This window comes from Primulina tabacum, chromosome 2 (genome assembly GCF_025594145.1).
Source record: "Primulina tabacum isolate GXHZ01 chromosome 2, ASM2559414v2, whole genome shotgun sequence".
In the NCBI taxonomy this organism is placed as follows: domain Eukaryota; kingdom Viridiplantae; phylum Streptophyta; class Magnoliopsida; order Lamiales; family Gesneriaceae; genus Primulina; species Primulina tabacum.
This window is the reverse complement of record NC_134551.1, coordinates 29,060,176-29,132,264: the sequence shown is the minus strand read 5'-3', so window position 1 is coordinate 29,132,264 and position 72,089 is coordinate 29,060,176.

Below are 72,089 nucleotides of genomic sequence, written 5' to 3'. Positions count from 1 at the left end.
AGCCAAGTTGTTTACAACTTGGTTGGTGCCATTCATCAATCTCTTGAGATTGAAATGTAAATTCTAAAACACCCTATGTATGTTTTTGGTGTTTTATTGTATTTGCTACACAAAATAAGTGGTTGCCGAAATTTCTTGATGAAAAATCAAAATTTTTAACTTCCGTTGCGCTTCCGGTCACCGTAACCGATCCCCTTTCATTTATATGTTTTATTCCGTACAAGATGACGTACAGACATGACCAAATGACAGAGATTTATGTCCGAAAGTAGTCAGATTGCATAGAGTGCTGAAGTCGATTGTTTCAAACGGTGATCCTCGATTTACTTCGTACTTCTGGCTGAGTTTACAGCAGGCTTTAGGTATTAGGTTATATCCGAGTACCGCATATTATCCACAGACTGACGGACAGTCAGAGCGGACTATCCAGACACTGCAGGATATGCTTAGAGTTGTAGTGCTTGATTTTAGCAATAGTTGGCAGGATTCATTGCCATGTTTTGAGTTTTCGTACCACAACAGCTATCAAACCAGTATAGAGATGATACTGTTTGAAGCATTGTATAGTAAGAAGTGCAGATTCCCTCTGTATTGAGATGATATCTCTGAGGTACCTGAGATTGGACCCGATATGATTCGAGATATGACAGAAAAAATGAAGTTGATTCAGAAGAAAATGAAAGCAACTCAAGAGAAACAGGTCAAGTATGCCAAGGTTCGACGTAGATCATTGGTATTTGAGGCAGGAGACAGAGTATTCTTGAAGATTTCACCTTTCAGAGGAGTTATCAGATTTGGCAAGAAAGGGAAGTTTTCTCCACATTATGTTGGGCCGTATGAGATTCTCTAGAAGATAGGGGATCGTATTTATCGACTCGTATTACCGTCTTCTTTATCAGAGATACCTGATGTTTTCATGTATTGTTATTGAGGAGATAGCCGTCTGATGCTTCACATGTTATTCAGCCAGACGAGGCCGAACTGGAGGAGACACTAAATTACTTTGAGAAGTCGATTCAGATTCTCGATCGTAAAGAAAATCAGCTCAGAACGAAGACTATTCCGCTGGTGAAAGTTTAGTAGAATTGTCATGACACTGAAAAAGCTATCTGGGAAACTGAGATTGACATGAGACAGAAATTCCCAGAATTGTTTCACTGATGTGAGTATTCTTATTTAGCTTCTAATCTCCATTCCTTATTGTATCTGGTGGATATTTGATTTGATATCTGATTGAATTGACTATGATTTCGGGGACTAAATCAGATCTAAGGGGGAGAGAAATGTAAGGCCCGAGAAGTTGATTATTGTAATCTGATATGAATTGTGGATAATCGAGATGTGATTAGAGACAGGACGGATCAGACCCGGTGTAAAGGCCCTCGAACTACTTGCTTGAAAATTTGCGGAAAATTAAAAATTTTCTTTTTAAAAGAACTTAAATGGCCTCATTCATAAAATCACTGGTGAATCAAGTTCAATATTTCAAAATATTGCAGCGGAAGAAAATCAAAGTTTTGCCAACAACAACGATTTAAAAATATCCAACAACTGATAAAAATTGTTTGCGAAGAAAATAACAACTGCTGCTCTGAGGTCCTCGGGTGCCACTACTGCCGACCCAAGCTGGCTCACTGGTCCCCGCCCTCGGCCCTGGCCTCATCAGTACCTACAACAATCAAGTCTAGTGAGCCTAAAGACTCAGCATGCATAAATCGCAGGTAACGAGTAAAAATCTGAATTTAAAATATGCATGAGATAAAATATCCTGTCCTGAGGCATACTGAAAATAATCTGTACTGAGCAATTATAATACGTGCATAACTGAACTGGAAATCACTGTAAAAATATTTGCTCCTTGGAGCCTGTACTGAAATATCTGGTAAAATTTTCTGTTGAGATTATGTTTTACGCCTGTGGCCACTGCACTAAGCTGAACTGATCGGTAACTGGCTACCGGGGAGGCTGAAACTGATCTGAGCTGGCCGGTCACTGGCGACCGGGTGGTACCATACTGAACTGATCGGTCACTGGCGACCGTATAAAATAACACTCCCACATAGTGAATGAACCACAAGCCATATCGCATAAATCTCAAAAATAATCATTTTCTATTTAATGCACGTAAAATAATTAACTGGCGTAATGAAAATTCCTGTAATTTTACCAACTGGATTGGATTGGATCGTTCCCAGGCTCGCTGCAACCTAACTGTGCCATGAAAAATATGCAATAGCTTAAACATGACCAACTATGCAATTTACGTTCAAAAGATGCGACTATGACGCCTAATGACTTCGCATTTAATCATGACTCCGAGCCAACCGGAACCGACACTGAACCGACGTATAGTCATGATTAAAATATGCTGAAAAATCATAAAATAATGTTCCTAAAATGGTAGGGTCGAAATCTAGGTGGAATGGAGGCCAAAACACGAAACGCTCTTTCGAGAGTCAATTTGGCACATTGCACCGTAAATTCTCGTACGACCTCAAAAATGATCCAAATGACGAACGGTCAAAAACATGACCTTCCCAACTCAATGAGGCACTGACCAGTCCAAGGCCATGGGCTAAAAGCCAACCAAGAACTCAAACGACGCTTCTGAACAGCAGCATACTTGCTGTCAAAAAAATACAGCAGCTGCGCACTACAAGACTTGCATTGGTATTGAGACTATCGGCCATTAGGGGCGTGAACCACCGACCAGAGACTCTTACCAACATCCCAAGGAATGATTTGAACCATGGCTAAGGGACCTAGGCAAGCCACAATCCGCATCACACCAAAACTCAACCGAAGGGTCCAACCGAGAGCAACGTGCATGCGTGTGTAGTGTTTATGCTATGATCGATGTCTTGCGTCGTTCCAGTGGCCATTTGATTGACCATGGCACGATCTAGACATCTAGGAGCATGATATGAACCGTGGCTAAGGGCCATAGGCCAACCAAGATCCACACCAAGCCACAAAAGAAACGAACCATATGCTGAAAAATGGAAGGGCCGAATGGGGAAAGGGGCTGTTCTGACGTTTTGATTAAAAACCGATGAACCATGGACCAAGCCACCAAAAGGGCGACTTAGTCACGTCTTAGAAATGCTAGGGAAGTGATCCAACCATGGCTATAGGCCCTTGGGGCAGCCAAGATCAGATCCAACCCCTTGACACAAAACTGAAATTTTCGAACCACATTTTTCTGCACCTAAGGGACTTGCTGTCATTCTGAATTTCCAGCAAGCATGGGGCTGGTTTGAATGGACCAACATGGTCCTAATGCATCCTACTACATGTATACAAGCCGCCTTGGGAGCCTGGAGTCGATCCAATACCTGAAACCATCAAAACTCAGAAAAACGTGAAGCTTGCCATGAAGAGCCGAAATTCTGCATGTGTGTTCCAAAAATATTTTGACATGTATCTCGGTTTTTGCTTGCTAAAACATGATCATGTACTGAAAAATAAATGATAATATGACTTGATTGAGGTTTGAAAGAAATCTAGACATGCCTGGTTTCGTTTCGAAAGAAAACGAACGAAACAACGACGACTCGGCACGGAGAAGGTGGAGCGCTTCTTGTCTACCTTTCTTGAACTCGATTTCTCTCCCTTATTTTCCTACTGGATTCCCACGGTTCTCAGCTTAAAATTTCACTCAGATTTCGAAAGAAAAGAGAGGGGGAAAAATGGTTAGGAAGGTGAGGAGAAAGGGTGCAAGATATAAGGAATGAATCAAGACTAAGTCCACCCTCCTTTTGAATTTGAATTGTTGTTTGATATCAAGTCTTCTTGGGGATAAGGTGGCCGAATATTGGCTTGATTCTAGTCTAGGATATGTCCATTTATTTAATTAAATTGTGCTCCCAAAAATCCTAGAATTATCCTACTAATTACATGCAAAGAATTGGTCAAAGTTGGTGAGTTGGAAAATGAATCTTCTAGCACTAAGGGTGGCCGAAAAATGCATGGTAAAATAAAGGGAAATGTTGATTATCTAGTCAACTAATAATCCTTGAAAGCCTTACTAATCCTTTAAATAATTTAGTGAGCTAACCCCTTAATTAAGTAACTTAAATGAGCTCATTTCTTAATCACCTCAAACAATTAAATTAAAATCCTCAACTAACTTAAATAATTCCTTAAACTTCTTTTTTTTTTTTTTTTAACTTAAATGAACTTACTTGCTAGCTAAATTAACTTCTGGAAATATTTCTCGAAATCTTAAATTCTATCTCAAAACTCCAACTCCGGTCCGGCCTCACTGAAATAACTGAAATGCTAAAAATCAAACTACTGAACTGAAATAATGAAATAATTAACTTCAAACAAATGCATTTAAAATAATCATGCAATGAAGTCAATTAAATTTAAAAATCTAGAATTATGCATGGCTTATACGTCTACTGATTTACGGGTTCTACAATCCTTCCCCCCTTAAATAAATTTCGTCCTCGAAATTAGAACTCACCGAATAACTCAGGGTATCGACTTCTCATCTCCGGCTCAGACTCCCACGTAGCTTCCTCCTCTGAATGGTTGAGCCATTTGACTTTGACTCGCTTAACCAACTTGTTCCGAAGTTTCTTCTCCTGTCTGTCTAGGATCTGCACGGGTCTCTCCTCATAAGATAAGTTCGGAGTAAGCTGCAACGGCTCGAAATTCAGCACATGCGAAGGATTTGCCATATACTTCCTCAGCATGGAGACGTGAAAGACATTGTGTACTCCGGCCAGATTTGGCGGAAGAGCCACACGATACGCTAGCGTCCCAACTCTGTCGAGGATCTCAAACGGTCCAATGAATCTCGGACTGAGCTTCCCTTTCTTGCCAAATCTCATGACACCCTTCATAGGTGCCACTTTCACGAAGACATGATCGCCCACTGCAAACTCTAACTCTCTCCTCCGCTGATCGGCATAACTCTTCTGTCGGCTCTGAGCAGTCCTCATCCTATCACGGATCTTGACTACTACATCTGCTGCCTGCTGAACAATCTCTGGACCCAACTCTGCTCTCTCTCCTACTTCATCCCAATGAATAGGAGATCTACACTTGCGACCATACAGCGCTTCATACGGAGCCATACCTATGGACGACTGGAAACTGTTGTTATAGGTCAACTCTACCAATGGTAAGTTCGACTCCCAACTCCCAGAGAAATCAATGACGCAAGCACGGAGAAGATCCTCTAAGATCTGAATAACTCGCTCCGACTGTCCATCTGTCTGCGGATGGAAAGCTGTGCTAAACAGCAACTTCGTACCCATAGTCGAATGCAAACTCTTCCAAAACGAGGAAGTGAATCTGGGATCTCTGTCGGATACGATAGAAACTGGAATACCATGGAGTCGGACTATCTCTCGGATATACAGCTCTGCATACTGAACCATGGTGAAAGTCGTCTTAATAGGCAAGAAGTGCGCTGATTTGGTAAGACGATCTACAATCACCCAGATAGCATTCGATCCTCTGGCTGACCTCGGCAATCCGGTCACAAAGTCCATGGTAACATTCTCCCACTTCCACTCGGGAATAGGGAGAGGCTTGAGCAAACCTGCTGGTCTCTGATGCTCGGCCTTCACTAACTGGCAAGTCAGGCACTCGGATACAAAACGCCTGATGTCCTTCTTCATTCCTGGCCACCAATACAATAGCTGCAGATCTTTGTACATCTTCGTACTCCCAGGGTGAATAGAGTACGGGGACGTATGGGCCTCTGATAAGATGTCTGCTCGGATAGAATCACTGCTAGGAACCCATATCCTATCTCGGTATCTCACAATACCGTCGCTGACTGAATACAAAACACTGCCCTTAGCTTCATCTCTCTTCTTCCACTGTGCCAACTGCTCATCTGCTGCCTGACCGCTGCGAATACGGTCAATAAGAGAGGACTGGATAGTCAAGGTAGATAAACGAGGAACTCTACCTCGAGGGTAAGTCTCAAGATCAAACCTCTGCATCTCGATCTGAAGAGGTTTCTGAATCGTCAAATGAGCCATCACTGCGAGTTTCCTGCTCAAAGCATCCGCAACTACATTAGCTTTACCCGGGTGGTAGCTAATGTCACAATCGTAGTCTTTCACAAGCTCCAACCAACGTCTCTGACGCATGTTCAGCTCCTTCTGCGTAAAGAAATACTTGAGGCTCTTATGGTCGGTAAAGATCTGACACTTCTCTCCATACAGATAGTGCCTCCAAATCTTCAAAGCAAAAACTACGGCCGCTAACTCCAGATCATGGGTGGGGTAGTTCTTCTCGTGGATTTTCAGCTGTCGAGAAGCATACGCTATCACTCTCCCATGCTGCATCAAAACTGCACCTAAACCAAGCTTCGAAGCATCGGTATAAAGGACAAACTCACCAGATCCTGACGGTACAGCCAAAACGGGTGCTGAGATAAGAGCTTGCTTCAAAGTATCGAAGCTCTTCTGACACTCCTCGCTCCACACAAACTTCACATTTTTCTTTGTCAGTGCTGTGAGTGGAACGGCGATAGAGGAAAATCCTTGGATGAATTTTCTGTAATATCCTGCTAGCCCAAGGAAACTGCGGATCTCTGATGCATTCTGAGGCACAACCCAATCTCTGATTGCTACAACTTTCGCCGGGTCTACCTCAATGCCACTGCTAGAAACAATGTGGCCCAAGAACGCCACCTTCTCTAACCAGAATTCGCACTTACTGAACTTTGCGAATAGTTTATGTTTCTGCAATGTCTGCAACACTGTGGTCAGATTCCTGCTGTGCTCCTCCCGACTCTTGGAGTAGACGAGAATGTCATCTATGAACACTATCACAAACTGGTCAAGGTACGGCTGAAATACGCGATTCATTAGATCCATGAAGATCGCTGGTGCATTCGTCAGGCCGAACGGCATCACTAGGAACTCGTAGTGGCCATAACGAGTCCTGAAAGCTGTCTTCGAGACATCAGCATCTCTCACCCTCAACTGGTGATAACCGGAACGCAGATCTATCTTGGAGAAAATCGAAGCTCCCTGCAACTGGTCAAACAGATCCTCAATCCTCGGCAGTGGGTATTTATTCTTCACTGTAACCCTGTTCAACTCCCTGTAGTCAATGCAAAGCCTCATCGAGCCATCCTTCTTTTTCACGAATAAGACTGGCGCGCCCCATGGAGAAAAGCTCGGGCGAATGAACTCCTTGTCGAGAAGTTCCTGGATCTGCTTCTTAAGCTCTGCCATCTCTGTCGGTGCTAGTCGGTATGGCGCTTTGGATATCGGAGTCGTACCTGGCATAAGCTCAATGGAAAACTCCACCTCTCTCTCTGGTGGCATACCAGAGACGTCTTCGGGAAAAACGTCTAAGAAATCTCTAACAATCGGAACATCTGAGGCTGACTGGCTGGGTTCCTCGGGGACAGATAAAAGGGTTGCTAGAAATGCCCGACACCCTCTATGCATGAGCTTCCTAGCCTGAACATAAGGAATAATGCGCGGTAAGGAAAAGTACCTGTCCGGCTCAAATAAGAACTGCTCCATTCCAGGCGGTCGGACAAGAACGGATCTCCGCTGGAAGTCTATCAACACTCTGTTCCTCAATAGCCAGTCCATCCCTAGGATGATGTCAAATTCCGGCATCGGTAGCACAATCAGATCCACATAAACAAGATTACCGTGCAGCTCAAGGTCTATATCTCGGATAACATTGGTGGCTGCCATCTCCTCGCCTGACGGCAACACTACTGAAAAGGCTGTATCTAGCCCAATGGTCTGGATCTTGAGAAAGTTTGCAAAGACCTCCGAAATAAATGAGTGAGTGGCCCCTGAATCTATCAAGGCCTTGGTAGCGGAACCAGATATAAAAATTCTCCCTGAAAGAGCGGAGCTCTAAGTTGAATCCCACTACAAGATCTAAACTTATAGACATGCAAAGGTCTAGGTTCCTCTAGCTTAATTTCCCCGAAATAAATCTGAGTAGAGCATGCACTCCTGTCAACAACATAGTCTCCGGGTTGGCTTCCGCGGCATGGAGAGCAAAAACTCTGCCTTGGGTAGGCAGATTCCTCTGAGGGCACTGCAGCAACATGTGGTCTGGACTGCCACACTTAAAACACTTTCCTGAGCCAGCCATACATGCTCCAGGATGGCGACGTGAGCACCTGGGACAGACTGGGTGCTCCTGATTCCTCGGGGCTGGGCGTCCCCGCTGCTGCTGCTGCTGCTGCTGGCCTCGGTTCCTGGGCGGTCCATGAAAAGGCCTCTTATTCTGCTGCTGATGCTGATGAGGAGGAGGGTGGTGCGGTGCCTGGACTGGGCGCTTGCCCTGGCGATCCCTCTCGATATCCCGCAGATCCTGCTCTGCGGCTAAGGCCTTGGAGACGGCAACCTCATAAGTAGCAGGGTCAGATACCCTAACATCCCGGCGCAAGATCGGCCGTAAACCCACCAGGAAGTGCATCAGCTTGGCTTTGGCATCATTCGCTATCAGGGGCACAAAGTGACAGCCCCTCTCGAACTTACGGATAAACTCCGTAACCGACATATCCCCCTGTCTCAGGCTCATGAACTCGGTGGTCAGCCTGGTGCGAACCTCCTCAGCAAAATACTTGGAGTAGAAAACCTCCGTAAAACGGGTCCAAGAAAGTGTAGCCAATGTAAGGGCTACCGAAGCTCCTTCCCACCATAAGCGGGCGTCTCCATTGAACAGGTAGGTGGCACATCGGACTCAGTCCGCGTCTCCCAGCTCCATAAAATCAAAGATAACCTCGAGGGATTTGATCCATCCCTCGGCAACCATGGGGTCAGATGCCCCAGAGAATTCCTTCGGGCGCATCTTCATGAATCGCTCATACACTGCCTCGGGCCCTGTCGGCCTGGCTGCGGCTGCGGCTACGGCTGCGGCATTGCCCACCGCAAACTGTGCGAAGAACTGTGCCATCCCAGCTAACATCTGGGCACTCATGTCCGGTGGGGGCGGTGGAGGAGGTGGTAGGTCTCCCTCCGGTCTATGCTCCTCTCTGTCCTCTCGGCGAGGCTCCACCTCTCTGTTGCGCTCTAAAATGCGTCTAGGGGGCATACTGTTCCAACATAACCCATACGTAACTAACATGCATAATTCCATACTTTATTTTAAATGAACTCTGAAATACTGAAAATCTGGAAGCATGCTGACAAAATAATTCATGCTATAACTGAAATGCTGAACAAAATGCTGAACTGAAAAACTTACAGGCCAAAGGCGTGGCTTCGTGAGCTTCTCGCGGTCAGTAGTAGTGAAACCCTATACAGAACCACCGCTCTGATACCAACTGTAAAGGCCCTCGAACTACTTGCTTGAAAATTTGCGGAAAATTAAAAATTTTCTTTTTAAAAGAACTTAAATGGCCTCATTCATAAAATCACTGGTGAATCAAGTTCAATATTTCAAAATATTGCAGCGGAAGAAAATCAAAGTTTTGCCAACAACAACGATTTAAAAATATCCAACAACTGATAAAAATTGTTTGCGAAGAAAATAACAACTGCTGCTCTGAGGTCCTCGGGTGCCACTACTGCCGACCCAAGCTGGCTCACTGGTCCCCGCCCTCGGCCCTGGCCTCATCAGTACCTACAACAATCAAGTCTAGTGAGCCTAAAGACTCAGCATGCATAAATCGCAGGTAACGAGTAAAAATCTGAATTTAAAATATGCATGAGATAAAATATCCTGTCCTGAGGCATACTGAAAATAATCTGTACTGAGCAATTATAATACGTGCATAACTGAACTGGAAATCACTGTAAAAATATTTGCTCCTTGGAGCCTGTACTGAAATATCTGGTAAAATTTTCTGTTGAGATTATGTTTTACGCCTGTGGCCACTGCACTAAGCTGAACTGATCGGTAACTGGCTACCGGGGAGGCTGAAACTGATCTGAGCTGGCCGGTCACTGGTGACCGGGTGGTACCATACTGAACTGATCGGTCACTGGCGACCGTATAAAATAACACTCCCACATAGTGAATGAACCACAAGCCATATCGCATAAATCTCAAAAATAATCATTTTCTATTTAATGCACGTAAAATAATTAACTGGCGTAATGAAAATTCCTGTAATTTTACCAACTGGATTGGATTGGATCGTTCCCAGGCTCGCTGCAACCAAACTGTGCCATGAAAAATATGCAATAGCTTAAACATGACCAACTATGCAATTTACGTTCAAAAGATGCGACTATGACGCCTAATGACTTCGCATTTAATCATGACTCCGAGCCAACCGGAACCGACACTGAACCGACGTATAGTCATGATTAAAATATGCTGAAAAATCATAAAATAATGTTCCTAAAATGGTAGGGTCGAAATCTAGGTGGAATGGAGGCCAAAACACGAAACGCTCTTTCGAGAGTCAATTTGGCACATTGCACCGTAAATTCTCGTACGACCTCAAAAATGATCCAAATGACGAACGGTCGAAAACATGACCTTCCCAACTCAATGAGGCACTGACCAGTCCAAGGCCATGGGCTAAAAGCCAACCAAGAACTCAAACGACGCTTCTGAACAGCAGCATACTTGCTGTCAAAAAAATACAGCAGCTGCGCACTACAAGACTTGCATTGGTTTCGAGACTATCGGCCATTAGGGGCGTGAACCACCGACCAGAGACTCTTACCAACATCCCAAGGAATGATTTGAACCATGGCTAAGGGCCCTAGGCCAGCCACAATCCGCATCACACCAAAACTCAACCGAAGGGTCCAACCGAGAGCAACGTGCATGCGTGTGTAGTGTTTATGCTATGATCGATGTCTTGCGTCGTTCCAGTGGCCATTTGATTGACCATGGCACGATCTAGACATCTAGGAGCATGATATGAACCGTGGCTAAGGGCCATAGGCCAACCAAGATCCACACCAAGCCACAAAAGAAACGAACCATATGCTGAAAAATGGAAGGGCCGAATGGGGAAAGGGGCTGTTCTGACGTTTTGATTAAAAACCGATGAACCATGGACCAAGCCACCAAAAGGGCGACTTAGTCACGTCTTAGAAATGCTAGGGAAGTGATCCAACCATGGCTATAGGCCCTTGGGGCAGCCAAGATCAGATCCAACCCCTTGACACAAAACTGAAATTTTCGAACCACATTTTTCTGCACCTAAGGGACTTGCTGTCATTCTGAATTTCCAGCAAGCATGGGGCTGGTTTGAATGGACCAACATGGTCCTAATGCATCCTACTACATGTATACAAGCCGCCTTGGGAGCCTGGAGTCGATCCAATACCTGAAACCATCAAAACTCAGAAAAACGTGAAGCTTGCCATGAAGAGCCGAAATTCTGCATGTGTGTTCCAAAAATATTTTGACATGTATCTCGGTTTTTGCTTGCTAAAACATGATCATGTACTGAAAAATAAATGATAATATGACTTGATTGAGGTTTGAAAGAAATCTAGACATGCCTGGTTTCGTTTCGAAAGAAAACGAACGAAACAACGACGACTCGGCACGGAGAAGGTGGAGCGCTTCTTGTCTACCTTTCTTGAACTCGATTTCTCTCCCTTATTTTCCTACTGGATTCCCACGGTTCTCAGCTTAAAATTTCACTCAGATTTCGAAAGAAAAGAGAGGGGGAAAAATGGTTAGGAAGGTGAGGAGAAAGGGTGCAAGATATAAGGAATGAATCAAGACTAAGTCCACCCTCCTTTTGAATTTGAATTGTTGTTTGATATCAAGTCTTCTTGGGGATAAGGTGGCCGAATATTGGCTTGATTCTAGTCTAGGATATGTCCATTTATTTAATTAAATTGTGCTCCCAAAAATCCTAGAATTATCCTACTAATTACATCAAAGAATTGGTCAAAGTTGGTGAGTTGGAAAATGAATCTTCTAGCACTAAGGGTGGCCGAAAAATGCATGGTAAAATAAAGGGAAATGTTGATTATCTAGTCAACTAATAATCCTTGAAAGCCTTACTAATCCTTTAAATAATTTAGTGAGCTAACCCCTTAATTAAGTAACTTAAATGAGCTCATTTCTTAATCACCTCAAACAATTAAATTAAAATCCTCAACTAACTTAAATAATTCCTTAAACTTCTTTTTTTTTTTTTTTAACTTAAATGAACTTACTTGCTAGCTAAATTAACTTCTGGAAATATTTCTCGAAATCTTAAATTCTATCTCAAAACTCCAACTCCGGTCCGGCCTCACTGAAATAACTGAAATGCTAAAAATCAAACTACTGAACTGAAATAATGAAATAATTAACTTCAAACAAATGCATTTAAAATAATCATGCAATGAAGTCAATTAAATTTAAAAATCTAGAATTATGCATGGCTTATACGTCTACTGATTTACGGGTTCTACACCCGGATTTCATATTAATTTGCAATTATTGATTTATGGATTGATATGATTATGAAAGGGCCAACCGAGACACGAAATGAGATTGCATGTGATGATGTATGTGCGAGGACAGTACCCCTCGCGCATATGCGCGGCACTGATGCGCGCATATGCGCGAAGCAGGCAGAGGACCTCGCGCATATGCGCGAGATAGGGCGCGCATATGCGCGAGGAGGTGCATTGACGAACGCTATGTCCAGAGAACCTCGCGCATATGCGCGACAATGGTGCCCGCATAGGCGCGAGATGCTGAAGAGAAGCCTGCCGAGACAAGTAGGTCTCGCGCATATGCGCCGGTTGAGGTCGTGCATATGCGCGAGACGTGCTGCCTTTAGAATGAGCCACCCGTCCTATGTATGCATGATATATATAAGAGTCTTCAATTTCTTCAGAGTAAGGAAAGGAAGAACCGAGAAGAAATTGGGGAGATTTTTAATTCTTGATCGTAGAATTCAATTTGCGAGGAATCCGTCCATTCGATTTTCAATCACACTTCGGTACCGTGTTTCTATCGACGAGAGCTTCGACTGGACGTAAGTTTTATTACGTTTTGATATGATTTGAAATTATGATACTGCCAGAATCAGATATGATTGATTTATGCTGTTCTTGACATTGTTGATATCGCATAATTGAAACCGGATCGAAGAACAGATACCGTATGTAATTGTTATGAATTTTCAGAGTTGATTGGATTGTGATTAGACCGATTTGATATCAGAATTGTGTTATTATCGATTATGAGATGTTGGGATTGATATATGATTGATACTGTGTTGCTGGGTATATTGATATTATTCAGATTTTGATCAGATGAGTTGTTGATTGTATATACTGATATTGTATTGCCGGTATTTCGAGATTGTACAGTTATGCCGTTGAAACAGAATTTGATTAAGTCTGATTATATCCAGTGTTAATTTGATTGGTGTATTGATATTATACTTCTCGACCTTTGTCATTACCGGATTTATATGGACAGATTTGAGTCCGAGACTTCGACTTCATCAGACCGAGAAGAGAAAGGTATAAATCAATGTTGAATCGGGAGATACGACTCGAGTCAGATTGGACTGGAGTTTCCCTGAACAACATACTAGAGATTGTTTATGCTTTGAGATGTTTATATTTTATCTATGGAATTATAGAAATTCACTTAAGATAGATGAGTCCTTGGCAGAGCATCCAAGTTACTAGATGTTCGGTGGTATTGAATTGCTTAGGAGAAGATCGATTCCTATTGTAGATGTTCGATACAGAAAGGACCGAAGTCTAGGAATAAGACGTACCGCCACCCCGATTGGGAGAGTAGGTGGGAGATTTGTTACGTCTTATTCACACCGGGATCCCTAAACTTAGGTGTGAGTCGAGTCAAGAGTTTTATCTGTATTCACTAATATGTCATAAAATCATGATTCATTTTCTTGATACATGGTTTATGTTTTGTATATGATCTTATGCATTGCATGTATACATGTTTTATACTGGGATTTAATCTCACCGGAGTTTCCGGCTGTTGTCGTGTTTGTATGTGTGCATGGCAACAGGTGGGACAGGATCAGTACCGAGAAGAGCTTGAACGAGTGATGATTAGCGTGGTGATCCGGGCTTAGATATGAAACTGGTGGTTTATTTCTAGACGTGTAATGATGGGAAACAAACACTAGTTAGATGGTTTGTAAATTGAATAAATTTGCAAGTGGATCATGTGTTGTAGACTTTACATTTGATCTTGTATAATTAAGAAATTTAACTTGTGGTATGCTTGTATATATTTAGGCTAGTAATTCTATGATGTATATATATATTTAAGAAATATTTTTTTAAGCATACACAATTGATCCAATTAGTCCCAATGATTAAAGAAGATAAGTTACCACCCGGGTCCCCACACAACTGATAATCTCAGGACCCAAATAGGAAATGGTACCAATTTCTTATTTAAATAATTTTAGGTATCGAAGAAAAAGAATAGGAAGAATCCATCTGGTTCATGGATAGTGGTTGTTCCAGACACATGACTGGAAGCAAAAGTCTTTTATCAGAAGTAGTCAACTACAGTGGTCCAACGATCACCTTTAGTGATAATTCTAAAGGTAGAGGTGTGGGTAAAGGTAAGATTATCCAGGGCAAAATTATCATTAAGGATGTACTTCTTGTAGAAAATCTATGTTATAACCTGATAAGCATAAGCCAACTATGTGACAACGGTTACAACGTTGAGTTTCACAAACTCATGCACTGTTAAAACTGCCACGGGTAACACTGTGCTAACTGGTCATAGAGAACAAAATACATATAAAGTAAAATGGAATGATGATTATCTTAATACACCTACTTGCTTCATTGATTTAAATGGTAATAAAAATTGGCTTTGGCATAAACGACTTAAATATCTTAATTTTAAATCCATTGCTACTATTAGCAAACTTAAAATGGTATCTAGCTTGCCTAACATTGACTTTACCAAAGAGAGTTTGCAATGCTTGTCAACTAGGTAAACAAGTCCGCTCAACCTTCAAGAACAAAGGAAGAAACTCATCAGCAAGATGCCTGGAACTTCTATACATGGATTTGTTTGGACTGATACCGGTGATGAGCTTAGGGGGAAATAAATACACTCTTGTGATAATTGATGACTTCTCCAGATTTACATGGGTAATTTTCTTAAGCTCCAAAGATCAAACCGCGGCTAAACTAATCAAGCTTCTCTAAAGACTTCAAAATGAGAAAACTGAAGCAGTAGACAGAATCAGGAGTGCCAGAGGAACTGAACATTTGAACCAATTCCTGTCATCCTATCTTGAAGATAATGGCATAAAACATGACATGTCAGCTGCAAGATCACATCAACAGAATGGAGTAGCTGAAAGAATGAACCGCACATTGAAGGAAACAGCTAGGACCATGCTGGTATCTCACAACGGTTTTGGGTGGAGGCCATCAATACAGCTTGTTATACTCAAAACCGGTCTATGATCAATAAAAATCATGAAAAGACTCCATATGAAATATGGACCGGCAAGAAACCAGAAGTTGTATATTTCCACATTTTCGTTGTAAGTGGTTTATTCATAATAATGGCAAGACACAACTAACCGCATTCGATGTAAAAGCTGATAATGGTACCTTCCTGTGATACTCAGCAGTGAGATATGAAGCATATCGAGTTTATAATCAAAAAACTCTCACTGTTGAAGAATCCATACATATTGTATTTGATGAATCATCAATATGTAATGACAATAGTAGTTGCAACATTCACGATTTGATTAATAAACTTGATGCTACTAATCTTGAAGCTAGTCGTGATGACAATATAGATTTGAGAAAAACAGGTGAACACATCTTGGAGCAAGATCCAACCGCTCAAGAACAAACTCAACAGAAAAATGATCCATAAATTATTCAAATGGAGGAAGAGACACTAGTACAAGAAAATGAAATTACTCAACCAACCGAGCCAAATCCATATGGACCATGTCTCTAATGGAAAAAGGACCATCCACTCGAGCTGGTCATCGGTAACCCTATTGCCCCTCTTAGAACTAGAAATCAAATGATAAATGAATTTATGCATGCATCATGATACAAATTGGATAGAGGCTATGCAGGAAGAACTCAACCAGTTTGAGAGAAGCAAAGGCATTTAGTTCCTCGTCCTGAAAGTGTACACGTTATTGGCACCAAATGGGTGTTTAGAAACAAATTGGATGAAAACGGTTCGATAATAAGAAACAAGGATAGATTAGTGGCCCAAGGCTATAGGAAGGAGGAAGGAATAAACTTTGACAAATCATTTGCTCCTGTAGCTAGGTTAGAAGCAATTAGAATATTCTTTGCCTTTGCAGCAATTAAATATTTTAAGTTATATCAAATGGACGTTAACTCTGCATTCTTAAATGGTTTTCCGAACGAGGAAGTATATGTAGAGCAACAACCTGGTTTTATAATTAACATTCACCTTGATTATGTTTATAAATTAGATAAAACACTGTATGGACTGAAACAAGCCCCAAGAACATGGTACGACTTTAACTAAATTCTTGCTTGGGCATGGCTTTTCAATTGGAACGGTTGATAAAACTTTGTTTAAATTCTCAAAAGATGGTAACTCTCTTTTTGTACAAATATATGTGGACGAAATTATATTCGGATCAACTAATCCTAAACTGTGCGAGAGATTCTCTAAGATAATGCAGGAACAGTTTAAAATGATCATGATGGGATAACTAAACTTCTTTCTGGGGCTGCAAGTCAAGCATTCAAAGAATGATATCTTCATTAACCAAGCCAAATATACAAAAGATATTCTGAAAAAGGAAAATTGCTCTCAAGCTACTACACCAATGAGCTCATCAATCGAATTGGACAAAGATGAAGGGGGAATCTCAGTGGACACAAAGATGTACAGAGGATTAATTGGTACATTATTATATTTAACTGCTAGCCGACAAGATATTATGTTTGCTGTCTATTTATGCGCACGATTTCAAGCAAATCCCATGCAATCTCATTTTAGTGCCGTTAAACGTTTTCTTAAATATCTTAAGGGCACTATTAATGTGGGACTTTGGTACCCAAAAGATTCCAGCCTTCATCTTATAGGATATTCAGATACAGACTATACCGGTTGTAAGATTGACAGGAAAAGTACAAGCGGTTCATGTCACTTTTTGGGTGATAGACTGATATCATGGTTTAGCAAGAAACAAACATCCATCGCTACATCAACCGCTGAAGCGGAATACCTTGCGGCTTGAAGTTGTTGTGCTCAAATGTTGTGGATACAACAGCAATTGAAAGATTATGGCATTCAAGCTAATGAATCTCCTATCTTCTGCGACAACACCAGTGCAATAGCAATCACATATAATCTTGTTATGCACTCTCGGACAAAACAAATTGACATCAGACACCATTTCATCCGAGAACATGTCATGAAAAAAGAAATTTGGCTTTAATATGTTCATACAGATCAACAAGCAGCTGATATATTCACGAAACCGTTACCAGAGGCTAGGTTTTCATAATTCCGAAATACTCTTGGTTTAATCGATTTATCTTGATATGATTTGTTTTTTTTGTTTGAAATGCAGGAAATAAAAAGAGAGAGACAACAGTACAACATAAAAGTACTTTTATTAATGAAGACGAGAGCGTACAACAGCTATTTCCATCTTAACCGCCCTCCTCCAGAAGGCCAACCAGGTGGTCAGCCCTCCGATGGAGGTGCGCAAAAAGTCTTCTGAGATGGCAATCCGTCTCAGGGTCCTCTGCTCTTTTAAGAGTATGAGGAGGTAGACACCTTCCTCAAAGAAGATGTCTGAAGCATCAGCAACACGGAGGCGTCGCTCATACTTCTTCAGTTTTGCTACCCCTAAAGTTCTCCCCCAAGGGAGGTGATACGAATCCTCGTACGAATGAAAGGCAAGCACGAATATAGAAATCGCACCCTCAATTCAATAACAAACAAGGAACGATTATGTTGTCCCGATCTTTTGAAACAAGTAACGATTTTGTGATATTCACCTCTAAGCGATTATAACTTAGCAACAAATATCAACGATAAAACAATTGAATTTCAAACGAACCTTCAAAAAAATTGTTTTGACAATCCGTACGAAGAACAATCGACAAACGCCACAAAGATGAAAATCTTTGATAAGTTTGATTTGGTTTTCTTCTTGTGAAGAACAAAGCTAAAAGCTTTGAAAATTGAGAGAACTCAATGTATTTGATATCAATCTTCAATTATATCGTTTTTGGTCATTACAATGCATTATATAATTAATAAAACCCATAAAAAGTAGTGTAGAAAGCATTAAAGAAGATAAATAGCAACTTTGACACGGAAGTTGACAATAGACCGCGGGTGCACTGCATATTGGACCGCGGGTGCGGTGTGGCTTCGGCTAAGTTCGAATAAAAGGACCGCGGGTGCGGTCATTGTAGGAGCGCGGGTGCACTTGCCGTCCGCGGGTGCGATCCTTGCTTGACCGCGGGTGCGGTATAGCTTCGGCAATATTCTCTTAAATTTGATTATCATGGACCGCGAGTGCAGTCCCTGAACTAGCGCGGGTGCGCTCCACTTTCGGCAAATTGCACTTGAATAACATTCCAAAAAGCTCCAATATTATTCCCATGATTCCCAACCTCCTCTAATTAAGACATCCAACTTGTAGGACTTCCTTGAAAGCTCATCATGAGTCCTTGAAGTGCATCTTTAAACTTCTTGCTTCGTCCCCTCGTTATAGGTCCTTCAGGCAACTCCAACGACTCCCATGCTGTCTTTGGTGCTTGATAAACCACATTCGCATCATTCTCCCCTTCTTGAAAAGGATTTGTCCTCAAATCTTGATCATCTCCTACATCAAACAACGAAAGATCACTAACATTAAAAGTAGATCTGACATTATACTCACCTGGTAGGTCTAATTTGTAGGCATTGTCGTTGATCTTTTCAAGCACTTGAAATGGCCCGTCACCCCTAGGTAAGAGTTTTGAACGTCGCTTTTCTGGAAATCTTTCCTTCCTTAAGTGCAACCACACCCAATCTCCCTTTTCAAAAACCATCTTTTTCCTTTCCTTGTTGGCTTGCTTCGTGTATTGTAAATTCTTCTTCTTGATGTTATCCTTGACCTTCTCATGCAAACTTCTAACGAATTCAGCTTTCTTCTTGCCATCCATATTCAACCTTTCACTCACAGGTAAAGACATCAAATCCAACGGAGTCAAAGGATTAAAACCATATACAATTTCAAATCGTGAATAATTCGTAGTAGAATGCACACTACGATTATAAGCAAACTCAACAAATGGTAAACAATCCTCCCAATTCTTTAAGTTCTTTTTAAGAATAGCACGCAAAAGTGTTCCTAAAGTTCTATTGACAACTTCAATTTGCCCATCCGTTTGAGGATGACATATAGTAGAAAGCAACAATTTTGTGCCAAGTTTAGCCCATAACGTTTTCCAAAAATAACTCAAGAATTTAACATCACGGTCCAAAACAATAGTCCTAGGCATGCCATGCAACCTAACGACTTTTCTAAAGAATAGATCCGCAATGTGAGATGCATCATCAGTTTTGTGACAAGCAATAAAATGAGCCATCTTAGAAAATCTATCCACAACAACAAATATAGAATTACTCCCTTTCTTTGTCCTAGGCAACCCCAAAACAAAGTCCATAGAAATATCAACCCAAGGTTCACTAGGGACGGGAAGTGGTGTATACAAGACATGTGGTTGTGTTTTAGATTTAGCTTGTCTACAAGTAATGCACTTATCACAAACATGCTCAACGTCACGTTTCATGTGTGGCCAATAGAAATGTTCATGCAATGGACTTAAAGTTTTAGCCACACCAAAATGCCCCATTAAGCCACCCCCATGTGCCTCCCTAACAAGTAATTCACGAATGGATGATCTAGGGACGCACAACCTATCTTCTTTAAACAAGAAACCATGATGCAAATAAAATTTGTCATGTGGTCCATGCATACATTTTTCAAATACATTCTTAAAATCCTCATCTAACACATATAATTCCATCACATGCTCAAACCCCAAAACTTTAGACTCCAAAGTAGAGATTAGTACATACCTCCGTGATAATGCGTCAGCCACTACATTTTCCTTACCTTGTTTGTACTTGATGATGTAGGGAAATATACCTATGAATGCAACCCACTTGGCATGCCGCTTGTTCAACTTCTGCTGCCCCTTAAGGTGCTTAAGAGACTCATGATCCGTGTGAATCACAAACTCTTCAGGCCTCAAGTAGTGTTGCCACACCTCCAAAGTCCTCACAAGCGCGTACAACTCCTTGTCATACGTTGGATAATTCAGCGCTGCTCCATTGAGTTTCTCATTAAAATACGCCACTGGTCGTCCTCCTTGCATCAAAACACCACCAATACCTACACCTGAAGCATCACATTCAATTTCAAAAGTATTAGAAAAATCAGGCAAAACAAGTAAAGGCGCATTAATTAACTTTTGTTTAATAATATTAAAAGACTTCTCTTGCTCTTCGCCCCAATGGAATGGAACGTTCTTCTTAATCACCGCCGTCATCGGTGCCGCCAGTGTGCTAAAATCTTTTACAAACCTCCTATAGAAGCTTGCAAGACAATGAAAGCTTCGAACTTGACCAACAGAAGCAGGCGTTGGCCAATCTCGAATAGCACTTACCTTGTCCTCATCCACTTATATCCCCTGCGAACTTACCACAAAACCAAGGAAGACAAGTTTGCTTGTACAAAAATCACATTTCTTTAAATTAGCATATAAATTTTCAGCCCTTAGTGTGATTAGCACAAGTCTCAAGTGATTAACATGCTCATCCAAGTCTTTGCTATATACTAGGATATCATCAAAGTAAACAACAACAAATTTTCCTATGTATGCACGCAAGACATGGTTCATTAACCTCATAAAAGTGCTAGGAGCGTTAGTTAATCCAAAAGGCATGACCATCCACTCATATAACCCGTACTTGGTTTTAAAATCCGTTTTCCACTCCTCACCTTCTCTCATCCTAATTTGGTGATAACTACTTTTCAAGTCAATCTTGCTAAAAATACAAGCACCATGCAATTAATCTAACATATCATCTTGTCTAGGTATGGGATGCCTATATTTGATGGTTATATTATTGATTGCCCTACAATCTATACACATACGCCATGAGACATCTTTATTAGGAACTAATAAAACAGGTACAGCACAAGGAGACATGGACTCACGCACGAAACCCCTATCTAATAATTCACTTACCTGCCGTTGAAGCTCCTTGGTCTCCTCCGGATTGCTTCTATACGCTGGACGATTTGGTAATGCACTTTCGGGCACAAAATCAATTTGGTGCTCAATCCCCCTCAATGGTGGTATTCCTTGAGGTAGCTCTTCCGGAAATATATCATCAAACTCCTGCAAAAGGGAAACAACAATGCTCGGAAGATTTCCGGCTATATCACTTGTGTTAAAGAGAATCTATTTGTAAAGAATCAACACAAGTGTATCATGTGTGTGCAAAAATTGTTTCATGTCACTCTTTTGGACCATATATATTTTATTTTTGGTCTCTTTCCTCTCATTTTCTTTTTCCTCATTTTTCTTTTGTATGGCTATCTCAATTTTTTTTATCACTTTTGTTTTTAGCCATTTCATTTTTCTTTTCAAAGGCCATCTCACTTTTTAATTCACTCTTTCTTTCGGCCTCATCTCTCTTCTTGTTTTTCAATTGGTCCTCCAACACTTGTTTTGGGGACAAAGGAAGTAAAACAATGGGTTCTTTCTTGAGTACAAAAGAATATTTATATCTAAACCCATCATATGTCACTTGCCTATCATATTGCCATGGTCTTCCTAACAAAATATGACAAGCATGCATTGGTACCACATCACACAATACCTCATCAACATACTTCCCAATCAAAAATGCAACCAAAACTTGTTTGTTCACCTTCACTTCACCACAGTCGTTCAACCACTGTAGCCTATATGGTTGAGGATGTTTCAAAGTAGGCAAGCTCAATTTTTCAACCATCTCAAGACTAGCAACATTGGTACAACTTCCTCCATCTATAATAATATTGCAAACTTTGCCACTGACAAAACATCTAGTATGGAACAAGTTTTCCCGCTGATTCGTCTCCTCTTCTTTGACTTGGGCACTCATGATACGCCTAGTCACTAATGCCTCACCCACAACTGCTTCATATCCCTAATCAGGATCCTCTAATGCAAGCATCTCATCTTCATCCTCTCCATCATCTCCCTCACTATGAGATTCATACTCCCCATAATTATTCAACACCATCACCTTTTTATTGGGACATTGGCTAGCAATATGTCCAATTCCTTGACACCTAAAACATTTAATATCTCTAGAACGATTAATAGGAGTTTCAGGTTTACCTTGCATTCCCTGCTTAGACGCCTCCTGTTTAATGTCAACTTTGGGCTTGACCACTACCTTGCTTTCTTCAGGTTTAACAACGTTGGAACGCCAAGGTGTTGATGTATTCCCAGTTTGTGTGGTACGACCAACTCCTCTCCTCTTGAGTTGTTGCGCTCCACTTTTATCGCCATTTGCACCATTTCATCTAGATCCAAGTAATGTCTAAGCTCCACTTGGTCTTGAATTTCCCTGTTAAACCACACAGAAAACGAGCCATAGTAGCCTCACTATCCTCATCTATGTTTGCTCTAATCATGACTACTTCCAATTCTTTATAGTAGTCCTCAACACTCTTCACACCTTGTCTCAAAGTTTGTAACTTCTTAAACATTTCTCTATAGTAGTGATTTGGTACAAACCTCTTCCTCATTACGCTTTTCATCTCCGCCCAAGTTTCTATAGGCCTCTCATTGCATCTTCTCTTAGTGGTCACTAATTGATCCCACCGAATAAGTGCATAATCAACAAATTCAACCACGGCCAACCTAACCTTCTTCTGTTCGGAATAATGGTGACAATCAAACACAAATTCAACTCGCTTTTCTCATTCTAAATAAGCCTCTGGATCCGACTTACCATGGAACGACGGAATTTTCATCTTAATGCTACCTATGTTATTATCTTCCTTATTCCCATCATCGTACCTACCACGTAAGGCTTCTCTTCTTCCCCGACCAAATCATCTACCTCTTCCGCTTCTACCCCAATTCTCGTTTTGGCTCTCCTCTTCTCCTTCCAAATCATAATCATTCTCTTCTTCATCCACTCTACCCAAACCTTTAGGCTTAGATTTATTTCCACTCGTACTAACTTCAAGCCTATCCAACCTCTCATATAAAGGATCCAACTCGGCCCTCAACATTCTACTAAAATTCCCAAATAACGCCGCCATTTGAACCTTAGATAACCTTTGGTTAGAACTCTCTCCTACTTCCTCTCCATTTTAATTTCAGATTTTTTACCTACAATAAAATGTTAGTAGAAATAAAAGATTTTCCTCACCCAAATTCTCACGATCACTCAAAAGAAATAACACTCGCACTCAAATGTTTTTTCACTAGAATTTGATAGTTCTCTCAAAGATGTGCTCAATCTTTATATATATATTATTTTTTTTTTATCAAACTAAAAAGATTCAACTTGTGAACAATTGGAACTATTTCACATGGATTGCACAAAAACGAGAACGACAGAATAACACAAAACAATTTTTTTCGGGAATTCTGGATTATCAGAAGATGATAGAAAAAAACGTAGATCTTAAAATAGAACAAAGAATAACACAAAACTTGAAACAGAACAAATTTTTGTTTTTGTTTTTGGTAGATATGACAATAGAAACAAAAGAATACCACAGATCTGAAAACAGAATGAAATTTGAGACAGATCTGAAAAATAACAACAACGATACTTACTTGAATTCAATGAGCCAAAGCTCTGATACCAAATGATACGAATCCTCGTACGAATGAAAGGCAAGCACGAATATAGAAATCGCACCCTCAATTCAATAACAAATAAGGAACGATTATGTTGTCCCGATCTTATGCAGTCCCTGAACTGGCGCGGGTGCGCTCCACCTTCGGCAAATTGCACTTGAATAACATTCCAAAAACCTCCAATATTATTCCCAAGATTCCCAACCTCCTCTAATTTAGACATCCAACTTGTAGGACTTCCTTGAAAGCTCATCATGAGTCCTTGAAGTGCATCTTTAAACTTCTTGCTTCGTCCCCTCGTTATAGGTCCTTCAGGCAACTCCAACGACTCCCTTGCTTTCTTTGGTGCTTGATCAACCACATTTGCATCAGGAGGACTGGAGGTCCAGAACTTTCGTCCAAGTTGACAACGTCTTCTTGAAGACGTTGTCCTCCATAGCAGCTTTCCGGGCCTCAATTATGGACTTCATGAACTTCTCAGCTAGATCTCGCTGGCTTGAACTGTCTCCCTTATCCATCTTGCTTTACCTGTGTTGTGTTTCGAGTGATTGTGTAGCTAACACTTCTACTTGTATTTATAGATAAGAACCATAAAAAGAGGCACAATCATTATGACTGACACAATGATATGAAAAACTCATCTGTCAAACTACCGTCGGTTCATCTCCCAAGAAAGCTTTTTATGCACATGTTTAGGGGGAATTTTGGTTTAGTCGATAAATTAATGGGCTTTTCAACTGCTTCCTCTCTAATCAAAACATCCAACTGGTTCAGTTTTTATTTTGGGGGGACGATATTTCCACGTCATTTCATAAAAATTACTCAAACTCTTTGTACGCCCTGGTTGACGTGATAGTTATCTCTTTGAAATTTGAAATTAATCATTTTACCGTCGTCTAAAACATTTCAAAACTTTTTAAAGAAAAATCTCTCCAGTGATAGTCATCCACGTGGACTATTTTGTGACTCTCTGAACCGAAAATCCATATTCAGATTTTGCATCGTTCTCATCCTTACCTTGCTACTAACATTCGAATTTTTTTTTCTCTGTGAATTTGTGTCTAAGCTCTCTTTACAGGTGTTTATTTCGATTTCCCTTCTTCAAAACACAATTATGGCCGCCTCAATTGCTCACAATACAATTGCTGTCAGTTTCGCATCAGTACTTTCTATGACAAACAAGCCGATGCAAGCCATGATTCGTATGCTTGAATCTTCTGGGCTTCGTTCCTTTCTAGGCTGCATTGACAAATTTCACCGAGACTCTATTGAAGGAATTCTTCGATTCTACATACATGAAGAACAGAGAAATTGTCTGCGCTATTCAAGGAAAAAATCTTCAATTCACCCAGAAGATGTTTGCTGATTTGTTCAAACTACCTGCTGCTGGAATTACTGATTTCTCCACACTTCTAGAGGGCAATATTTAACTTTGGAGAAGCAATTTTTCCATCACTGAGTCTTCGATTTCTTCTCCAACATGTCAGAAACGCGATCTGAAGATCGAATTCAGACTGTTGGCTGATATTATAGCAAAAGGAGTTCTTTTCAAAGCTGGTACATATGACAAATAACTTTGGAAATATTTCTTGTCATGGCCACCATTTCATCAAATCTGCAGATCAATTGGTCAGATGTTCTGTTTAAGACACTGGTAGCTACGATAAAGAAAGAAAACCAATCTCAAGGGTTTGCGGTTCAAATCTGCCATATGCTGATTAATGCAGGGGTTCAACGGGTAGATATGGCTGAAGTTGGAAAGACCAAGTTGTTCAATTGGCCAACGATTGAAAGCTTTATCAAGAAGAATCGACCAATTGATGAGGAAATAGTCTCCATCAAAACAGAGACCGGAGTAGAATTTGTGAAACAAAAGAAGCAAAAGAAGACGGTTTCAACTCCCAAAGAAACCAAGAGGAAGCTGATCCTAAAATCCAGTTTCGATGATGAATCCAAGGACGAAATTCCAGTCTCTCAAGTTTTCAGTAAGAAACGGTCCGAAATACCAAAAACAACGAAGATCAAGCTGATTAAACATCTTTCTGTACCACTTGTTCCTCCCCCGATCACCGTAATCTCTGCCAAAATGCTCAAAGGAATTCGAATAACTGAAACAGAAATTGAGTCCTCTTACTCAAAAGTTCCTATCATTCTTTCAACAGACAAGGGCAAACAAGTAATGATCGAAAATCCACCAAAAACCGATTCAGTACATACAACCATTATCCTTACCAGCGAACGTGTCAATGAGGCCGTTCAGAAGAAGATGGAAATGTTTGATCAATGGTTCTAATTTCGAACCGTTGTAACCTTTGACTCATTGATTCAAACCGGTAAGATCAAAGCAACTGCCAAGCTTGAACGGTCCATCTAGGAATGGACAGAAACATCTGATATTCCAACTACTCTATGTCATTGAGACTTTGTGGAACTTCAGATGAAATAAAGTACTCTCCGAGCCCTCATTCAATTGAGACGGAACAACTTTAATCCCACCTGCCCTACTGCAAAGGATGACTCAGCCGTTATCTCCCAACTTGAGATGGATGCCACATCGCTTGCTATGAATGTTGCTCTAATGCGACAGGACCTTCACCTTCTAGCAGTTGCAGAACAGAGTAAGCTTGACTCTACATTGAAACTACATGAAGAACCGATCCTTGAAAAGCTCAAAGAAAAATCCACAGTTCAGGATCATTCATCTACATCATCCGGTATGTTTTATAAACCTTCTTCACCAGAAGTGCCTGTCGAAACTGCTCTACTAATAATGAAGAAAAAACTCTTCCCCCAACTGAGATACTCATGCCAGAGAATGATCCCATTACTGAACAACCCTGCCCCAGGATGTCTCAGACTCTCTGCCTGCTTCTCACGCGATCTGTGAGATCGAAATACCAAGTCAGTCAATCCATGTCTGCATCTATGAAGATCAGCTTCTTTCTGTTGAGGAGGTTGTGCAGTTTTTATCTGATTTTGATAACAACACAACCTACAAGGAAAAATCCCTGTCTCCAAGAACCCTCCCTGTTACAGACCTTTCTCTTGTTACTCTCCAAGAACCGTCAATTTCATCTTCCAAAGATCTTCAGAATGATGAGGTCACTATAACATGCATACATATAGATTGTCCTACATCTGTAGCTCTAGATGCAAAGCTTGACACTAGCAAGTCACCCTCTATCTCAACTGTTGATATTGACAAAATAATTGAAGACATAATTGCGGAACTCAACGAGCCTAAGCCATCAAAACTTGTTGGAAAAGTATCATCCTCTCAACTCGTCTCTTTCAAAGCCAGATTACGTTCTAATCAGGCTGCCTCTGAAGAGGAAGATCATTCAGAAGAAGACGGCCAAAAAGAGATTCTATCAAAACTTGTCAACTTAGACCATTCAATCCTTGCTCTAAACCGAAAGAATTTTGATCTCAAAGATGCTTTTCAAATGATGAAGTCGGATCTTTGTAAAGACTTCTCCGCCATGAATGCTAGCATCTCCCTACGTCAAGACAAGCATAATTCCGCACATCTAAACATGTGTCTTGAGGTCTCAGGCCAAATAAATCGTCTGCAAGATCATGTTGACCAACGTATGAATGCCAAAAGAGCTCAACTCACAGAAATTATGGACTTTCTGGTTTACGGTGATATCAAAAAGGTGGAAAGAGAAAGACAAAGAGTCATCCAATAAGCTGAAATTTCAGTTATAAAAGAACTAAGAGAAAGGGGAGAAGCTGATCAAGCAGATCAAAAGTAAAGAATGTTTTAATATCAATTTTTCTGTTTAAACTGTTTAGGTTCGTGATAGATATTGTATTTTCATCTACTCAATGAAATACAATTTTTGATTATGTCTTAATACAAGCCTACCATTAATATATGTAAAAATTGTATATCATTGCAGCTGGGTTTTGTCATCACCAAAAAGGAGAAAATTGTTAAAAAAATTATTACCCAAAAGTTTTGGTGATCGACAAAATCAAAATAGCACTTCACTATTTCAAGAGACAATTGCTTATATTTTGTAACAGATTTTAGCTCAACCGCCCAGCTCTCAACCGGCTTAAGACAAAAGAGTTCTAACCGCTCTATAAAAGGATATACTAGAGAAACTTGACCGCTGAATTCCAGACAGTCAGTAATTCAAACGGCTCAGAATAAAAGAAGATGGAACTCTCAACCGATTGATTGAAAGACATCATTAAAGAAGGTTATTTATTGCCTACTTAATGAAAGACATTCTCTGACCGATTCAGGACATTCAAGATCTTGCACCAGTTTCATAACCAATGTATTCGTACATCAGTCCCGAGAATGATCTGCATTTATATCACTTTCCCTGAAAGAAAAGATTGTTTATCTTTGAAAGTTCTGATGATAAAAGCAATCACCATAAAAGGAAACTCTGTAGCAAACTCTTCAGAAAGGGACTCACGGAAATGCCACCAAAGAAAACATTTAATGCATATCTGAAGAACATTAAATGCGGTTGCAGCTGATGGTGACACATCCTTTCTCTATTACAAAGTTAACGTTACTCGATCTGTTTGACCATTGGAACTATCGTCTATATTAACAGAGAAGGATGTTTGCAAGAGTAGTGTGACATACATTATCAAATCCACACCTCGAAAGTTTCAGAGCGCAATCAAAAGCTTACTTACTTCATCGCTCATAAGCACGCACTGAACAAACAGATATATGATCATTTTAGGGTCATCTTTGTGCTACTAAAATCAATTTACTTGTATCAGTAACCTTTCGGTTATTTATATTAAGTTGTGGTGTCTGGTGAACAGAGTGTTCTTAAAATCCAGAATTGTAAAGTGATCACTAATAGTTCCAAAATAGGCAGTGTGATAAGTCCTGATTGGAGTGGGCTGTTGCAAAAAGTTTTGTAAAGCCAAAGTATTTTAGTGGAATCCTTCCTAAAGAGGAAAAAGGGGTGACGTAAGAGTTTTCAATCTCCGAACATCCATAAAAAACCTTGTGTTTTTATTTCTTGCAAGCACTTACTTTTCTAGTTATATTTTGTTGATAAGCCTGCCAACGTTTTTAAGCTATCATTGGAAATTGTGAACCATTTTTCGCACTCAACAGTAGTTCACATTTCTAACAGTTTGAAAAGAATTTTCAACCGCCTAAAAATGGTTGAAAACAGAATCTTAAAAAGCAAATATTTTCAAAGATTTTATTCACCCCCCTATAAACTCTTTCTCGATCCCAACATCATTTCAATTATGTTTAGATAATTATTCTAAATATATAAGCATGCAACACATACAAATACAACAAACTATATCATTTAGCAAATTTTATCTCATTATTTGTTTATTTATAGACAAATATTTAAAGAATATATCATGATGTCCTAAATATTTGATGATGAGAAATAAATTTAAAAAATGTTTTGATTGAGTTAATTTTTTAATAGAGCCTTAATTTGTACTAATTTATTTATTTTTTGTAATAATTGTATTAATTAAAAATTAGATATGTCAAATGTAGTATAAATATATATTTTTAGAGTTCTAACGACTCAAACCTATTAAATTTCGGATATAGGTTGAGTCAGATATGTGTTTAAAGGATCGGATCCAGCCATCCCAATTTGATAACAAAATTAAATAGATTCTTTGATATTTTATTGGCAAATTTTTTAGAATTGAAGAATTTCATCTGTTTTTTTTTTTAATTTAAAGGTTGTTTTAACTTTTAAGAATCCCCTTTGTTTACAAGAAGCTAAAATTTTAAGCTCAAATAGATTTTAAATACTTGTTGAGGAATTCTAGTAGTAAACTGAATATGGATATTTTGTCATTTTATTAATAAAGTTTTATAAATATTTAATTGAAATACAGTGTTATGCTAGTCTAAAAAAAATACAAGGGTATTGTGTGATTTTTTTGCAAATTTTTATTTGCACGAATTTATTTTTTTTTAAAGATGCCCCTTTTTTTCTTTGTTTCAGATTTGACTTAGGATCACCACTAAAAATCATACAAGTGGCGCTTTTTTTAAAAAAAAAAATCAATTTTTAGTCCTTTGCTGGGAAAGATAAAGTTTCAATTATTGATTGTGAAGGGAAATAATATTTCCGAAATTAATTGATATAATTCCTTAAATTTAAATTATTTACCTAAAATTATCTTTTTCTTGTTAAGTTGATTTTCATATATTATCTTGTGAGATTTTGCCTTTCTAGATAATGAAATATGTATACAAATATATTCTAGATATGATATTTATAATGATGATTTAATAAGATATGATATCAATGTTTAAATAGAGTTTATTTCTAATTAAACTTTTACATTCCTTATGAAATAATTTTCCTTGTGGAGATAAATGTCTACATCTATAAATAAGAGATTAAGGACATCATTGAAGCTCTGTATTCTCTCGGCTTCTTCATTGAGATTTATCATACACACACTTTCACACGTCGTGGAATTTCAGAGAAAGACACTATCAACGTTGGTGCCGCTTTTAAGATTGTCGTCACACGTGTTGCCTTGAATGTTGGGGACATCTACAGACAATATCCGTAACGAAGTTGGCTGAAGATTTTTTCGTCGCTCCTCTTTTGGCATCACGTTTTTGCTTTCTTGATTAAGTTTTTATTCTGGTTATTTATTTTAGAAAGCGTTTATTTTCTCAACTTGTCGAGGAAATTGACTTTTGTGAAAATCACTAGTGATTGGTTTTTGTAAACGATTTGTTTTTATAGTGATTAATTTTTGCTCTGAGGTACCGCACAAGTATTTATACTTGTGCAAATTTAATCTTGTCTATCTATTTATTTAAAGTAAATTTGTGTTGCAAACTTTAATATTCCGCTGCATATTGTCTTGAATGTTGTAACATTTGAAAAAACATTTAATTCTGATAAAACACAAATTCATAATCCTATATTACTGTTGTCATATTAACGTACATCTGTCAAGCAATATTCCTTTCAAGTGGTATCAGAGCCTACTCTTGATATACTAAGTGTTGATTCTGGTTTTTGTTTTGTTTGACAGAAATATTTAAATGGACGCGTCTCTCGCAAACACAGCATTTCGGCGACCAGTCTTAGATGGAATCAACTACAGTCTATGGAAGGTAAAAATCCAGTTTCATATCAAATCCATAGATGAGAGAGCATGGCAACGAGTTCTAAGCGGTTGGACTCCACCTAGGAGACTGGACGAAGATGGTGATAGTCTAATTAAACCGGAAAGTGACTGGACTATTGATGAAGTGCAGATTTCTAACTACAACTCAAAGGCATTGAATGCGATTTTTTCCTCAGTTGATACGGATATGTTCAGGCTTATTACTAATTGTGTTTCTCCTAAGGATGCATGGGATATTCTCCAAAGACATTGTGAAGGCTTTGAGAGTGTGCGACGAACTAGACTAAGAATGCTTACTTCCAAATTCGAGATGATGCGGATGGAAGAATTTGAGAAAATACTGGATTATGATCGTCGCCTACGGGAACTTGCAAATGAGGCTTTCAGTCTTGGAGACACAATCTCTAATGAACGATTAGTTAGCAAGGTTCTCCGATCCTTGTCCGAAAGATTCAACGTAAAAATCTGTGCAATAGACGAGGCTAAGGACACATCTCAGATGGCTTTGGAAGACCTGATTAGTTCACTTCGAACCTTCGAAATGAACATGGATATGCAGACGAAAGAAAAGGGGAAGACGATTGCATTCCAAGTCTCAAACGATTCCTATAATGATCTCCTTCAACTATCCCAAGAAGTAAATGAATCAGACCTCTGTGAAGACTCTATCTCTTTTAACACAATGAAATTCGAGGATTACTTGAAGAGAATCAGAGATAAAATAAGGATGGACAACCCCCGAAATTTTCAAGTTTTCCTGCCCCTGAAAGACCACAAAGGTTTCCTGCCAAGCAACAATTTCAACCAAGGAACGAAGGCAAAGGACAATTTAACTCAAAGAAGTATGATTCAGTGCAGTGTAGAGAGTGCAAGGGGTTGGGACACTATGCAAATGAATGTGCAAACAGATTGCGAAAGAAAAAGGCTACAATGCGTCTCTAAGCGATGAAGGATCTGATGAGGAGGAGAAATCCAATGATGAAGATAATCACACCTCCTTGACTGCATTATTGACAGAAAATCGCTGGTTGCAGGTGACTCCTTTAGTTTTTGCCCTAGGTGTTGCCATTCCTGGCTGCAACATCTGCAAAAAATCAGTTTGTTTAAAATCTACAGCTTCTAGAAATTCGAGTGTAGATGATGAATTATAAGCTGATTGTAATGCCCGAGATCTTAGTTTGATACTTTTGAGTTATCCTATATTAGGAATAAGGAAATGGAAGAACAAACATGGAGAAGCGACGTTGCAATTTGAGTTTTGGTGGCAAAGAGACACTGCACCCGCGCCATAAAAACAACCGCACCCGCGGTGTTGGGACACAGAGGGCAACGCACCCGCGGTCCAAAAGTTAGCGCACCCGCGGTCGTTCCTTCTGAATTTGTGGAAGTGATCCAGTAAGCTCAGCATACCCGCGTTGCAGAGTGAGCGCACCCGCGGTGAGACGTGCAGAATGAAAAATAAGCCATGTGTCCCTTGCCATGCAATATAAGTGCTGAGTATTCATTTCTTCACCCTTGCACATACAGGAACGAGATAAAACCTCCATGAAAGCCTCAAGAATGTTACTAGTTTAGAAATTAGTTTGTACAAGATCTAACCACCCGAATTTCCATCTGACTTCGGTTCCGTACTCCTCTTGTTACAAGCTACAAAAGGAAGTAAGTATTGCTACATTTCAGCATGTTTTGAAGTTGAGATGTTGAGAGAAATCAGATTTGATTTCTATTATGTGTTCTTAATATGTCGAGATAAGTATAACCGAAACCGGATCGAAGAAATGTTATCGTATACAATTGTTACGATTTTTCAGTATATATGTGTATGAGATTATGTAGATTTCAGCATAGTAGATGTATTATAATGAGGATTAGGAGAGATTCTTATTGATTTTGATGTTGGAGTTGATCGGTATCGCAAGATTATGCCGTTATGATGCGAATCCTCGTACGAATGAAATGCAAACACGATTATTGAAATCGAGCCCTCAATTCAATAACGAACAAGGATCGATTATGTTGTCCCGATCTTTTGAAACAAGTAAAGATTTGTGATATTCACCTCTAAGCGATTAACACTTAGCAACAAACATCAACGATAAGAACATTTGAATTTCAAACGAACCTTCAAAGATCTTGTTTTGACAATCCGTACAAAAAACAATCGACAAACGCCACAAAGATGAAAATCATTGATAAGTTTGATTTGGTTTTCTTCTTGTGATGAACAAAGCTAAAAGCTTTGAAAATTGAGAGAACCTCAAGTTTTTCTTATATCATTCAATAATTTTTTTTCGTTCATAGTGTTTACAATGCATTATATAAACAATAAAATACAAGAAAGTAGTGTAAAAAGTTATAAACGAAGTTGTAAACAAATTCTACACGGAAGTGCGCGCAGTGGCGCGCGAGTTACGGCCTTTGGCAACACCCTGCGCGCGGTGGCACCGAAAGTCGCGCCATGGCGCGCGCGCGGCCTCGCTGAAAGTGGCGCGGGTGCACGTCGCTTGCTGGCCTGCTGCATGCGTCTTCATTGTCTTGTGCGCGGTTGCACGAAATCTTGTGCTGGGCGCGCATGCTGCTGCCCTCATGGCTTTTATCACTTGAATGACATTCCAAACACTTCCATTGTTGTGTCATGTTTCCCAAGCTCTTTTAATTTAGACACCCAATTTGTAGAACTTCCTTGGTAACTCAACATTAATCTTTGAAGTGTTTCTTCTTTTAATTCCTTCAAAAACTTGAATATGTTTGATTCTTCATTATTAATCACAATCATACTTGAAATTCCAAAACAACAATACCACTTAAATCTTCCCCCAAACATATGCACACAGTACCTAGCCAGATTCATATCGTACTCCCCTTCTTCAAAAAGATTTGTCCTCAAATCTTGTATACCTACGCAAAAACGAAGCAAGTTAGTAATAACAAAGTTTATATGACCAACATGCTTACCTTCAGGTTCAAGTTTGTAGACGCTATCATTTACTTGCTCCATCAGCACTTGAAAACCCAACTTTACGGTCGCCTTCCATATGTATTCATCATCCCCAACATACACCAATTGACGAGTGACACAAAATTATAAGATATCATTAACTATCACAAAAATAAGGTTTCTCCCCTTCTTAGACCTAGTTAACACACAAATGAAATCCATACACGTGGACAATAGCTCACTAGGAATAAGACATAGTTCATGCACGATATAAGAATCTATCCAAAATGTCATTCTCTTATATGCAATGCATGTTTCACAATCCCACTCAACATACCTCTTCATATGCAACCAACACGTATAATCATGCATTTTATCAAAGACAAAATCACCACTATATGCATCACTAGTACGTAACTCATGCAATGAATATAGAATGAAGAATTTATTTTCCTTAAAATTGTATTCATTATGAACATAAAAATTCTGATATTCATTCATGTTCTTTCCAACGCCATCATCAAAAAAGTATGAATCATGAAAATAGAACACACTAGATGTACTACCCATGTAAACATTTAACTCATCACAAAGATTTGAACATAATGCATACAATTCATTGTCAAGACTAAAACTCATCAATTTGACAACTCTTGAAAAATCACAATCACTAACATTTAAATTTGATATATTCAATATATCATCATTTTTAAATCTACGACTTCTAGGCACAAAGGTTAATTCACAGTTAGACCCTTTAGACATCCCACTCTCAACTCTCTCACCAAACGCTTGAATACAACACAACAACGAAGTAAGATAAGGACGAAAATCATACCTCATTGTTGTTGCGTTGGCAACTAACCTTACCTCACGGTGAGTGTTCTCAACATCAAATGGATCATCCCATTGCATTTTTACACCTTCCTCATTTGCTCGTCTCCTCATCATGTCTTCATCGAAATCCTGGAAAGGAGAAATAATAATGCTCGGGATTAAATCGGCTATATCATCATAATGATAATAAACCACTTTGTACAAATGTACATGAAATGGTTTATGCAAAAATAAACATCTCTCCATCACACTCTTTTGGGCCATAAAGTTCTTTTTCTTTTTATTTTGTTTGGCCTCTTTTTCTTGTTCTTTTTCTTTTATCTCATTCTTTTCTTCTGTTTTTATTTCTATGGTCATCTCACTCTTTTGTTCACTCTTTCTTTTGACCATTTTAAATTCATTTTCACTCAATTCATGAAGTATCAATTGAACCTCAAGGACTCCTTTTGGATTCAATTGAACAAGAGAAACATTTTGTCCCTCAAGAAATGGATGTACAATAATTGCTCCTTGCCTACTCCCCATATCTATATTAGACAACTTAAGCGCTTCTCCTCCACCTAATGATTCAATTTCTACTATACATTGTTTAACATCATTCGACTCATCAACTAATTGAATACTATCATCAACAAATCTAGCCTCAACTTCAAATTTAAGTTCAGCAACAACATCAGATTCAGGCTCAACAGATGATTCTAGTATGGCCATCTTATCACGTGGACATTGGTTAATATCATGCCCAACGGCTAAACACCAACAACATATAATATCACAAGTACAAGAATTTGAGTTTTTAAATGTACTTTGATATTCATATTTGCTAGCTTCACATCTCAACCCCTTCTTTGGCCTAGCAATGATTTTCTCTCCCCGGTTGCTATACCCACTACTCTCCTCACATCCCCTATCATCATCGCGTTGCAAATACATTGATTTATTCCCTCCAAATCTTCTACGTCGCCTATCCTCAACATATTGCCTATCATGTATTTCCTCTTCTTCGCACCTCCTATATTTTTTTCGTAGTGGCTTAAACCCATTCTCCCATATTCTATCTAACCCTCCTAACATGGTTTGAAAATGACGTTCGTCAATCATTATACCTGCAAGAAAAAAATTCAGTATAAAACAATAAAAGATAAAGTTTCCTCACCACGAATCCTCACCGGTCACTCCAATGAAAATTCACTCGACCCCTCTTTTTTTTTTTCTCACTGCAAAATACTCACCGGTCATTCCAAAGAAATAACGCTCACACTCAAGTGTTTTCACTCAAATTTGATAGTTCTTTCTAAGATGTGCTCAAGCTTTGTACTTGTATATCAAAACAATCAAACTCAACTCGTGGACACTCGCAACTGTCTCACTTAGATTGTGCAAAACCAAGAAATTTGATATTTTTTTATTAGTACTCGAAAATATATGGTGCACTCGAAAATTCCAAGGAACAAACACAGAATTTTCGAAAATTCACAGATTCACAAAAACTAAGAACGACAGAATAACGCAGATCTGAAAACAGAAACAAAAAGATAACACAGATCTGAAAACACAACGAAATTTTATAAAGATCTGAAAATAGAAACGAAAGGATAACACAGATCTGATAGAAAAACGGATTTTTTTTTATTATTTTTATTTTTTTAGAAAGATCTGAAAATGAAGAACAAGATACTTACTTGAATTCAATGAGCCAAAGCTCTGATACCAAATGATGCGAATCCTAGTACGAGCCCTCAATTCAATAACGAACAAGGATCGATTATGTTGTCCCGATCTTTTGAAACAAGTAAAGATTTGTGATATTCACCTCTAAGCGATTAACACTTAGCAACAAACATCAACGATAAGAACAATTGAATTTCAAACGAACCTTCAAAGATCTTGTTTTGACAATCCGTACGAAAAACAATCGACAAACGCCACAAAGATGAAAATCTTTGATAAGTTTGATTTGGTTTTCTTCTTGTGAAGAACAAAGCTAAAAGCTTTGAAAATTGAGAGAACTCAAGTTTTTCTTATATCATTCAATAATTTTTTTCGTTCATAGTGATTACAATGCATTATATAAAGAATAAAATACAAGAAAAATAGTGTAAAAAGTCATAAAGGAAGTTGTAAACAAATTCTACAGGGAAGTGCGCGCGGTAGCGCGTGTTCTCCCGCGGTGGCGCGCGAGTTACGGCCTTTGGCAACACCCTGCGCGCGTTGGCGCTGGAAGTCGCGCCATGGCGCGCGCACGGCCGCGCTGAAAGTGGCTCGGGTGCGCATCGCTTGCTGGCTTGCTGCATGCGTCTTCATTGTCTTGTGCGCGGTTGCACGAAATCTTGTGCTGGGGCGCGCATGCTGTTGCCCTCATGGCTTTTATCACTTGAATGACATTCCAAACACTTCAATTGTTGTGTCCATGTTTCCCAAGCTCTTTTAATTTAGACACCCAATTTGTAGAACTTCCTTGGTAACTCAACATTAATCCTTGAAGTGTTTCTTCTTTTAATTCCTTCAAACACTTGAATATGTTTGATTCTTCATTATTAATCACAATCATACTTGAAATTCCAAAACAACAATGCCACTTAAATCTTCCCCCAAACATTTGCACACAGTGCCTAGCCAGATTCATATCACGTTATGCCGTCGAAATGTACCGAGATTGAATATTGATCCGTATGTGTATTGAATTGAGTTAGAGATTGATAGAATGCATTTTGAATATGTCACTTCAGATTTGTTTTGACAAGCTTCGACATCTAGACTTCGACATCGACAAAGACTGAACAACGAAAGGTATAATTCAATGTTTGATTGGGGAGATATAACTCGAATCAGATCCGGTTTGAGTTTCCCACAAATCACATACTAGATTTCTATACCTTGTTATGTTGTGCTTTATATTGATTTATATACAAGCATTGAGATAGGAGAGTTATTGGCAGATATGCCAAGTTTCTAGACGTTCGGTGGTACATAGGCATAGGAGAAGATCGACTCCGATTGTAGATATTCGATACAGACCGGGCCGAAGTCTAGGAATAAGACGTACCGCCTCCCTGATTGGGAGAGTAGGTGGGAGACTTGTTACGTCTTATTCATACTGGGATCCCTAGACTTAGATATGAGTCGAGTCAAAGATATGAGTTTTATTTAAGTTGCGTGCCTTATATTGATTATGTTTCATAGACTATGGGACGTCGTGCTATTGATTACATTCATGATAGTATATTCATGATTTATATTGTGTATATGCATGTGTACATGTTTTATACTGGGATTTGTTCTCACCGGAGTTTCCGGCTGTTGTTGTGTCTGTATATGTGCATGACAACAAATGGGACAGGATCGGGGTCGTCACAACCTACACCTTCAACAAAAATCCTTCCACCTAAAAGACGATCTACTGCTACTATTCCTAAGAAAATGAAACGCAGGTATGTATGTCATTACTGCTTTAAGCCATGTCACATCAGGCCCTACTGTTTTAAACTCAGGGATGACTGCATAAAACAAAAGTCAAGCCGAATGTTGCCCCAAATGTTGCACAACACTTCCTGCAACACCTCCAAATGCAGACCTACTGTAAGACAGGTTTGGGTACCAAAGGTGAAAATTCACTCTAATGTTGTTTATACTTCATTAAAAACTAACACTGCAGGTTACTGGTACTTTGATAGTGGAAGCGCACACCACATGACAGGATCACGAGAACATCTCGTTGATTATGTTGATCAAAAGGGTGGTAGAGTAACGTATGGAGGGGGAGCAAAAGGAAGGATTATAGGAAAGGGGACATTGAATGTTGAAGGATTACCAAAGCTCCACAATGTGCTTCATGTCGAAGGATTAAATTCGAATTTGATTAGCATAAGCCAATTGTGTGATGATAATTTACATGTCAAGTTTAATAAACATACTTGTGAAGTTTTTGATGAAACTAACTTGTGCATTATGACAGGTACAAGGTCTTCAGACAATTGTTATCAAATAGGCGAGGAACTTTCATGCAATCATGCTAAAATCAGTGAACTCGACTTTTTGGCATAAAAAACTTGGTCATGTAACTTCAAAACCTTGAAAATCCTGTGTAAGTACGATGCAGTACGAGGTATGCCTAATCTTTCATCTGGTATGCCATATGTGTGCGGAGATTGTCAAAAAGGTAAGCAGACTCGCGTGTCACACCCCGTGTTGGCAACATCTGGGACAACACGCTGTATGGAGTTACTGCACATGGACCTTATGGGTCCTATGGAAGTAGAAGCTTTGGATGTAAGAAATATTCTTTTATATGTATTGATGATTTCTCACGATTCTCATGGATAAGTTTCATCAAGGAGAAATCAGACACTTTTGATGTGTTTAAACAATTGGTCACAAGAATCACAAACTTTCATAGTTTGAAGGTGAGAAGGATCAGGGACTGACCATGATAAGGAATTCAAAATTCTTCTTTCTCATTCTTTTGTGACAGGAAAGGAATTTCACATGAGTTTTCGGCACCAAAAACTCCACAGCAGAATGGGATTGCCGAACGCAAGAATAGGACGCTTCAAGAAATGGAAAGGGTGATGCTGACTTCAAAGAATATTTCAAATCATTTTTGGGCAGAAGCCCTAAATACGACCTGTCATATTTCAAATAGAGTGTATTTGAGAAGTGGCTCAAACATGACATCTTATGAAATAATCATGGGAAAGAAGCCTAATCTCAAATATTTTCATATTTTTGGATATGTTTGCTATACTTTGAATGACAGGGATCAACTTGCTAAGTTTGATTCAAAAATTGATAAGTGCTTATTCTTGGGATATGCCACTAATAGTCGAGCTTATCGCATGTTTAATCTAAGAACTAGGACTATTATGGAATCCATCAATGTTTTTTTTGATGATTGTGCAGATCTCAAAATGAAAGCTGCTGAAGATGATGTCGAAGACCTCCTTGAAAATCCAATCGTACTGGATAATGCAGGTGTTGCCCCAGATGTTGCAACATCTAGCACAATGCGTGACACTGAAGTCACTGAACTTGAGGACGAAACAATGATGACGCAGTAGATGATGGACAGAATATACCGTCGAAGATCTAGAAAAACATCCATCATCTCAAATAATTGGAAGTGTGCAAGGTGAAGTCCAAACCCGAAAGAAGGAGAAAATCGATTACCGAAAGATGGCTGGACTGGTGTGCATGAGTACCATGTATTCACAGGTCAGATTTTCATGTTTTGTATCTCAATTAGAACATAAAAATGTTAATGAAGTTTTAAAAGATGAGTTTTGGATCAATGCAATGCATGATGAGCTTGAAGAAATCGTTCGAAATGATGTTTGGGATCTAGTTCCACCTCCTGACAACGTCAATATAATTGGATCAAAGTGGATTTTTAAAAATAAAACTGATGAGTCAGGGAACATCATTCGAAACCAAGCAAGGTTGGTTGCTCAAAGGTACACACAGGTTGAGGGGGTTGATTTTGATGAGACTTTTGCTCCTGTTGCCTGCATTGAGCCTGTAGAGGCCTAAAAATCCGTGTTTGAAAATTTGCGAAAAAATTTAAAATTTATTTTTTTTTAAAATTGCTTCATTCATTAATGAACTGATAAATAAAGTTTGATGATCAAAATTGCAGCGGAAGAAATTAACATTTTTGAATAACAGTAAAAGTTTATCCAACGACAAACAAAATGTTTGAGCAACCAAATAATAATAAATGCTGAACTGAGGTCCTCGGGTCCTACTACTGCCGACTCGATCTGACTCACTAGTCCCCGCCCTCGATCCCGACATCATCAGCACCTACAACAATCAAGTCTAGTGAGTCTAAAGACTCAACATGCATATATCGTAAATAACAAGTAAATAAATGGTAATATTGCATGCAAGTGAAAATATCATGTCATGAGGCATATCGTAAAAATATCGTGTCATGATTAATTATAATACGTGCGTCACTAAAATGAGAAATCATAAATGAAAATGGTTGCTCCTTGGAGCCCTGTCATGAAATAACTTGTAATAATTTTCTGGTGAGATTATGGTCTTACGCAAGTGGTCCCTGAACTGAACTGAACTGAGCTGACCGATAAATGGCGACCGGACCGGTAAATGGCGGCGGGGTTTAATAATGTACGTCTGATCAGACTACTGCCACAGTATACTGGGTGAAACAACTGAACTGACCGGTAACTGGCGACCGGACCAGTAACTGGCGACCGGGTCTAATAATGATAGTAAAGTGACCACAAACAATATCGCATAAATCTCAAAATGAATATTTTTGCACGTAATATAATTAATTAACATAATTAAATATCCTGCAATAATTTTACTGAATGGATTGGATCGCTCCCAAGCTTGCTGCAACCTACATATGCCATGAAAAATATGCAATAGCTTTTACTTGACCAAACTATGCAATTAAATCCGAAAACTGAGACCATTGCGCCTACGACTTCGTATTTAATCATGACTCCGTGCCAACCCGAACCAACACCGAACCATCAAGTAGTCATGATTAAATTACGCCTTAAATGATGAAATAATGCTCCTAAAGTGGTGAGGGTCAAAATCTAGGTGAATGGAGGCCAAAACATGAAACTGCTCTTTCGAGAGTCAATTTGGCACATCGCACCGTAAATCCTCGTACGACCTCAAAAATGATCGGAATCACAAACGACCAAAAACATGACCTTTCTAACTTAATTAGACACTGTCCAGTCCAAGGCCATAGGCTAAAAGCCAACCAAGAACTCGAACGAGCCACTGAACCATCGCATCACTTGCTGTCCACAACATACAGCAGCATGCTTGCGTTTCCTTACGTCGTTTTCGAGACTACCAGCCATTGGGGCTTGAACCACCGACAAGAGGCTCTTAAAAAAATTCCAAGGAATGATTTGAACCATGGCTAAGGGCCCTAGGCTAGCCACAATTCGCATCACACCAACGACAATCCAAAAGTTCACCCGCGTGCACCTTTGCATGCGCGTGTGGTGTTGTGCTTCGTTTGCTGTCTCGTGTCGTTATAGGGACATTTGATTGACCAAGGCACTATCTAGACATCTAGGGGTATGGTATGAACCGTGGCTAAGGGCCATAGGCCAACCAAGATCCACACCATTCCACAAAAGTCGAACCATACTTGCTGTAAAAATAAGAAGCCGAAATGGGGAAAGGGGCTGTTCTTGCGTTTTATATAAAACCGATTCACCATGGACCAAGCCTTCAAAAGGCCGACTTAGTCACGTCTTAGACATGCTTGGAAAGTGTTCTAACCATGGCTATAGGCCATTTGGGCAGCCATGATCAGAAACTTTTCCCTTTGACAGCAAACTGAATTTTCGAAACTCAAATGGACACAAATGGGGGGTTGTTGTCATTTTCTCGGCTTCCAGCGTTCATGGGGTGACATGAATGGACCAACATGGTCCTAATGCATCCTATTACATGTCTAGATGTTTTCTTTGGAGCCTGAATTCGAACCAATACCTGAAACCATCAAAACAAATGTAACCGTGAAGCTTGAAATGGAGGGGCCGAAATCTGCATGTTTATTTTTCTGAAAATTCTTGGTGTGTTTCGGTTTTTGACATGGAAATGATGATCATGTAATGAAAATAAATGATAATAGGACTTGATTGAAGAGTCAAGGAAGAACATATGCATGCCAGGTTTCGTTTGAAAGAAAAACGAAAGAATAAGACAATTCGGCGCAGAGAAGGTGGAGTGATCTTGCTTCCTTGTTTCATACTCGATTCCCTCTTGTTTTAAGCTATGAAACCCACGGTTTTAAGGCTCTAAAAATTCTCTCATATTTCGGTGATAGGGAGGGGAAAATATTGTTTAGGTGAGTGAGGGAATGGTTGCAAATTTAATGGGAAAATGCAAGACCAAGTCTCCTATTTTGAAATTTGAATTTTGGTTGATAACAATTATTTGTTGGGGTGTTTTGTTGGAGGCTATGACCGAATCCCACATGTTTACAAGGCTAGGATGTTGCTCATTAATTAATTAATTAAGAGTGGTTAATAATTAAAAAGGTTATCATGCTAGAATATCAAGGAATGGGTCAAAGGTGAGTTGGCAAAGAGATGATGTCTCACTAGGGGGGGGGGGGGGGGGGGGGTAGCCGAAATTATCAAATAAGTGGAAGGGGATATATTGTTCAATTAGTAAATTTTAATCCTTTTAATGCCTTACCTATCCTTTAAATAATTTAGTGAACTAACTCCTTAATTATGGAACTTAAATGAATTTATTTTCTACTCACCTCAAGTTGCTTAAATAAATCCCTAAACCTCCGTTTAACTTAAATTAACTTACTTGCTAGCTAAAATAAATTCTGGAAATGTTTTCTGAATCTTAAATTTTTTCCCTAAAATCCAACTCCAGTCCGGCCTAACTGAATTAACTGAAATGATAAAAAATTAAACTACTACGGAAAATAATTAAATTAAAGAAAATCATTTAAATACTCATGCAATAAAATCATTTTAATTTAAATACTAGAATTATGCATGGCTTATACGTAGTCTAAGTTACGGGTTCTACAACTCTCCCCCCTAAAAGAAATTTCGTCCTCGAAATTAAAACTTACCGAATAACTCGGGGTAACGACTCCTCATTTTTAGCTCAGACTCCCATGTAGCTTCCTCCTCTGAATGGTTGAGCCATTTGACTTTCACTCGCTTTACCAGCTTGTTCCGAAGCTTCTTCTCCTACCGGTCTAAGATCTGCACTGGTCTCTCCTCATAAGATAGGTTCGGAGTAAGCTGCAACGGCTCAAAGTTCAAGACATGCGAAGGATTTGCCATATACTTCCTCAGCATAGAGACGTGAAACACATTGTGTACTCCGGCCAGATTTAGCGGAAGAGCCACACGATAACCTAGCGTCCCAACTCTGTCGAGGATCTCAAATGGTCCAATGAATCTCGGACTGAGCTTCCCTTTCTTCCCAAATATCATGACACCCTTCATAGGTGCCACCTTCACTAAGACATGGTCGACGACAGCAAACTCTAGGTCTCTCCTACTCTGATCTGCATAACTCTTCTGTCGACTCTGAGCAGTCCTCATCCGATCACAGATCTTGACTACTACATCGGCAGCCTGCTGAATAATCTCTGGAGCCAACTCTGCTCTCTCTCCTACTTCGTCCCAATGAACAGGAGATCTACACTTACGGCCATATAGTGCTTCATACGGAGCCATACCAATAGAAGACTGGAAGCTGTTGTTGTAGGTGAACTCTACTAATGGCAAGTTCGACTCCCAACTCCCAGAGAGGTCTCTAGATCAAACCTCTGTATCTCAAGCTGAAGAGGTCTCTGAATCGTCAAATGAGCCATCACTGCGACTTTCCTGCTCAATGCATCCGCAACTACATTAGCTTTACCCGGGTGGTAGCTAATGTCACAATCATAGTCCTTCACAAGCTCCAACCAACGCCTCTGACGCATATTCAGCTCCTTCTGCGTAAAGAATTACTTGAGGCTCTTGTGGTCGGTAAAGATCTGGCACTTCTCTCCATACAGATAGTGCCTCCAAATCTTCAAGGCAAAAACTACTGCGGCCAACTCTAGATCATGAGTAGGGTAGTTCTTCTCATGGTTTTTCAACTGTCTAGAGGCATATGCTATCACCTTCCCATGCTGCATCAATACGGCGCCAAGACAGAGCTTCGAAGCATCGGTATACTGAACAAACTCACCGGACCCTGATGGCACGGCCAAAACTGTTGCTGACATAAGAGCTTGCTTCAAAGTATCGAAGCTCTTCTGACAATCCTCGCTCCAAACAAATTTCACATTCTTTTTTGTCAGTGCTGTGAGTGGAACTGCAATCGAGGAGAATCCCTTAATGAACTTCCGATAATATCCTGCCAAGCCAAGAAAACTGCGGATCTCTGATGCATTCTGCGGCAAAACCCAATCTCTGACTGCTGCAACTTTCGTTGGGTCTACCTCAATGCCACTGCTGGAAACAATGTGGCCTAAGAACGCCACCTTCTCTAACAAGAATTCGCAATTACTGAACTTTGCGAATAATTTGTGCTTCTGCAATGTCTGCAACACTGTGGTCAGATGCCTGCTGTGATCCTCCCGATTCTTGGAGTAGACGAGAATGTTGTCTATGAACACATCACAAATTGGTCGAGGTACGGCTGAAATACGCGATTCATGAGATCCATGAAGATCGCTGGCGCATTCGTCAAACCGAACGGCATCACAAGGAACTCGTAGTGACCATAACGAGTCCTGAAAGCTGTCTTCGAAACATCGGCGTCTCTCACCCTCAACTGGTGATAACCTTAACGCAGATCAATCTTAGAGAAAATTGATGATCCCTGCAACTGGTCAAACAGATCCTCAATCCGCGGAAGTGGGTACTTGTTCTTCACTGGACCCTGTTCAACTCCCGATAGTCAATACAAAGCTTCATCGTGCCATCTTTCTTCTAAACAAACAAGACTGGCGTGCCCCAAGGTGAGAAACTAGAGCGAATGAACTCCTTGTCAAGAAGTTCCTGAATCTGCTTCTTAAGCTCTGCCATCTCTGTCGGTACAAGTCGGTATGGTGCTTTTGAGATCGGAGCCGTACCTGGCATAAGCTCGATAGAAAACTCCACATCTCTCTCAGGTGGCATTACCAGAGACGTCCTCAGGAAAAACATCTAAGAAGTCTCTAACAATCGGAACATCTGAAGCTGACTGACTGGGTGCCTCGGGGACAGATATAAAAGTTGCTAAAAATGCCCGACACCTTCTAAGCATGAGCTTCCTAGCCTGGACATAAGGAATAATGCGCGCTAAAGGAAAGTGCCTGTCCGGCTCAAATAAGAACTGCGTCATTCCAGGCGGTCGGACTAGAATAGATCTCCGCTGAAAGTCGATCAAAACTCTGTTCCGCAGTAGCCAGTCCATCCCCAGAATGATGTCAAACTCTAACATCGGCAATAAGATAAGATCCGCATAAACAAGATTTCCATGCAGCTCAAGATCTATGTCTCGGATCACATTGGTGGCCTCTCCAGAAGGCAATGATACTGAGTAGGCTACATCTAGCCCGATGGTCTTAACTTTAAGAAAATTCGCAAAGACCTCTGAAATAAATGAGTGGGTAGCCCCTGAATCTATCAGGGCCTTGGTAGCTGAGCCAGCTATGAAAATTCTCCCTGAAAGTTCGGAACACTAAGCTGAACCCAAACAATCACAAGAGCTAAGCTTATAGACATGCAAAGGTCGCAGTTCTCCTAACTAAATCCTGAAAATAATACTGAGTAGAGCATGCAATCCTATCGCAATTCTAAGTTCAAAATCTTAATCCCGATTCCCAAAACATTGGAATGCAAATGTAAACTTAAAGCTTGTAAGGTACCTGTCATCAGCATAGTATCGAGGTTCGTCTCCGCAACATGGAGAGCAAAAACTCTGCCTTGGGTAGGCAGATTACTCCGGGGGCACTGCTGCAGCACGTGCTCTGTGCTGCCACACTTATAACATTTCCCTGAGCCATACATGCATGCTCCAGGATGACGGCGTGAGCACCTAGGGCAAACTGGGTGCTCAAAAGTCCTCGGGACGGCACGTCCCTTCTGCTGCTGCTGCTGCTGAGGTCCTCCTCTGTTTCTGGGCGGGCCGTGATGCGGCCTCTTATGCTAATGCTGATGCTGCTGAGGAGGAGGAGGACGGTGTGGTACCTGAACTGGTCGCTTTCCCAAGCGATCTCTCTCTATATCAATCAGATCTTGCTCTGCAGCCAGAGCCCTAGAAACAGCAACCTCAAAAGTAGTAGGGCAAGCAACCCTAACATCGCGACGTAAGATCGGCCGCAGACCATCCAGAAAGTGCCTCCGCTTGGCACTGGCATCGTTCGCAATCAAGGGCACAAAGTGACAGCCCCTCTCAAACTTATGGATGAACTCCGTAACAAGTCAGATCTCCTTGTCTCAGGGTGATGAACTCCTTTATCAAATGCGAACGCACCTCATCAGTAAATTACTTGGAGTAAAACACCTCCGTGAAGCGCACCCAAGATAGTGTAGCTAAGTTAAGGGCTACTGAAGCTCCTTCCCACCATAAGCGGACATCTCCTCCGAACAGATAAGAGGCACAACGAACTCGATCTGAATCCCCAAGCTCCATAAACTCGAAGATAACCTCGAGGGACTTGATCCAGTTCTCGGCAATCATGGGGTCAGACGTCCCTAAAACCTCTTCGGACGCATCTTCATAAATCTCTCATATACAGCCTCGGGCCCTGTCGGCCTGGTCGCCACGGCATTGTTCCCCGCAAACTGTGCGAAGAACTGCGTCATCCCAGCTAGCATCTGGGCATTAATGTCAGGTGGAGGTGGTGGTGGAGGTGGTAAGTCTCTCTCCTTCCTTTGCTCCTACCCGTCCTCCTGGCGAGGCTCCTCATTTCTAGTGCGCTCGAGAATGCGTCGAGGGGGCATACTGTTCCATACATAACCCATACGTAACCAACATGTATAATTCCATAATTCATTTAAATTTAAATACTGAGTAATAAAATAAATCTGGACGTAAAATAATTCATGAAAACATGCTGTCAAATAATTCATGCTTTAAATAAAATGCGTAAATGTAAAACTTACAGACCGAAGACGTGACTTCATGAGCTTCTCGTGGTCAGTAGTAGTACAACCCTTTACAGAACCATTGCTCTGATACCAGCTGTAGAGGCCTAAAAATCCGTGTTTGAAAATTTGCGAAAAAATTTTAATTTTTTTTTAAATTGCCTAATTCATAAATGAACTGATAAATAAAGTTTGATGATCAAAATTGCAGCGGAAAAAATTAACATTTTTGAATAACAGTAAAAGTTTATCCAACGTCAAACAAAATATTTGAGCAATCAAATAATAATAAATGCTGAACTGAGGTCCTCGGGTCCTACTACTACCGACTCGAGCTGACTCACTAGTCCCCGCCCTCGATCCCGACATCATCAGCACCTACAACAATCAAGTCTAGTGAGTCTAAAGACTCAACATGCATATATCGTAAATAACAAGTAAATAAATGGTAACACTGCATGCAAGTGAAAATATCATGTCATGAGGCATATCGTAAAAATGTCGTGTCATGATTAATTATAATACGTGCGTCACTGAACTAGGAAATCATAAATGAAAATGGTTGCTCCTTGGAGCCCTGTCATGAAATAACTTGTAATAATATTCTGGTGAGATTATGGTCTACGCAAGTGGTCCCTGAACTTAACTGAACTGAGCTGACCGGTAACTGGAGACCGGACCGGTAATTGGCGATCGGGTTTAATAATGTACGTCTGATCAGACTACTGCCACAGTATACTAGGGTGAAACAACTGAACTGACCGGTAACTGGCAACCGGACCGGTAACTGGCGACCGGGTTTAATAATGATAGTAAAGTGACCACAAGCAATATCGCATAAATCTCAAAATGAATATTTTTGCACGTAATATAATTAATTAACATAATTAAATATCCTGCAATAATTTTACTGAATGGATTGGATCGCTCCCAGGCTCGCTGCAACCTACATATGCCATGAAAATATGCAATAGCTTTAACTTGACCAAACTATGCAATTAAATCCGAAAACTGAGACAATTGCGCCTACGACTTTGTATTTAATCATGACTCCGTGCCAACCCGAACCAACACCGAACCATCAAGTAGTCATGATTAAATTACGCCTTAAATGATGAAATAATGCTCCTAAAGTGCTGGGATCAAAATCTAGGTGAATGGAGGCCAAAACATGAAACGTTCTTTCGAGAGTCAATTTGGCATATCGCACCGTAAATCCTCGTATGACCTCAAAAATGATCCGAATCACAAACGACCAAAAACATGACCTTCCTAACTTAATGAGGCACTGTCCAGTCCAAGGCCATAGGCTAAAAACCAACCAAGGACTCGAACGAGCCACTGAACCATCGCATCACTTGCTGTCCACAAAATACAGCAGCATGCTTGCGTTTCCTTACGTCGTTTCAAGACTACCAGCCATTGGGGCTTGAACCACCGACAAGAGGCTCTTAAAAAAATTCCAAGGAATGATTTGAACCATGGCTAAGGGCCCTAGGCCAGCCACAATTCGCATCACACCAACGACAATCCAAAAGTTCACCCGCGTGCACCTTTGCATGCGCGTGTGGTGTTGTGCTTCGTTTGCTGTCTCGTGTCGTTATAGGGACATTTGATTGACCAAGGCACTATCTAGACATCTAGGGGTATGGTATGAACCGTGGCTAAGAGCCATAGGCGAACCAAGATCCACATCATTCCACAAAAGTCGAACCATACTTGCTGTAAAAATAAGAAGCCGAAATGGGAAAAGGGGCTGTTCTTGCGTTTTATTTAAAAACCGATTTACCATGGACCAAGCCTTCAAAAGGCCGACTTAGTCACGTCTTAGACATGCTAGGGAAGTGTTCTAACCATGGCTATAGGCCTTTTGGGCAGCCATGATCAGAAACTTTTCCCTTTGACAGCAAACTGAATTTTCGAAACTCAAATGGACACAAATGGGGAGTTGCTGTCATTTTCTCGACTTCCAGCGTTCATAGGGTGACATGAATGGACCAACATGGTCCTAATGTATCCTATTACATGTCTAGATGTTTCCTTGGGAGCCTGGAATCGAACCAATACCTGAAACCATCAAAACAAATTAAATCGTGAAGCTTGAAATGGAGGGGCCGAAATCTGCATGTTTATTTTTCTGAAAATTCTTGGTGTGTTTCGGTTTTTGCCATGGAAATGATGATCATGTAATGAAAATAAATGATAATAGGACTTGATTGAAGTGTCAAGGAAGAACATATGCATGCCTGGTTTCGTTTGAAAGAAAAACGAAAGAATAAGACGATTCGGCACGGACGAGGTGGAGTGATCTTGCTTCCTTGTTTCGTACTCGATTCCCTCTTGTTTTAAGCTATGAAACCCACGGTTTTAAGGCTCTGAAAATGCTCTCAGATTTCGGTGATAGGGAGGGGAAAATATTGGTTAGGTGAGTGAGGGAATGGTTGCAAATTTAATGGGAAAATGCAAGACCAAGTCTCCTATTTTGAAATTTGAATTTTGGTTGATAACAAATATTTGTTCGGGTGTTTTGTTGGAGGCTATGACCGAATCCCACATGTTTACAAGGCAAGGATGTTGCTCATTAATTAATTAATTAAGGGTGGTTAATAATTAAAAAGGTTATCACGCTAGAATATCAAAGAATGGGTCAAAGGTGAGTTGGCAAAGAGATGATGTCTCACTCAGGGGGGGGGGGGGGGGGGGGGGGGGGGGGGGGGGGGGGGGGCGAAATTATCAAATAAGTGGAAGGAGATATATTGTTCAATTAGTAAATTTTAATCCTTTTAATGCCTTACCTATCCTTTAAATAATTTAGTGAACTAACCCCTTAATTATGGAACTTAAATGAATTTATTTTCTACTCACCTCAAGTTGCTTAAATAAATCCCTAAACCTCCTTTTAATTTAAATTAACTTACTTGCTAGCTAAAATAAATTCTGAAAATGTTTTCTAAATCTTAAATTTTATCTCTAAACTCCAACTCCAGTCCGGCCCCACTGAATTAACTGAAATGATAAAAAATTAAACTACTACGGAAAATAATTAAATTAAAGAAAAGCATTTAAATACTCATGCAATAAAATCATTTTAATTTAAATACTAGAATTATGCATGGCTTATACGTAGTCTAAGTTACGAGTTCTACAGAGTCAGTCCGACTATTGCTAGCTATTGCATGCTAATGAAAATCAAATTGTTTCAAATGGATGTTAAAAGTGCATTCTTAAATGGTAACTTGTGTGAAGAAGCATATGTCAGACAGCCTAAAGGATTTGAAGATCCATATAATCTGAATCATGTGTACAAGTTGAAAAAGGTTCTCTGTGGTTTGAAGCAAGCACCACGTGCATGGTGTGACAGACTAACAGAATATCTTCTTGAATTGGGTTCAAGGGAGGTGAGGTAGACAATACCCTTTTTATTCAGAAATCCAAAGGTGAAATCCTTATTTTTCAAGTCTATGTTGATGATATAATCTTTGGTTCCTCATCTCAAAAGCATGCTGATAATTTTTTTGAGTGCATGTCATCCACATTCGAAATGAGCATGGTTGGTGAGCTAAGTTTTTTCTTGGTTTGAAAATCAAGCAAATGCATGATGGCATCTTTTTGTGTCAAAGTAAGTATGCAAAAAACTTGATAAAGAAATTTGCTAATGAAAACACAAAGCACATGGAGACGCCTATGGGCTCCAACGAAAAATTATCCAAAGATGATTCTGTCGAAAATGTTGACAACACCTTATACCGCAACATCATAGGAAGTTTCCTGTACTTGACTGCTAATCGTCCAGACTTAATGTTTAGTGTTTTTTTGTGTGCTAGATACCAATCTAATCCTAAGAATTCTCACTTAAAAGCCGTAAAACGTATCCTACGATACATAGCCGGAACATAGACTTAGGATTATGGTATACTCACGAAACCAACTCGAATCTAGTAGGGTTCTCAGATGCTGATTGGGCTGGGGATTTGGATTATAGAAAAAGAACTACTGGAGGATGCTTTTATCCTGGAAATAACTTGATATCATGGCATAGTAGAAAACAGAACTGTGTTCCACTTTCAACTACTGAATCCGAATATGTGGCAGCAGGAAGTGGTTGAACTCAATTTTTGTGGATGAATCAAATGATAGAAGATTATGGACGAACCTTTAATTGTGTACTGTGATAATTCTAGTGCTATTAACATTTCAAAAAATCCAGTACAACACTCTCAAACAAAGCACACTGACATAAGACATCATTTTATTCGAGATCTAGTAGAGAAATGATTAATTCGGATGAAGTTTGTGGATACAAATAACCAACTGGCCGATATATTCACAAAAGCATTAGACTTTGAGAGATTCTCCAACCTCAGGAAATCTCTCAGCATGTGTTCTGCCTGATCATTCATAGATGTTGTTCCAGATGTTACAACATCTCGGACAACACCTAACATGCATGTGCATTTCTAGGACTTAGACATACTGCATTTGCATACATACTGTTATATGATGTGTTATCACAATGTTGCATAATTTTCTGGTGCACTTAAAATTTCTTGTTCTATCTAAACTTAACACACTTGGATATGCTTAACATTCTAATTAAATCACAAAGTAGTTGAAGGATGATCATGTACTCCATGACATTGTCCCATACGAAAAGTGATATAAAAAAATATAGTAAAAAGACAAATCAATTTTGCATATTGCATATGCTCTGTATCAGAAGACAAGATGGGAAAAGGCTAAAAGATTCCAATGAAGACTGTGCTTTTAGTGTGACAGCTACCTCTTCTGAGTTTCATACAGAAAGGAAAACATACGAAGTTGGAAAAAGCTACCTAGAGGAGTCCTAAAGAAGACCGTTCTTCTAGTGTGGGAGCTACCACTTTTATAATAAGAAAGTTGATAAGTCTCTAAGTGTGCAGAAAAATCAAAATAAATTTTGATATTGGACGTGTTGTCAGAAGATGTTGCCAAACACTTCATTTGTGAACATATCTCATATTTACTTTCAATTTTTGTTACACTCTGTTAGTAGGCATATATAGACCATGCATATCATTGTGAATATTGTTGTGTCATATGGACATGAGTAGTTCAACAAAGTACAATTCGATGAAAGTTCAGACTTTGCGAAAAAAATCGAATTCATATGATCGTTGATGTCTAGTGGTGTTAAATTCGATGTTGGTTTATTTCTGGAATTTTTGAAATAGTATTGTGCACAAACTCATCTCAGTAATTGAGTGAAAGGGTGAACGGCTAGTTTTTTTTTTACCGTTTCGTTTTTTTGGGAATTAATCAGTTTATTTTACTGTTGCACTGTGCTTCATGATTATCCTCTTGATTTACACCGCCTAACTCACATTACCCCCATTTTTACTGTTCTGCAAACCCTCGAAAAATTGCGCCAGCAATTTCTCTTTGCTTTCTGTATTTTCCCACTACCGTCATTACTTAACTTTAAATTTACAATCAATGGCAGGGAAGGGCTTTGATTCCCATGATATACGAAGTGAGATGGGTCATACAGAGGATGTTGCCCCAACTCCCGCAACCTATGATGTAACACCAACTGCTCCAAACCTGCAGATCATCCCTGCTACTCTAACTCTAGAACCATTGGAAGTCATTGCTCCAGGGGAACCAGGGAATCCAGTAGATCTTGACAATCCTCCGATGTTTAGGTTTCCCAATCCACCACGATCACATGTGCAACGATCAAAGAGACAGGCTGGGTATAACCCGGACCTCACACCTGGCAAGCTGTTCCGATACAAGGGCCAGCCCTCCACTCGCCCATCACTGATTGTGTAATACCCCGAAAATTTAAAGGTCCACGCGAACCACATGCATGCAATTATTAAATTTTCTTGTATTTTAATTAAATGTTTTCATTGCATGAATTAATTATATTGTGCATATTTGCATGTTTAAAATATATTTTTCTACATGGTTGCATTAAAATGTATTTTTAAAGTTTATTCGAGTTGCGATCGAGGAACGGAGACCGAGGGCTGGAAAATAGAAAATGTTTTTATCGGTTAATTTTTTTTAATTATTTAAATTAAGGGTGATGCTTTTTAAGTATTTTTAAAAATAAAGGGTTTTGTGGTGATTTTATACGCCGGGACGTAAATTTTATCGGTGTTGGTTTTTCAACTAAAATACGAGCTTTTTGGAAATCCCGGCTAATAAATTCACATATTTAAAGAAAAAAACTTTATTAATATTTTATTAAAATCCTAATTAGACTAATGTGTTTAATTTGGAGGCTTAATAGGCCTAAAAGCCTTGAGGTTGATTAATTAGTATTTAAAGTATCAATTAATCAAAAACCCTATTCTAGAAACCAAAAACAATCGGCCACTCTCTTTCAAAAATAGGAAAACTCTCCCCACCCCTCTCTCATACACACACACAGCACATATACAATTTGGGAAGGATTTTCAAAGGTGCTAGCAAGTTCAACCCAAGGTGTCCCTCCGTTCTTCGTCGTCAACGTTTATTCGAGCGTATATAACGCAAAGGCACGCCATAATTCTTTCTTTTCTCATCTTTCACACCATATTATTTTATTTAATTGAATTTTTGCATGAAAAACAAGTACAACATGAAACAATTTCGTTTTTATAATATATATGAATTTTTGAGGCATGAAATTGTTGCAAAAATTATGTTAAACATGTGTTAAGGGGCTGCCATGATTAGGTAAGGTTTATGGGTTGTTATATGAATAATTATTGATTAAAATATGATACAACTTGTTAAGAAAAGAAACTGGAACAGTCGAGAGATACAAAAGGGGGCCGAGAGAGGTTTATGTGCATTTGAGGGACAAGTGGTTCGGTCTTTGTGCATGGGTCAGGGTCAGGGGTGGTCTTGTTCTAGGGCTGGGTTGGGTGCTAGGGTGGCTAGGGTTCGAGGTTGGGGCTGGGGAAGAGTCCACGTGAAGTGGGACTCTCCCCCATGAGCTGATCGCGACCCGCTGATGTACAAGAGGGTTGTGGCTCGGTTTGGGGCTGGGCTAGGGGTCCATCGGGGTCTTAGGAGGAGGGTCAGTGGTCGGGCTAGGGGCTGGAGTTGCTTGGTCGCTGCTGGTTGAACAAAAGTGAGGAAGCGCAGGGCAGCAAAAGGTAGCGCGCAGGTTGCTGTCCAACTTCAGGCGGCTCGTGCGCGGGGTACAGGGCTTGGGCTGGTCTGGGCATGGTCTGGGCGTGGCACAGGGAGGGTTAGGGTGTGCTGGGTTCGGTAGTGGCTCAGCTGGTAGAGTCCTAGGATAACTAGGAGTCCTAGAGCAACTATGAAACTCACACACACATGTACAGATTTTGGGTCAAGATTCAGGAAGGTTTTGAGCGGGCCAGGGGTTGTTTTACGGGCTGGGCTTGCACATTAGGGTCCCTAGATGGGTTGGCTAAGTTTTGGCTCAAGGTGGCTCGGGCGTGGCTCAATTAAATTAGGAGATGGCTCGGTGTGTTGGATAAGGTGTCAAAAACGAAATTAATAAAGCTAAAAAATTTATCCAAGGGTCCACGGGGGTGGCTCATGGCTTGGAAGGGTAGAATAAATCTTAAAAATGATATGTTTAAAATTTGAGATCAAAATAACGAGTTTTAGATTTATTCGTGATTTAATCGCCGCACGAAACACTAATTAACGAGTCAATCGAAACGCCTAGTTTTTAAGCTTTATAAAATTATGAAAAATTAGTTTTAAGCTTAAATAATTATTTTAAGTCTAAGTTTTTAATTTGGGAATTTTATAGTAAGGTTTGGTTTAATTCGGGATTAAAACGCATTAAAATGTTATATTTAAAGATAAATTTAACAGTCATCGAATTATGCTAAATAAAAATATGAGAAAATTCATGTAAGCTTAAATAATTATTTGGGACACTGGTAAAGTCAATGAAATTAAGAAAATGTCAAAACCGGGAAATTTTACATCCAGGGGTAAAACGGTCTTTTTACACCTAGAAATTAGTAAACGTCATGACAGTGTCCTAAATGCTATTTTTATGAAAATATGATTATTTTTAAATGTTTATTAATTGTTCATGATTAAATGATGATTTTTAAATGTCTAAGGGATTTTTATTATTTAAGAATACATTTAAAATACATGTTGCATTCTTGGTTTCAAAAATGAAAAACGTAATGATATTCATGATTTTTCTAAAGTGATGTGAATGAAAAATGTTGAAGGATGTGAAATATTTGTGACTAATTCGTTAATGTTGGCGACGCCGTGAGGGTTATGGTCCCAGTGGGAGCCCGACGATCGTGTTTTCATCATTGCGAATATGTGGTAACGGATATGTGGTAACGGAAGAATGGGAATATCGTGCGGGGAAAAGGCCCCAAAGGGAGCCCATTTATGGGAAAAGGCCCCAGAGGGAGCCCCGACGATCGTATTTCTATTCGAATCATGATAGGCCAGGGCCCAATTGACTGGTGAGAGTGTTGCCGTTGTCCCCCGCCGCCCAGTACTGTGGTTTTATGTAGATGGATCCATCGACCCTCATGAGCATGATCAGGAAAGTCACAATTAATGATCTGAATTCAACAATGGAAAAAAAAAAAAAGGAAATGTTCATGATTATGTTTAAGGTTTTATGTCATGTCATGTTGAGGAAAAGGAAATTCATGTTTGCATCTCATGAAAATGTTTATGTTTAAAGTTTTATGCATCATGAAAATGTTTACGAAAATGTTGTGTTTATGCATCTTCATGAAAACGATATTTTAAGTACAAGTATTTTTCACCGTTATATGTTGACTGTATTACGTATTACTCGTTATCAAGATTATGGTGTGTTGAGTCTTTAGACTCACTAGGTGTGATGGATGCAGGTGGTATTGAGGGAGGACTTGATGGGTGATTTGACTGGACTGAAGGCGCACACAACCCGAGGACCAGCGCTTCTACTTTTTCCGCATTATGACTTTTGACTCATGCTTTATGATTAAAGATTTTTAAGATAATTTATTTATACATTTGAGAGATTTTTGAGAGGTTTAGTATGAGCTATTAATTTCAAATTATTGCTTTTTAGGTTTGGTAAAATGTTTGACGATTTTATGCTTTAAAATATTTTCCTTTAGACTTTTAAATAGCAGTTGGATGTTTATTTTTAAAATGTTGTCAAAAATATTTTATGGTTCGGCCGATGCTAAGTGAGGTTTTAAAAAAAAAAAATTCTAGTACTTTTAAAGCAATAAAAAGGGCAGGACGTTTCAGATCGATCCAACCGAAAACTCGGGCGATGATTCAAATGACGGGAACTACGAGTTAGTTGCCCGAAAAAAGCCCGCACCACGTGTTACTGTGCCGTCTTCCTCGTCATCATCTGGTACGGCAGACTCGCGCCCTCATGTTAAAGCCACCCAGGTTGCTCCACAGGAACCCTCCTCGTCTGATGAGGATGAAGTGTCTCGGGCCCAATTTATGGCCACCCTGAAAAAGGACAAAAGGTATGCTTCCTCTAACTCTGGGCACCCACAAAGCACTCCCTTTGCTGATCTCAGTGGTGAAGAGTTGAAAGAAACTACTAAAAGTCTCTCTAATAGTGACAACTCTGCTGCATCCTCTTCCCATTCTGTCGATGCTCCTAATGATGGTGCCTCTCCTGCTACTTACATTAATGCAGATTCCTCTACTGAGGAGGATGTTGCTGAAAATTTTGGCCACATTTCGGCCAACACAGACCTAGCTGATTATGATCTTGATGGTGTTTTCAGCACCAAGTTCTACATAGAACGAATAGTGTCTCAGTGGTACTTGTATGCCAACCGCGGTTTGCTCGAGGAACAGAATATAGATTTTGATGCTTTTGCCCGACACAATTTGGCGTCATTCCTCAAACACTGCCTTCTCGTCTATACTGTGTCAGCAGTCACGCCATTCTGTCATCGACCGGTATTTGAATTTTATGCAAATTTGTCATCAGCCATGAGTTATGAACGGTCAGGCCAAATATGGGAAGGTGTTTGTCAGAAACAAGATCTATGACTTCAACCCTTCTACCGTCAATGAAATTTTCCAGACCCCCACGCCTGATGTTGATGGAATTGCCCCGGATATTCATCTAGTCACTTAAACACTCACCGGAGGCATTATTCCTCAATTTCCTGTCCATCCCAAGAAACTGCTTGGCTGCCAACTTAACCTCGTCCTACTCCGTCCTCCATAAGCTGGCTATCCGAAATTGGACACCCTCCACCAATACCACAGTTGTCACCTGACACCAAGCAATAGTGCTTTATTCCATCGGAACAAATGCAGCTTTTAACTTTGGGAGGCACGTGTTCGATACGGTGATGCAATATGCTGACGGTGGACTCAAAGCATCTAAGCTTCCATTCCCAAGCCTAATTTATGGGGTGCTGATCTTACAGGGTTTTGTTAGGGATATATATGAACACCTGTCTCATATAGGTGACCCTTTCAAAATTGCTCCCGCCTTCTTCAAAGGAAATCGCAGGTTTGATCTTCCCTGGACTGAGTCTCCCCGAGCACCACCTATTTCAGGGCCTCCACCAAGCACCTCTGCTACTTCCCAGACCACTGACTTCATCCACTTCACTGTCCCAGATGTGCAAGCCCATCTTGATCATGCTCTGGCCAAAATTGAGCAAGCCAAAGCCGGCTTAGCGCACTATGAAAGTGTGGCTGCCACCTACCGACTACTTCTGGCCGAAGGCGTCCATTTTGGACAAAAAGGGGGAGAAGTTGATCAAACCACTGGGACTAATGAGGCTGGTTCATGCGGGACTAGAGATTCTGAAGAAGAAGCTGAAGATACGGATGAGGGGGATGGAAATCAAACCTTTCTTGGTTTTGTTTAGCTTTGTTGTTTTTCGTTTCTTTTGCTATCTCTGTTTATTTGAGCTTTGTCTGTGTTTTTCTTGTTCTGATGTAGTTTCTCAAATTGTTCTGAAAACAACACCCAGTGCTAACTTTGTTTTATTCAGAGGGAGAAAATTCTCTTAATCAGGGGGAGTTATCTAGAATATAAAAAATTTAGTTTGATCTCGTTTTGTCCAGAAAGGCAAAAAGGGGGAGATTGAAGGAAAATAATATTTCCGAAATTAATTGATATAATTCCTTAAATTTAAATTATTTCCCTAAAATTATCTTTTCTTTGTTAAGTTGATTTCATATACTATTTTGTGAGATTTTGCCTTTCTAAATAATGAAATAATACAAATATATTCTAGATATGATATTTATAATGATGATTTATAAGATATGGTATCAATGTTTAAATAAGTTTATTTCTAATTAAACTTTTACATTCCTTATGAAATAGGTTTCCTTGTGGAGATAAACTTCTATATCTATAAATAAGAGATCAAGGACATCATTGAAACTCTCTCTTCTCTCGGCTTCTTCATTGAGATTTATCATAGACACACTTTCGCACATCGTGGAATTTCAGAGAAAGACACTATCAACGTTGGTGCCACTTTGAAGCTTGTCGTCACACAAGTTGCCTTGAATGTTGGGGACATCTACATACAACATCCGTAATGAAGTTGGCTGAAGATTGTTTTCGTCGCTCTTCTTTCGCCATCACGGTTTTGCTTTCTTGATTGATTTTTTATTCTGGTTATTTGTTTTAGAAAGCATTTATTTTCTCAACTTGTTGAGGAAATTGATTTTTTGTGAAAATCACTAGTGATTGGTTTTTGTAAACGATTTGTTTTTGTAGTGATTAATTTTTGCCCTGAGGCACCTCACAAGTATTTATACTTGTGCAAATTTAATCTTGTCTATCTATTTATTTAAAGTGAATTTTTGTTGCAAACTTTAATATTCTGCTGCATGTTGTCTTGAATGTTGTAACATTTGACACAATATTTAATTCTGATAAAACACAAATTCATAATCCTATATTATTGGTGTCATATTAACGTACATCTGTCAAGCAATATTACTTTCTGATTTTTTTTAATTATTTCAATTAAAAAAAATCAATATTTAGGCCTTTGCTGGGAAAGATAGAAGTTTCAATTATTGATTTTTTTTTTAATTATTTCAATCAATTTAGATAATTTTCTAATGTTTCATGTTTCAAGCCATTAGAAATAGTGGTAAGGCATAGGCAAGTTGATAAGATTTGGAGTGACGTGAGTTATTATTTCTGAGTGTCGGGGGATCGATTCTCATATAAAACATATTTCACAATGAAATATTGTGTGAATTATGTTATGGAGATCAATGTTTGTTGTCTTCTCTCTTGATTTTCTTTTTTGTCTAGAATAAGGAGATTCTGACGTATATAAAGAGTGGTAAATTTTTGTTTTAAAAAAAAGAGTAGATAGTGGTTGGAAATGACTCGCTATGGCTAGAGTATTAACTTCACCAAGATCTAGCCAAAAATTTGAGCATGTATTCTTGAGTTTCAACTAAAAACACTCAAGAAAACACCCAGAAAATTTTGAGCTAATAAATACGATTTTAATTATGTTTGATTTTAAATCTTCATAATTTTGGTCCACATATATAACAGCTCTTGATAATCAAAACTTGAGTTTCATATTTTTTTAAATTCATTTTGTAATCAATAGATTGCATTAGAGATCTAAACGATTTAGCGTCGAAATTGGATTTGAAACATCTACTACTCATTTTTCTTTAAAATATACTATAAATTTTTTTTCCTCCTTTAAAACCTTTCGGTCAAAAATATAAGTACATGCATATATACTTTTGCTATTAAAATAAACCAATCAACTTTTATTTAAAAAATTAAAATGTAATACAAAATATAAAATCGTCAACCAAAAACCTAAAACTAGCATTTTTCAAAAATAGCATAAACTCATAAATTTTTTCCATAACCACTCAAAAGCATAAAAGTCATAAACGTTGTCAAATCTTTAAAATCATACTAATGCGGAAAACTAGCAAAGGTCCTCGGGTTATGTGTACCATCAGTCCAGTTAGTTCAGCCATCAAGTACTCCAACATTATCAAAGTCATGCTCACCTACATCGATCATACCTAGTTAGGGGTGTTCAAACTTCGGATAAAACCGAAAAAACCGAAAATCAAACCGAAAAAACCGAACACTGAATCGAACCGAAAGCCGAATTTTTTAATTCGGATATAAATGTTAAAATCGAAGTTTATTTGATTCGGTTTCGGATTATATATGTCAAAATTGAAAAAATCGAAATTTCATTAAATTAATAATTTTTTATATTGTTATTTATATTTTATATTTTGATATGATATTTAGTGAATGAAAATCATTTTGAACAATTTTTAGTTGATTGTTATTTGTTTAATTAATTTAGACCTTATATTTAAATATTTTACTTAGGAAGAGTTAACATATTATATTTTACAATATATTTATATTATTAATTTAAATAATTATACCAAAACCAAATTAACCGACCGAAATAACCGAACCGTTTTAGTAGAAAACAAACCAAACCGAAGAAAAATTGTTCGGATATCGGATTATATATTTCCAAAACCGAAAATCGAAAATCGAATCGAACCGATCGATGAACACCCCTATACCTAGTGAGTCTAATGACTTAGCAAACCTTAACCATGATAGCAAGTAATACATATATATTACATGTGACAGTTAAAATACTTTTAACAAAAATAGTTTTTCATGAATATGCATACATTAAACCTCTTTCCTTTCATCATATCATTTTTTTTCATCATAAACATATACATATCCATTCCATTTAAGATGAATTTCGTTCATTAATCGTGACCATCCTTTCATCCTTCGGTCGATTGATCAATCTTATGTGTAACGATGGTACTACGCAGTGAGACAACATTAACCACTTTTCTGTTATGTGTCTTGGCCAATAGTCAGGCGGGGACATCAGCGACACTCTCATCCGTCAACTGAGCCTTTGATCATACATATAATCATATTCTTTTGCTGGAAATTCGGTCGTTGGGTTCCCACGGGGATTTGTCCCATAAACGGGTTCCGCTGGGGCTTCGTCCCTCACAAATTTCTACTTCCTTACTGAAACGCCCACTACTTGTTTAGCTTAAAAAGTACTAGAGTTTTTTTTAAACACTCAATAATCAGCCAAAATACATACCCATGCATATAAAATATTTTTTGACACCATTTGAAAATATAAAAATCAACTAATATTTGAAAATCGAAGGAAATAGTCAAAACATAAAACCATCCAACAATTTACCAAACCTAAAAGCATTATTTGAAAAGTATAGCCTATACTATCAACCTCTCAAAAACATCTCAAAAGCATAAATAAAAGTCGTAAAATATTTAACATAAATCATAAATGTAAATGCAGAAAACTAAAAGGGCTAGTCCTCGAGTTATGTGCACCTTCAGTCCAGCAAAGTCAACCATCAAGACCTCCATTATTATTATTATCAGTAATCACCTGCATCAATCACACCTAGTGAGTCTAAAGACTCAGCAAACCATAATCTTGACAACAAATAATACATATGCATATGACATGCAACAATGAAAATACTTGTACGTAAAATAATATTTTCATAATGATGCATAAACTTTAGCCATAAACATTTTCATAACATCATAAATATATTCATATTCATATTAAACATGTTCATATTCATTTTTTGTTTAATTCAGATCGTTAATTGTGACTTCGTATTCGTATTCGTATTGGGCGATAGATCCTGAAACGTCCACTACTCGTTTTATTAAAAAGTACTATAGATATTTTTTATACTCCATTAATTCGGCCGAAATACTCATATTATTTATTAAAACATTTTGTACTATTTTAAAATACAACTGCCAACAATATTTGAAGATCAAATAAAATATTCAAAACCATAAATCGTCAATAGTTTTTAAATATTAACTTAGCAAAATTGCTAAAACTAACAACCTCTCAAAAATCACTCAAAACTTAATCGAAGTCGTAAAATATCTTAAACATAAACTTAAAAATCATAAATCATAAACTAGTCAAGTGCGGAAAACTAGAACTAGTTCTCTGATTATGTGCACATTCAGTCCAGTCAGACCAATCATCAAGATCTCCATTATCATTATTATCATATTTGTAAGGCCCGAGAATTTGATTATCATAATCTGATATGATGTGTGAATAATTGAAATGTGATTATAGACAGAACGGATCAGACCGGGGAAGCCAGAAAGAAGTTGAAATTATGTGCGAAGAAAAGACCTCGCGCATATGCGAGGCAGGCAGAAGACCTTGCGCATATGCGCGACATGGATCCGCGCATGTGCGCGAGGGTACCAGAGAGTTGTGAAGAATGGTGAAGGACCTCGCGCATATGTGCCGAATGAGGGCGCGCATATGCGCGAGCTGCCGAGAAGCTTATCGCGGAGACCAGTAGGTCTCGCGCATATGCGCCGGTTGAGGTCGCGCATATGCGCGAGACGTGTTACTTGAAAGAATGAGCCACCTAGCCTTCTCATGCAACGTGTATATATATATACAAGCTTTCAGTTAGTATGGAAAAGAGAAGGGAAAAACGAGAAATCGAGGCCAACTTCAAGTTCGTGACTTTAGATTTGGATTGTGAAAAATCCGTCCGTCTGAATTATAATCCGACTTCAGTACTGTGTTCCTATCGACGCAGGCTACAACTGGACGTAAGTTTTACTAAGTTTTGATATGTCTTGAAATTATTATGTTGAGGGAATCACATATAATTCATATATGATGTTCTTGCAATATTAAACATCGTATAATCAAAATCGGATTGAGAACGGATACCGTATAGAATTTTTATGATTTTCAGAGTTGATTTGATTGAGAATTGATATCAGAATTGTGTTGTTATCAATTATAAAGTGTTGGGATTGATATTTGATTGATACTGTATTGCTGGGTATATTGATATTATTCAGATTTGGATCAGAGGAGTTGTTGATTGTATATACTGGTATTGTATTGCCGGTATTTCGAGATTGTATCATGATATCGTTGATATGGATCAGATTATGTTTGATTTGAGTATTGATCAGAACAAGTCTTGAATTGAGTTATACATTGATACAGTGTATTCGATATTGTTATTGCCAGATTGATTTGACAGGCAGTGAGTTCGAGACTTTGATAGAGTAAGATCGACAGAACGAAACGAAAGATATAAATTGATGTTGATGCGGGATTGCACAACTCGAGTTAGATTTGACTTGAGTTTCCCAAAATCACATACTTTACCTTATTGCATTGATATTTGCAATTGAATGAGATTGATATCTTTGGTCTATTGATTTATGTATTGTGTCATAGGCGGATGCGCCTAGTCGTAGATGATTGATCTCGTGACAGAAGTGCCCGACAGTGATGGAATCGTCATTGGGCCATTGCACATTGTCACAGAGGTTTTACAGATATGCAGGGCGGAGGTGCCTAGTCTGTGGTTGATTCGCCAAGACGCCGGACATTTGGTCGTATCGATATGTTGGGGAGTGAAGCAGCTCCTATCGCTGAGATTCGATACGGAAAGGGCCAAAGTCCGTGAATGAGAACGTACCACCACCCCGATCGGGAGTGTAGGTGGGTGTATGTTCTTATTCCAATCGGGATCCTTAGATTAGGATGAGTCGAGTCAGAGTCATAGAGTGTGATTCAGATTTTGTATTGATTCATGTTTCTGATTTTGATACATGTTATGAATATCTGTTTCATGCTGTTATATCTATTTATATGAAATGCATGTATACATGTTTTATACTTTGAATGTAATTCTCACCGGAGTTATCCGGCTGTTGTCTTGTTTGTATGTTTGCATGACAACAGGTGGGACAGGATCAGGATCAGGAAGAGGATGAGAGATTATAGTTAGCGTGGAGATCCGGGCCCAGAAGCAGAATAGGATTCAGCACTGGATGTATAGTCGTTGAACCTAGTTGAGAGAGAGACATGTAGTACATGACTTGTACTTTAATTTTGACATAAATATCAGATAGATTACTTTTACGTTTCCGCATTTATAATTAAAAAAAAATTTAGTCCCACTTTTCTTAATTATTATATTTGACATTAATAATGATTAAGACATGAATTAGCGTCCGGGTCCCCACAGCAGGTGGTATCAGAGCAATAGGTCTGTAGACTAAGATAGAAGAACTAGTGAGCGGGGTAGAATGAGTTTTCTTTCCTTGTTTTGATTGCTAGCATGATTTATTGCTTTGTAATACATGTTACTTGATTTATCTGATTTGATTTGGTAATATGTATTATTTAAAGTGAATCAGAACCGATTCTTGTTCAGCAGTTAGATGATCAGAGGAGGACTGAAACAGGTTTGTTGTATCTGGTTACTAACCCTTTTGATAATCAGATTTATCTCCTTGAAGAATCCTAGAACAGGGATAGTATCTTGATTGATCAGATGGATGTGTCAGAAACTCCGATGGAAATACAGTTTAAGAGGTTTCAATCATTGACACCGCCGATCTTGAGGGGTACTGAGACGACTGTTTATTGGGAGAGCTGGATAGATGATATAGAGATATTGTTTGATTTACTTGAGTACTCGGATGAATGTAGAGTTAAACTGATTGGGCATCAGTTACAGGAGATCGCAAAGAGCTGGTGGATTGCAACCAAAGAAGCCTTAGGACAGCGTGGTACAGTGATTACGTGGGAAATCTTCAAAGTGGAATTTTATCGAAGATTTTTCCCAGTTTCGTACCGAGAAGATAAGAGGGCAGAATTTGAAAATTTGAAACAGGGTCAGCTAAACATTGAAGAATATGTTGCTCAATTTTCTACCTTGCTACGTTTTGCTCCTCACGTGGCTGAGAATTATGAAGCTGTGACTGATCGGTTTGGTAAGGGATTGAATCCTGAGATATTGACATTGGTAAACACAGGGCCGATCCTATAATTTTGCTGATGCTTTGAGTAGAGCCAAGAGAGCCGAAGCCAGTCTGATGAGACAGAAAGGAGCTTTGTTTGTGCCTCCAGCATCGAGACCACAGCAACCACCTCTCGGACTTGAGACTGGTAGTAGCAGTGGTGGAAAGAAAAACTATTTGAAAGCCCGAAGGAAACAGTTCAAGAATTTAGGAAGCGGTTCGTCTAGTTCCAGTGGTTCTAGTCAGAGTTACATCGGGGTTTATTGTAACACTTGCGGAGGGAGACATCCCACTGAGCAATGTCAAGGAGTAACTGGTAGTTGCCGTACCTGCAAACGATCAAGACATTTTGCGAGAGTATGTCCACAGAGAGTTTCCCGAAGATCTCAGGGAGCAGAACTATTTGGATCAGTGGCACCGCCTGATAGACTATCACCGGTTGTTCACTCCTTCCAACCACCGACGACTCCTCAATCTCAACCGAGGCCAGGACACACCTGACGAGGTAGTGGCAGGTAACTGTTCTTTTATGATTATTCCGTGTATATATTGAGAGATTCTCGTACACCCTATGTATGAGTTCTGAATGAACTGCATTGATGTATGCTTTATCTGTTGAGTCAGTGTCTGTTGTAGTATTTTATCTCTTTACCGTTTGGGGAGAGTTTTGATATCAGTGAACTCTGTGAAACATCGTATACTACAGTGAGATGAGAATGAGACTGAGTTAGCTTGTATTGTACTTGTGTTGTCTGAGTATGACTGCATTATTGATATTGATATACTGATCAAGTACAGAGTTACCATAGACTAATTACGGAAGATGGTAAGATTCGGACCTGAAATGGCCGAAGAAGGAATATTGTACGGTAAGGATTCTGGATTTAGAATTCCTTTGATATTCGTATTATCTATGACTCGATCATTACGGAAAGGAGCAGAGGGACTTCTTATGTATTCAGTTGACTTACTGAAGTTGAGTCTATCATTGGCTGATTCGCCAGTGACATGAGAGTTACTGATGTTTTCCCTTGATGAGACTCCGAGTTTGATTCCAGCCAGGGAGATTGGTTTCAGCCTTGACTTGATACCAGGTACTGTTTTACTTTTAAAACACCGTACCGAATGATACCGATTGAATTGAAGGATTTGAAAAATCAGGTAGAAGATTTACTAGCCGAGAGTTACATCTGATTGAGTGTTTCTTTTTTTGGATGTATCAGTTATGGTTGTGAGTTGATAAACTCTGTGTTCAGAATATTTTGATGATTCTCTAACTAGTTGATCTATGATATTCTGGTATATTCAAAGAATATGACTGATTTTGTTAAATATCTGAGTATTGTATTGAATATTCTGAGAACTGGAAAGTGGTATACAGAAACTATTGAGATGTTAATCTTGACTGAGACAGATTGTATTCAGGGCACATTACATCCGAAGATGATATATCTGTTGATCTTAGCAGAGTGCAAGCCATGATCAGTTGGCCGAAATTGATATCAGTGTCAGAAATTTGTAGTTGCATGAGTTTAGCAGGTTACTGTATATGAGTGTTATTTTGAATTGCTTGAGAATGATAATTTTCTGGAAGCAGTATTTGATACAGATTGTATACAGTTGAGACTCGATACCGTTCAAGCCGAACCTGATACGAATCTGACCGAGCGTGGCGAGCAAATGATTGGAAGGAGATTTGGACAGTGTCGTTGTTTCGGACCTTAAAGCTCAATAATGATGAATCAAGCATATCCAAGCAAGTGGTGGAGTTCAACAAATAACATAATGAAGGAGTCCCGAACAACCAAGCATATGAGTGCAAAATGGCCCGACAGAAGCAGTGCAGCAGCACGCGCTAGCGCAGATGTGCAGAAGCAGCAGCACGCGCTAGCGCAGATGTGCAGAACTGTGCGCACGCCAGAAGCAGTGCAGCAGCACGCGCTAGCGCAGAGCAAAACTGCGCGCGCGCCCGCGCCAGAAGCGGCGCAGCCGCGCGCGCGCATGCGCGCCAGAACCGGCGCGGCCGCGCCCCCAACGCGCCATCGTGCGTGATTCGGCGCTGCCGCGCGCCCCGGGCTCGTGCAATGCAGTATTCCGCGCGCAATCGTGCGAGTTCACGCGCCACCGCGCGACCTTCTGTATATAATTTGTTTACAACTTCCTTTATGACTTTTTACACTACTTTTTGCATATTTTATTGGTTATATAATGATTGTAATAGACATGAACGAGATAATTGAATGATATATCAAAGTTCTTGAGATTTCTCTCAAATTTACAAGGCAAAAGCTTTGTCTTCAAAATCAAATCAAACTTATCAAAGATTGCATCTTTGTGGCGTTTGTCGATTGCTTTTCGCACGGATTGTCAAAACAAGTTCTTTGAAGGTTCGTTTGAAATTCGATTGCTTTTATCGTTGATATTTGTTGCTAAGTTATAATCGCTTAGAGGTGAATATCACAAATCGTTACTTGTTTCAAAAGATCGGGACAACTTAATCGATTCTTGTTCGTTATTGAATTGAGGGCTCGATTTCAATAATCTTGTTTGCTTTTCATTCGTACGAGGATTCGTATCATTTGGTATCAGAGCTTCTGGGTCTGTTTGATTCAAGTAAGTTATCGTTGTTGTTGTTATTTTCAGATCTCTCTAAAATTTCGTTCTGTTCTCAGATCTGTGGTATCCTTTCGTTTCTATTGTCAAATCTTTCTATATAAAAAAATATATAAGAAACGAAAAACATAAATTTCATTCTGTTATCAGATCTGTGTTATCCTTTCGTTTCTATTTTCAGATCTTTATAAAATTTCGTTGTGTTTTCAGATCAGTGTTATCCTTTCATTTCTGTTTTCAGATCCGTGTTATCCTTTGTTGTATTTTCAGATCTGTGTTATCCTTTCGTTTCTGTTTTCAGATCTGCGTTACCTATCGTTCTTAGTTTTTGTAGATCTGTGAATTTTCGAAAATTCTGTGTTTGTTCCTTGGAATTTTCGAGTGCACCATAAATTTTCGAGTACAATAAAAAAAATATCAAATTTCTTGGCTTTGCAGAGTCTAAGCGAGACAGTTGCGAGTGTCCACGAGTTGAGTCTGATTGGTTTGATATACAAGTACAAAGCTTGAGCACATCTTAGAAAGAATTATCAAATTTGAGTGAAAACACTTGAGTGCGAGCGTTATTTCTTTGGAGTGACCGGTGAGTATTTTGTAGTGAGAAAAAAAAAAGAGACGAGTGAATTTTTCATTGGAGTGACCAGTGAGGATTCGTGGTGAGAAAACTTATTCTTTATTATTTTACTAACCTTTTCTTGCAGGTATAATGGTTGAGAAATGTCAATTTCAAACAATGTTGAGAGGCTTGGATAGAATATGGGAGAAGGAGTTTAAGCCTCTACGTGAGAGGTATAGGCGGAGTGAAGAAGAGGAAATACATGATAGGAAATATGATGAGGATAGGCGACGTAGAAGATTTGGAGGGAATAGATCATTGTATTTGCATCGTGATGATGATAGGGGATGTGAGGAGAGTAGTGGGTGTAGCAACCGGGGAGAGAAAATCATTGCTAGTCCAATGGAGCAGTCGAGATGTGAAGCTAGTAAATATGAATATCAAGGTACAAGTAAAAACTCAAATTCTAGTACTTTTGATATTATATTTTTTTGGTGTTTAAAATTTGGGCATGATACTAGCCAATGTTAACGTAAGGAGCTGACAGTAGTAGAGTCGTTGGTTGAACTTAAATCTCAAGTGGAGGTTGAGATTGTTGGAGAATTTGAACATGAAATTGAGGTTGTAGAAGAACCTGAATTTGAAGTTGTGGTTGAGAAAGTTGTTGATGATAGTATTCCACTAGTTGATGATTCGAATGATGTTAAATTGTGTACAGTGGAAGCAGAATCATTGAGTGGTGAAGAAATGCCTAATTTGTCTACTATAGAGGAGGAAAGTACGCAAGGAGAAGTTATTGTACATAAATTTGTTGAGGAACCAAATGTTTCATTGGTTCAATTGAATCCAAGTGTTCTTGAGGATCAATTGAAATTTATTCTTGAAGTGAGTGAAAACGAAATTAAAATGGCCGAAAGAAAGAGAGAACAAAAGAGTGAGATGGCCATGAAAAGAAAAAAAGATGAAAAATATGATATTAAAGAAAAGGAGAGAGAAAAAGAGGCCAAAGGAAAAGAAAACGAAAAGAAATATAATTTGAAGGCCCAAAAGAGTAAAAAGAGTGAGGTTGAGACTTATGTATTTTTGAATAAACCCTTTAAAGTACCTTTGTACAAAGTGGTTTATTGTCATTGTGATGATATAGCCGGTTCAATCCCGAGCGATGTTAATTATTCTTTGTAGGATTATTGTGATGACATGATGAAGAGAAAAGCAAGTGTTGATAATGTGAGAATACCATGGGATGATCCATATGAATTCAGGATCATTCGAGATGAGGTAAGGTTAGTTGCCAACGCAACAATTGGGAGGTATGATTTGCTTCCTTAATTTAATTTTGTGTTGTATTGTTTTCAAGATTTTGTAGAACATGTTGAAAGTGTTACATTTAGTAAGCATGACTGTGGTTTGATAATTTTGCCAAAGTGTCATAGAATTGAAAATGGCTATATATTGTGTGAACTAAATTCGAATGTTATTGATTTGGAGTGTTCAGAGAACGTCAATTTGATGTGTTTTTGTCATGGCAATGAATTGTATGCATTAGACTTAAATCCATGTGTTGTGTTAAAGGATTGTATAGATAGTAAATTTAGCATGTTCTATTGGCATGATTTTTATTTGTTTGGTGATATTAGGGAAAAGAGTATGAATGAATGTAACAATTTCTATGTTCATGATGAATGTATTTATAAGGAGAATAAAATGTTCATGTTATATTCATTGAATGAATTATATGATGGTGAAGCATATTGTAGTGGTTTGATAAATAACATATTACATGAGTTGTTACTTGATAATAAGGCACATAACATTTGTTTGATTGGTAGCTATGAAATAACTAGAACAATAGATATAATGCATGATTATATGTGTTGGTTGCATATGAAGAGGTATATTAAGTGGTGTAGTCAAGGGTGCATTGGATATGGGGAAAGGGCATCTAAGTTTGATTCTTATGTGTTGCATCAATTATATCTTATTGTGGACTATGGTCGTACACGTGTATGGATTTAACTTGTGTGTTAACTAGGTCTAAGAAGGGGAGAAATCTGATCTTTGTGATAGTTAATGATATTTTATCATTTGATGTCACTTGTCAATTGGTGTATGTTGAGGATGATGAATACATATGGAAGGCGACCGTGAAGTTGGGGTTTCTAGTGCTGATGGAGCGAGTAAATGATAGCGTCTACAAACTTGAACCTGAAGGTAAGCATGTTGGTCATATAAATTCTGTTATTACTAACTTGCTTCGTTTTTTTTTGCGTAGGTAGACAAGAATTGAGGACAAGTCTTTTTGAAGAAGGGGAGTATGATATGAATCTGGCTAGGCACCGTGTGCAAATGTTTGGGGGAAGATTTAAGATGCGTTGTTACCTTGGACTTTTAAGCTTGATTGTGATAAAAGATGATGAATCAAGCATATTCAAGCAAGTGGTGGAGTTCAACAAAGAATATACCGAAAGACCTATAACGAGGAGATGTAGCAAGAAGTTTAAATAAGCATTTCAAGGACTCATGATGAGCTACAAAGAAAGTTCTACAAATGAGGTGTCTAATTTAAAGGAGTTTGGGGAACATGGACACAACAATGGAAGTGTTTGGAATGTTATTCAAGTATTAAATGACCATGAGGACAGCAGCATGCGCTCCCCAGCACAAGATCTCGTGCCCCCGCGCGCACATTCATGCATAGGGGCAGCAAGTGGCGCGCCATCGCGCCACTTCCGACGCGGCCGCGCGCATGGCGCGCGCGCCATGGCGCCACAACCGGCGCTGCCGCGCGTTAGGTGCAGCATACCGCGTGCCATCGCGCGAGTTCTCGTGCTACCGCACGCACTTCCGTGTAGAAATTGTTCACAACTTTCTTTATGACTTTTCACACAACTTTTCTTGTATTTTATTGTTTATATAATGCATTGTAAGGACTATGAACGAAACATTATTGAAGGATATGAAAATTGCTTGAGTTTATTCTCAACATTCAAGACATTTCATTGCTTTGTTATTACCAAAATCAAACTTATCAAAGATTGCATCTTTGTGGCGTTTGTCGATTGTATATCTCTCGGATTGTCAAAACAAGATCTTTGAAGGTTCGTTTGAAATTCAATTGTTATTATCGTTGATATTTGTTGCTAAGTTTTAATCGCTTAGAGGTGAATATCACAAATCTTTACTTGTTTCAATAGATCGGGAAAACATAATCGATTCTTGTTCGTTATTGAATTGAGGGCTCGATTTCAATAATCGTGTTTGCTTTTCAGTTCGTACGAGTATTCGTATCAGAACCAGAGCTGATTTTGAGAATTAAAACAGTTCAAAAGAGTTGATCAGAATGTTCAGAACTCGATATCGACAGTCAGAGCAGGGCATTGATCCGAGTAACAAGTTTGTGACAATGTGTTATATCTTAATATTCGTTTTGTATGCCGAATATTTCAGATTTGAAATGACAGATATTGTCTGAAGCGCACAGTAGTTGATTCAGTATTCGTTCTGGTGGCAGAAAGAGGTATAATAGTCTGAAAGGACAGTTTTGATAGAAACAGATGAGATCAGATGGGCAGAGTTTGTACTGAAATGTCTGAATTGCCGACAGATGAAGACAGAAAGAAAGAAACCAAAAAATTGGTTATATAGCTTATCGATTCCTGAGGGGAAATGAGATTACATTTCCAGGGATATCGTGATAAGCTACCGCATTCCTCCCGAAATTGAGCATTGATTGAGTTAGGAGTGCCAGACTGATCAAGTTTGCAAGTTTCATTTCGTCATGTAGACGTACAGATATGACTAGATT